General features: G+C 46.8%; 1 protein-coding gene across 2 annotated transcripts; it reads right to left on the bottom strand.

The window, feature by feature from the left end:
- Positions 1 to 413: 413 nt before the first annotated feature.
- TYRO3 (TYRO3 protein tyrosine kinase) lies at positions 414 to 56,735 on the bottom strand. Of its 2 annotated transcripts, XR_012159454.1 has the most exons (20): positions 56,161 to 56,735; positions 51,639 to 51,822; positions 47,259 to 47,359; positions 44,125 to 44,295; positions 40,387 to 40,473; positions 35,855 to 35,970; positions 33,067 to 33,244; positions 31,915 to 32,057; positions 29,969 to 30,113; positions 19,428 to 19,557; positions 19,100 to 19,200; positions 17,530 to 17,625; positions 14,983 to 15,063; positions 13,183 to 13,275; positions 12,230 to 12,351; positions 11,819 to 11,928; positions 10,252 to 10,411; positions 8,671 to 8,807; positions 1,713 to 3,008; positions 414 to 1,598 (listed from the first exon to the last, which is right to left on the bottom strand). XR_012159454.1 is itself a non-coding variant. In XM_073348698.1 (19 exons), the coding sequence occupies exons 1-19, from the start codon at positions 56,252 to 56,254 to the stop codon at positions 2,633 to 2,635; spliced, it is 2,625 nt and encodes an 874-aa protein (XP_073204799.1). In that variant the 5' UTR covers positions 56,255 to 56,735; the 3' UTR covers positions 414 to 2,632. The 2 variants fall into 2 exon arrangements, 1 of the variants encoding a protein (XP_073204799.1); XM_073348698.1 differs by having other exon boundaries at positions 414 to 3,008.
- Positions 56,736 to 57,337: the final 602 nt, after the last annotated feature.

The following is a 57,337-nucleotide window of genomic DNA, read 5'->3' on the forward strand; positions in this document are numbered from 1 at the left end:
AGTCACTGACATTCTTTATAGATCATCCCCCAGAGGGGCTCCCTCTGAGCTCCTTCCCAGTGGATTTGGAAGGCTCAGGCGACTGGGCTGGAACATCCGCTACTCCACCAGCCCTTGCCATCACAGACTGGGACACAGCAGCAGGGCTAGTGGCAGTCTCAAGCCTGCAGTAGTGACACAGAGGGCTTCTGCAGTCTAGGAAGGCTGGAAGTTTCCTTCATCCCCCTGCCCTGAGCTCAGCTCCTCAGGCAGAAAGATTTGGCTCACTGTGTTTTCATGTGAAGGGGGGGGGGGCGGGCAGAGCAGGAATCATGTATGAGGCCAACCAATTTCATCAGTGCCTCATTTGAATGAGAAGGCCCTTAAAGACCAACATCACCAGTTGTGAGATGGAGTGGACACAAGGCTGGGGCTCAGACACAGTACACGTTTTATTATTAAAAAAAGAATAAAAACTAATGAGATGCTTCCAGAAGTTAGATTCTATAGGTACATCTCCACTTCCCAGCTGGCTGCAGGGAACGTGGCCTTCACCTCTCACAGTAAACACACGTATGTACCTGCACAGGTACTGGGGTAAAACAATACCCTTTGTCATGTGTTATTTGCTCACTTATAACCTGTGTTTTCTGTATACCAGTTAAATTGAGAAGAAAAATCCTACATTTCCTGGTCTATAAGATGGTGCAGTCTATTGTGTGGGACTTCTGGAAGGCAGCTTTAGGACATTGTTGTTTTGAGTTTCAAAACCCCAGCTCCAACTACACCAGACTTTGTTCTAAATTAAGACTCGAATGTGGCTGTGAATTTTGCAGTCAGCACCTCTCTTTACAATGGGTAAAATGAAAATCATAGTCAGCAAAGTTTGGATATTCATATTCCAGATCTGGATTTGAACTTTTCAGCTTGGTCCCATCTTTACCACTTCATTTCAAAGTATAAACATTGAATTTTACAGCATTCGCTGTGAGGGGAGTGCAATGTGGAAGCCCAAGCCACACAATACTGCAAAGTTCTTCAGGGCACAGGAAATCAAATGAGCTAGATCCTGGTCTTGTAAACATTCAGACAACCGGGGTAAGGTGTACTGCACGTCTCTGCAAGTGCTGGGAACCGGTATACAAAACACTTGCCCATTTACATTAAAATATTAAATTATTTAAAAAAACAAGACACATGACTGTTTGCAGTTATAATGTATCTGACATGCTGATTTCGGGGTGGAGGAGAGAGCTGAAATATGAATCTCTCCCTCGCTGGAAGGCTGCAGTGATAAGCAGAATATGTTCCAATGTGGTTGATCTTTTGCAGATGCCTGAAGACCTCCTAATCAGCAAGGCCCCTGGTTCTCATATTTTTTCATAGTGAGGACTGCTTTTTTTAGATAGATATCCCCTTATTGACACAGGTGCTGGAACTAGGGGTCCTGGGGGTGCAGCAGCAGCCCCTGGCTTGAAGTGGTTTCCATCCTATACAGGGTTTACAGTTTGGTTCAATGGCTCTCAAGACCTCCACTATCCAAATAGTTCCAGCACCTTCTGCTTGTTGATCCCTTTGCTCCCAACGATTCCACATCTTTTCCGTGGCACCTACAGTGCCTGGTTACATGAAAAAGGTAAGAAAAGGACAGTTAAGGAAGAAGATTAAAATAAAATTGTTCCAAAGCAAATGCTGGATCCTGCTTCTGCTGAAGCCAATGTATGGTTACCGACCTTCATTTTGTGTCTGTGCTTTTTCTTTCCTCTCCACTTTGTGTTACTGAGGAGGGGTTCCCTGCACTGCTGCGAGCCCCCACTGCAGTGCTCAATTTAGTTCTCTGTGAAGTATGGTTCTATCCTCTTGCATGGTTGCCCCCGCCATCTCATTTTACAAAAGCTGCACATTTAATCAGGGCTGCATTCATATCAAACAGAAGAAAACAAAAGACACAAAACAGGTGCACGGGGTGGAGAAAGGTGTTGGATTTTTGTTGGTTTCAGTTTAGTTGTTCAACAAAAGCATCTGGAAGTTCTAAGAGTGCCCCGGGCTGGTCTACTTCTAGCAACAAGTGTCATTGCTTGAAAAACACTGGCTGTTTTATCACTGTGTGTAAGCAGCTCCGTAGATCACAGATTGAGAACCACTGAGGTAGGCAACAGGTCTAGGCAGTACTGCTGAGTGAACACAAGGGGGCTTTTCTTCCCCTATGTCCTGAACGACAGCGTAAATATTCGCCAGTGTTTCCAGATCTACTGGTCCAAAACTCACACAGCCAGAATTGAAAAAGCATCCACAAAATAGCAAGCACTGATGGACTAGTATGTGCATTCAACTCTATGGTGGCAGCCAATGAGAATTAGCCGAGCAAACAAACACTCATTGGTTGCTGTAGCTTTGAACCCCACTCCCATTGGATGCGATCGACCTTTAATCCTACCCCGCAAAAGTCCAAGGGGTTATTATGATTTGTGATCTTTCTGAGCTGCCCGCAACAGCAGCCCACACAGATGGTGCTAGCTACAGAAGCAGCCCTAATTATAGCTACCCATGCAGCTTAAAAACATCCTCCAACTGGCTTTAGAAAGCAGTGCGACATGGCCGTACAGCTGCACACACCCCATCGTAGAGAACGGAAGCGTCTCTTTCTTACAGGCTAACAACTTCTCTCTCCTTCTGACTCCAGCTCCTGCAGAAGGCTCCTGGCCTCCCCTTCAGCTGCACTGGGACGCCTTTCACTTCCAACATCATTTCCAAGGCACAAGGGGCTCATGATGTAGCGATAGTCACTAGTGACAGCAGCAGCTGCTCCAGCAATGTTCTCTCCGCTGTCCAGATTTCTAAACGAAGCATACAGGGCAGGGTTGCTCCCAGAAGTCTCTTTGGCCTCCCCAATGTTGACATATAAAGGATCCTGACTGGACGAGAGCATGGACATTCTCCCCTGAATCATTTTCAGCTGTAATTTCAGCATTCCAAAGCTAGGGCGTAGCTTGGGCTCAGAATGCCAGCATCTGCACATGAGATCATAGCTGCAATGCAAACAGAGTAAAGAAAGCTGAAAAATATAGAGGGTCTGTGTGCAAAGTAACCCTGGCCATTAGTCATGTGGCAAAGCCACTAACAAAACAGGACCCAATTCTTCACTCAGCGACATGGTACAGCCACCACTTTAGGGGTCAATTGTGCCGACAAGCCATAATGGAGGGTGGGGGAGCATGCAATTCCACCCGATCCCAGCGGAAGTTCTGGGAGTAATTCTGCTCTACCACCCCAAAAATCTCTGTGTACAGAGGCAAGTCAAGCAGCCAGATCTGCAGAGGAGTCACCCACAGCCCTAAGTGAATATTCCTAGGATTTGTCCGGGGTGGGTTGAGCAGGAAAAAGTAGGGTGATGGGGAGGGGAGAGTTCTAGTTTTGGTGTGTTGTAGAATTAACAAGGACATTTGTCAAATCTGAATTCTGAATGCTTATTTTTTGGTTGAGCTAGGGGTGCCACTAGAGCCTTTTAGAAGCAGGTACATGCTTTTTTGGGCAGTAAATTGACATAGCTACAATACAAAAAAAATAAAAAGCACACATCCGTCTCCAGAGCTCACTGACACAAAAGCCGTTTGCTCAGGCTTGGCACAGGGTGAGAGGATTTGCCTTCAGTATGTTCAATAGGATCAAATTCCTAGTCTCCTCACATTTTCCAGAGTATTTTCACTTTGGTCGGAATGACGGTTGCCAAGAAGCAGGTTTTTCAGGAGGTGCACACACAAAAGATCAAAATCAAAAGGCCAGTCAGACAAAGCTGATTTGGGAGAGCATCAGTCCACTGATGCTGCTTGGCATGAATAGAACCCCGAATAAATGCAATGGGTAGTAATAGATTTTTATTCTCTTTGCAGGAGTTCTCAACCTTTTCCTTGCTGAGGCCCCCCTCGACATGCTATAAAAACTCCAGGGCCCGGTGGGGTTGGGGAACTCACGGCTCCAGGCCAGGGGACCCTTGAGCATAGGCATAGTTTTACTTCTATTTTGGGGGACAAGGGCTGGCAGGGCTTGAGCCAGCTCCACAGAGTGGGGTCCATGGAGGGAGTGCCACCTCCAGCCCCTGACTCACTCAGGAGCTGCTCCCAGCTTTGCCCGGGGGGAGGGGGCTTCAGCACCGGGGCTCAGGGCACCGGGTTTCAGCCGTGGGGCCCCGCAGTCCTCCTGAAAGGGCTCGCGAACCCCCAGGGGGCCGCAGACCCCTGCTCTTTGTTCAATAGTATGTGTATTTTACTCTCAACGGTGGATCAGAGATTTTTATTGTTCCAGATCCTAATCAAATGATCGATAAAACCGTGAGGAGGAAAAATAAAAAAACAAACCAGCAGCCAGATCTTTAGGAGCAAAAATTTCTGGTCAGAGTTCTAAAAGGTTCTATCTAAACTTTGTTATCTCAGTTCCTCGGGCATAATGGAACCCATCCACAATTCATGGGCAGCGGGTATCAAAGGCAGAGGGAGGCTGTGCCTCCCCAAACCGCCTTGCATGGCACTGCCAACGCTTCACCCCCAGGCCCCTTCCTGCTTCCTTGGCTGTGTTGTGGGGGGCTCTTCCCCCCCCCCGTAGATGGGACCCCAGGCTGGGGAGCTAATGGGAGCCGGCCTGCACTCCGGGGTTGGGGAGGGAGGCCATGCCACCCGCTCACCTGCTCGGTGCTCCAGGGCTGGGGCTGCGCCGCCCACTCACCCGTCCGGCGTTCTGGGGCTTTGGTGGAGGGCCTGCGCTGCCTGCTCACCCGCCCGGCGTTCCGGGGCTTTGGGGGGTGGAGGCCGAGCCGCCTGCTCACCTACCCAGCGTTCTGGGGCTTTGGTGGAGGGCCTGCGCTGCCCGCTCACCCGCCCGGCGTTCTGGGGCTTTGGTCGGGGGGCCGTGCCGCCTGCTCACCCGCCTGGCGTTCCGGGGCTTTGCGGGGTGGGGAGGGAGGAGCTGCGCCGCCCGCTCACCCACCTGGCGTTCTGGGACTGGGGGCACTCGGGCAGCCTAGGGGTGCGGCTGGCTGCTGCACTGGGAGGTGGGGGGACTCTGGGCTCCGGCAGGGTGGGTGGGGCCTCAGGAAGAAGGTGTGGTCCGGGCTGGGGTCTAGTCTCCCCAAGCCCGGGGTTCACCCGCCACCCATACTATTACTATTACTATGACAGAATGACAACTTGACTGGTAAAGGGCACCATCCTCATGTACCATGGGCACTATTATTCTGGTTCAGAGGGCTGTAAAGAAACAGACAAAGTCTCCATTGCTCAAATAACTGAACTTAAAATGGCCTTGTCTGCTCTGGAAAAATTTACCAAGATTACTGTGTGTTCCCCCTAGATTGGCTGTAACACACTCCACCTCCACACGCACAACTCTATCAGTCATTTATCAGCCATGGTACCAGTCATGCTACGTAGACTGCTTTTTCTGAGGTCAAGTAGCAATTGAGCTTCAGTCATTACAGGCAAAGTTATAGGAGTGCCAGAGTGGATGAAGGTCAGAGTCAGGAGTGGAGCTATTAGCTCCGCTCCTGACTGTGGCTCAGCAGGAGAACCTCTTACGCTCCACCGGCTGACAACCCCCCAATCCCCACTCTGTCCCCCTCCATCCAGTCACGCCTCCATGAAGGCACTGTAGATGTTGCACCAGGAGTGCTAGGTCATGTTAGAAGAGCAGAGAAAGTGAGGAGGGAAGATGAGATCCATTAAATGGGATAAAGAAAGTCCATGGAGGTTCTTAAATACAAGCATGGCTTTTGAACTGGGTCCTGAAACAGATTGGGAGCCAACAGAGTTGGAGGATGGGGATCACATGGTTGCTCCTCTTTATTTAAAGAAAACCGTGACCTACTATCCTGAGTTTGTGAACTTTTAGAAAAACCTGGTCCTACTCAAACTGACCAGGCGATCAAATAGATCCCAACACTGACCATCCACCTCAGGGCTGGCAAATAACTTCCTACAACTGGTACATGCTGAAGAGATGGCACACACATGCTTCCCTACTCTCCAGAGAGCATCTTCTCACTTAGCGCAAGACATGCCTGGGAAACATCTGCTGCAGTGGTCAGAGACAGAGCTCTCCAGTGAGACCTACTCAGTACTTAATTTGTAATGAAAGTGGTGCTGGGGCTCAAACAATTTTTGTACTTTCATAACCGTCACAGCAAGCCCAGAGGTGCCGGGGCTATGAACTGCCAAGCCTAGAGGGGCTGAGGGCTCAGCCCTGGCACAAATTAAGCATGGGACCAACTGCAAAACTGACAAAGGGAGATGGCCAGGAAGGAGCTCTTCCCTCTTACAATGCAGCACAAGAGAACGAGGGCCAAACTCACAGAAATTAGTGCAGACAGGCATACATCAAACTTCCCAGAGCTAGGCTGGCCCTTTTATGCCAGGCAGGATTCACCCTCCAGAGGGCAGGCAACGGTGGTATTGCTCCTTCTTGTGGGGATTTTACTGGGGAAGGCACCTTTAGCTTACCCCAGATACTCCAATGGTTAGATCCGGTGGGGTGACCAGGGTGACGGTATAGTCTGAAAAGTGGGATCTGTGTCACATATCTGCTTCATGTGGATCAGAACCCACAGTTCTCAATCAGGCCAAACTCTCCCTGACCTCAGTGCGAGTTTTACTCAGGTAAGGAGGGAAGAATCAGGTCCTATGTGTTTTATACGTAACTCAGCTCTGCTCAGCCTGGGAACAAAACAAGTTCTTAGTGTCACCAGCACAGCAGAACTCATTCAGCTAGAAAAAAGCCAGATCTCTTGTATTCTTCTTTGTGCATCACCCACCAAGCTGGCAACTAAATTCCTATTCCAGAATCTTTATTGTTGCTGATTCTTCCGGGAGAGCGAGATCTGACAGTTCTGGCAGTGAAAAGCACCCCAAAACAAATAGACCTGTAAACTTGTAAGCTGAGCAATCTGATATGAGGTTTACTGAGAAACAAAGAATACAGAATTGCATGATGGCATTTTTTACTCTTCTCACTGTAGCTAGACAGCACTTTATTGAGCCCGTTACTAATTTTGCAGTGGAGCAGTTGGCTCCCATGGCATTACTCCTGATTTACACCAGTCAGAAGCAGGCCCACATACTACACAAACACGCCGTACAAAAGAATTGACCAAAGCCTGGTTACTCTGACTTGCTCGCTACTCTGCAGCGCCACATTCACTGTATATTTTGGCTTCATTGCCAGAGTCAAACAATGGGTTGACAAAAAGGTATACAAATGCTAGGAAACAGTCAAAAAGTGATCTGCCATGAAGACTAAGATGAATGACTTACTAACAAGAGCCCAGATCATTCCCTTATGTGGAACAGCCAACATGGGGGACAGGCAACTCCGTGAAATAGGGATTCCTCCAGATCATTCTATAAGCACCACTTTACAGATGGGGAAAGCGAGACAGAGAGGGAAAGCCAACATTTTCAGATGCGTCCCCTGTGCTGGGCTGTGTGATGGAGTGGTCTGCCACAGAGGACATGGAGACCTTATAGGGCGGCTAGTGAAAGGGTTAAATGGAGAATATATTATTTGTACTAAGATGCTCAAGGAAAAATGGGAAAGTAGAATCCAATGGCTGGGAGTGCTCAATATGGATGGCTTCTCATTTCCTTTTCTCAGATGCCTTTGTCCAGAATGAAAAGGCTTTTACCTTAGGAAATGCATTGGAGTAATCCTCTTGGAGCTGAGAAAGATGGCAGTATTTGCTACCAGCTTTGAGACTCCTTTTTGAGTCAGGTAGAGGGCACTGATTGATCAGCATGTATTAGGGGTGGAGCTAAGGAACTATAAAGACTGCTTCAGCCTCAAGGGATTCACTCCAGCTTGATAGCTCAATCTAGGCAGAAGTCTGTTCCAGCACTGGGGGGCTTATGCCAGCATCTATAGAGTGAAAGATCTGGATACACACATTCCATGTAATTTTACAAAGAGGGAACACTTCATCACCCAGCAATGCAGTGTGGAGATGATCATTTGGAAGCTACAGCTGGTGCAGAATGTGGCTGCCTAGTGGCATTAGCTGCAGGGTCTGAGGATATATTACACCAATATTCCAAGCACTGGCTTGGCTTCCTTGCCATTTCCAGCCGCAGTGTAAGATGTGGACACTGATCTATAAAGCCTTACATGGCTCAGGTTCTGGCTACCTGAGAGGCCCCTCAGTCTGCCTATATATTCTGCCAACTGCAGTTGAGGTCAGCAGAGATGCTTTCGATGACAGTGCCTAGCTTTGAAGGGAAAAATGCAATAGAGAGTCCTCTGCTCTGAGATATGCTTCCCCCATAGTTCTGCCAAATTATTAATCTTCTGACCTTCAGGGCATGGCACAAGGTCCATCTCTTTGCTTAGGCTTTGGCCTGGAGGAGGTGGGAAGCAGTGAGTTTCAAGGAGTTTCAACACGGGTATAGTTTAGCAAGGGGGGCAAAGTCTCAGGCATAGTTAGCTGTATGTGTAACTACCCTGACTTCGGTGGTGTGACGCCAGCAGAGAAACTGGCCCCTTGTTTTTATAGTTTGTAGCAACCCCAATGACTGTCTCTAGCAGGTGTCTTCAAATATTGAAAAGAAATAGACGGTGAACAGAAGCCATGCCAGCTGTCTCTGTCTCTCTCTGTCTCCATTAAGAGAGGATTCTCCATGGGGGTCAAAACAAACCAAGGGACAAGTTACTCACATGTCTTCCAGGCACTCTGGGGGCTGCTTCAACCTGTTGCCCCTGATGAGGTAGTTGTAGATTTCTGCATTTTCAATGCCTGCGTAAGGGGTTTGTCCTCGGGTCACAATCTCCCACATCGTCACACCAAATGCCCACTGAAACAGAACAGCAAACAGAGCTGGAAAATCACAGGTTCCCTGTTTGCCAGGGCAGCAGGCATTATTTTTTCCAACTGGTTGCTGTGAGCTAATTAACTTATTGCGCTGTGCCAGATTTTGGACTACTAGAGGATGTGCACAGTTTGGCCACGATGCCTAGGGCAGTGCAGGGAATGAGCCACTTTTGACTTAGTATGTTCTGACATGTATCTTTGGAAAATGCCAGGGGAAGTCTAAGCAGCAGGATTTGCTGTGTGCAAAGAGGACTGTTTCTCATAATCAGCGATACATGCAGTTGTGTCATCAGTCACTTGTTGGGCGCACTCAGTATCAAGGTCGAGGACAGTACCTCATGCAATATTGCAGCCAGGCCGTATGGCAGGGGTTCTCACACTTAACTGCTCTGCGACCCCCTTCTGACAACAAAAATTACTACACAACCCCAGGAGGGGGGACCCAAACCTGAGCCTGCTCAAGCACCACCACTCAGAGAGGGGGCCACAGCCAAAGGGCTTCAGGCCCAGGCAAGGGACCTGTAACCTGAGCCCCACCACCCAGGGCTGAAGCCCTCTAGCTTTGGTCCCGGGCCCCAGCAAGTCTAATGCCAGCCCTGGTGACCCCATTAAAATGGGGTCGCGACCCACTTTGGGGTCCTGACCCACAGTTTGAGAACCACTGCTGTATGGTATCACCAGCTGCCTCCTCAGAGGCAGCATCAACAACTGGTAATTGGCAGTGCAGGCCCACAGGCAAAGGAAGGAGCCAATGGGAAGCCAGATCAGAAGGCAGCAAGGGAGAGAGGAGGGAACCAAAAGGCAGACCTAGAGGAAAGGAAGAGGAGCTCCAGGTGTATGTGCTTGTGCTCACTTCCTTAGTGAAATGTAATAAGGAGGAGTATCTAAGGAGTGAGTGGCCTTTTAGTCCACATAACAATATGGCAGGTATGTGTGATGTCATCCTCAACACAGCCCCCTGCTGGATGAAATAGCATTGCCAGAGCTACTCCAGTGTGTGCGTGTGAGAACGATGGCAGAGAAAAAGGGAGAAGAACAAGGGTGAGAAAGGAAAGATGAAACTGGAGGAATAGAAAGGACGGGGTGGGGGAACAAGAGAGGCAGAGAGGTGAGGGAAGGAGGCCAGGGATGAGAAATGGCGAGGGGTAAAAGAAGAGGGCCAGGTGAGAGGGAGTCATCACTGTCACATTTGTACCACAAACTGCTCTTTTCAGCTTCAAAACATTTCCCAGATTCCCCAGTTCTGACATCATGATCCAAGCCAGGAGACAGAGATGCGCCCATCCCTTCACACAAGGCATCAGCCATTCACATGATCCTCTTCCGTCGCCAAGGGCCTGATTCACTGTCTGGTGAAGTCAACGGAAAAATCTCCACTGGCTTCTAGGGGAGTTGGACCTGGCTCCAAACACTAGAGCAAAACTTACCACATCACTGTGTGTTGTGTAAAGATTGTCTGCAAGGCTTTCTAGAGCAAGCCACTTCACTGGCAGCTTGGAGGCGCAGCCCTGACGGTAATAGTCTCCACTGTAGATTTTCTTAGAAAGCCCAAAGTCTGCAACACACACGTTCATATTCTCATCCAACCTAAGGGAAAATGTGAAAGAGTAAGAAGGCAACTACGGGCTACATTCAGGTAGCTAGAAATATGTCCAAGACTGGCCAGCTCAGGGCAGTGGTAATAAGGTAGAGAGCCTTTCAGCCTTAGCTCACCAAATCAAATGGGGCCCAGGGTTGGTAGTGTCCCCAAGTCATCCCCGTTTGGTGGGGATGTGAAATAGGTTGGAGGTCTCAGTACAGTTCCTAGGGACTAACAGGGGAGTCACTACGACCCTGGCAGTGCAGGAGCAGAGTGACTTCCACCGAAAGCGGTCCAGAGAGAATCGCCTCCCCTACCCACAGTGTTTGTGCAAAATGGTGCACTTAAACTTCCGCTGCCTGGGCCAAATTTGCAAAGCTATTTGAGATGCAGAGAGGTGCCTAGTGGGTTGGAAGTGGTTTTATTTAGATGTACACCAGTCTGACTAATTAAAGAAGAGTTTGGTTCCTTCCCTTGCTCCATCCCAAGTAGACAGGGGAGGAGGAGGGATGAGAAACTAAGCCCTCTAAGCCCTCTCTTTCCTCACACCAGGCAGGTGGTTGGGAGAGAGAAGCCACAATGCTGCATCATGCACAGTTGTCAACAATTTAATTATTTCAAGAGAAAATCCACGCGGTGGGCCAAGGTCCACGTGTCACCAGCGGGTTCCATGTGCACCCTGGGTAATCCTAGATTAGTTTTAACATCTTCATTATCAAGCCCTCAGAGCTGACACAGTTTTTTGGCAGTTCTAAAAGCTCCTTTCTCTTATCACAGCGCAAATCCACTCTCTGCTCTGTATGTTGTATCGTGACCTTGCAACAATACCTGATGATGTCTCATCAGAATGACACAATGCTGCAAAAACATAACATGCACCGCACCAAACATCAACCCTGCGAAATACACACAGAACCCAATGACAGGAGTGCTGGAGATAAGATTCAGTGAAGCACCCAAACTGATCCCTAGGAGTCACCTGTGAAGATATGCCACTCCTCCGATGGGAAATAACGGTGAGAGTGATTAATCATCGCAATAATTTACCAAGGGGTTTGGTAGAGTTTCCATTTGTAAATCAAGATTGGATGTTTTTCCAAAAGCTCCACTTTTAGGGAAGTTCTCTGGCCTGTGTTATGCAAGAGGTCAGACTAGATGATCACAACGGTCCCCACTGGCCTTCAAATCTATGAATCCCTACACAGCTAATAGGTCTTAGCTTCCCCATATCTGTTGCCACTTTCTTGGAAGGAAGGACTGTATCCTGCTAACCCTTCAGGAAAAGGCAGGCTACCGCCCCCTCCTGTGACTTCATGGGGCTTCTCACTCCTTTCTCTCTTATCTCTCTCTTATGAAGGCTTTGCCTCCTTCCCTCCCTAGCCTTTGTTTGGTATGAAAGCGCCTGGCCCACTTACATGCAGTTCCGAGTAGCAAGGTCCCTGTGTATGAAGTTTTTCGAGCTCAGGTATTCCATCCCACTGGCAATATCAATCATGAACTTGAGTAATGTCTGAAGAGGCAAATTCTGCAAGAAAGCACAGTTCTAGATTGGTCCCTTGAACATTCCAGTCACTCAGGGCCAAACTGAGGCATTTACCCCCTGGTCCGCACTGGGGGCAGTGGAGAGGCAGCTTGTCCTCAATGCAAGCACGACAAAGTAAAGTCATTTCAGAACCTTGTGAGCCTGGAGTCTCCAGTGAGATCAAAACCTTCTAGCCCCTTGCAAGTACCTTTGAGAGATAAAAACCTGCACCAGTGTGAATGTGATCTTCCCAGCACGCCCCCTCCCCCTCCCTGAGAGGAACTGTACAAAGAGAAAGACTTACAAAGGGGTTTTCTCCAATCCGGGACATCAGCAGAAAAGCATGGAGGTCTCCGTGCTTCATAAAGGGTAGGATGACCATGGGAATTGGGAGCCGACCCTTAGGGCGACTCCGCAAACTGACTCCTGGGGTGAGAGAGCACACAGCAAAGAGCAGTTTGCAAACAGATCCATCCTGAGCAGGGCGTTCCACTTGCCTCTCCCTCTTCTTAACAGTCTGGGGGCAACACGGTCACTCACATTTCTGGAGGGTTGAATTCCATGTGCCACCCTCCCTCTCAGGGCCTGACCCTATGAGGTGCAGAGACACCTACCTCAGGGGGAATTGCAGGTGCTCAACACAACTCAGGAGGCACTCAGCTCCTTCAGGCCTGGGCCCTATAGTTCCTAGGATCCCTCCAAAGGGGGTGGTGACCTGCACCACAGAGCACTCGGAGTTTTGCTTGCATTGCCCCACAATGCCTTAGAGCAAGGCAGGAAATGTCCTGCTGTCTTCTTTCTCACTGTTTAGGAGTTTCTAATCTGATGGATAACAAAGGTTTATTTTTTCCCCTATTTTTTCCACTGACCCATCCAACATATCCCTTTCACCAGCCATTTCTCAGCCAGGCCATCTGTGGCTAACGTTGCCGAATGCATTTCCAAAAGCCAAGGAAGAACGGAGAAATGGTTTAAGAGAAATCAATTACAGCTGCATTAAAAATATATGCGTGCATGCACACACATCTATAATTACACACACTTCAATTCCCGATAGGCCTGGAAAGGAGCAACACCCACATCCCACACAATGGGGAGGGCCAGTGGAACACGGCTGCCCACCACTCCAGAAGGTGGCTGCAGCTCAGTGCTGTTGCACAGTCTGTATACATTTATGTGTATAGTTTATGAAGCAGTTTGGGATCCGACAAGGCAGGAGGAACTACATTGTGCTATAGAACTCTGCTTCTGGCTCACCGATCAATTTAGTAACATGTGGGTGGTCAAACTCCTTCATGCAGGCAGCCTCTCGCAAGAATTCTTCAATGTCGCTTGAGGTGAAGATATCCGCTGAAAGACAGAAGCACGAGATTTTTCCTCAGTGACTCAGAGGAGCATTAAGAGACATGATTATCAGAAGCTTGCTTTGTGAGGCATAACACATTGTCTCAGACGCACAATTAGATAACATTTCACAACAAAGCCTAGCCTGCCACATTCTCCTGGGACGTAGGGGGAGAACAGAAGTTGGAACAGGGAGAGAGCCTCAAGCATACATCAGGGACATCTGGTGACTTCATTCTTGGCAGAGCAAAAACCTGTCGATTAGCAGCTCTTTTCTCAGCAACAGCTTTCATTGGAAGTCACAGAAATCATGAGTGGGGCTTAAAGACATGGGAATTAATTAGCTAAAAGGAACTGAATTATAATGTGTGGGGGGAGGTGATAGCCTGGCAGAAGAGATTAAAGATGTTGCCAACCAACTAGATAGTCTGGAATCCCAGTCCAAAATGGGGGAGACTATTTAATACATGACCTTGGTGGCACAAAAGATCAATGCTTTTATATCTCTTAGCAGTATTGCTTCTTTTATTTTGCAGGAGTGATGATTTCTTTGGCACCAGCAGCCTTGGAGATCTTGGACCAAATTCAGCAGTGACATTAAAGGGCATGAAAGTTACTCATTGACCAGTTTCTGATCTGATAACAACAGTATAAATCTGGAGCAGCTTCCTAGATTTTTCTGCTGTTATTCCAGATTGTGAAGTGAGCTAAGGGTTCAGTGCAGCATGTCATTTTCCCTTCCTTTATGTCACTGCTGAATTTGGTGGGAGTTCTTAAGACCTGCTGGGAAATCAGATTCAGAGCCAGAGGTTTACAAACTGGTCAGAAAAATGCTTGTAAATGGCAAAACAGTGTAACTTGCACTAATCTGGTATTAAATAAATGAAAAGGGAGTGTAGTTTACAGTCTTGTGCTCAGTGGGGACCAAACTCAGCTCCAAGAATAAGCAAGCATAACTTCTGTTTCAGCCAATGGCAGCTGCACCCATTTACACCACGTCTGACTTTGGCTCCAGGAGTGACAGGGATGGAGTGGCGCAGGTTAGTGTGTGAGTGTGTGTATGTGAGAAAATGTCCTGCTTTATTTTATCTGCTTTATCTGGTAGTTGCTTTTCCAGCTACAACCCCACTTCCCAGTCAACATGGAAGTTAGGCTTGTTTTGTACATCCACTGAATGCCAAATCAATGGGCGTTCTGCTATATTGTCACTTACACCCAACACATAACTTACGTTACTATTTACTTCACCACTGAATTTGGCCCAGAGACTTTCATCCATTTACTTCAGGATATATTTGGATGGATTTGGCCCTTCATTGCTACCTGTGTAGGGCCAAGTAGACTTGACAGAATTGTTCATGCCATAGGACTTAGTATGGTGCAGAATCAAGGAATTGAGTGGCATTCTCTGAACTTAATAGTAATAATATTTACTATTTGCTTCTTGTGGTGCCCAGGATGTGCTAGGTGCTGTATAAACCATAAGGAGGCATCGTCCCTGCCCTGAAGAGTGTATATTTTTTTAAAGAAGAAATGGACAGAGATGAAGGGGAAAGGGATCAGCAAACAAGCGAGGTGGCTCAGCGGGAGCATGTACGGGGAAATCTATGTTGATAGACATTTACTGAGCAAAATCGAACCCTTCCAAGCCTAAATGTAATCTTTCCAAGTGATTTTATTGGAAGTGTTTCAAGTAGCCCTGCTTTCACCCACCTTTCAACATCTTTACTGCAACCTTCTGGAAAGAGCCATCCTCCAGCTTCAGTAGCGCCTCTCTAACCGACCCAAATTCGCCTGTGGAATAACCAGAGCAGGCAGTAAGGAGACAACGCTAGCGCAGATGATTCACATCACGTTTACTCCAGGGATCACGGAGGCAGAAGCTGGGAGCTGAAGAGCTATAAGGAGTATGGTTACCAGCTCCATTTCTCCTACAGCAGCCCCATTCAGCAGCCCATGAGCATATGCGTGCGTGGGAGGCCGGGGCAGCATGACCAAGGGACAGGAAATACCGTGATGGAGGTATGCTAGGTAGGGGACAGTTTCAACTGGCAATCCTTTGCTGACTGAGGACGTGCAGAGCTGGAGGGAGGGCCATGGATCACAGCTGAGGCGTATGTCTGGAAAGGGGATATTGCGAGGGGCATGGCTGAATCAGGCTTGGCTGGGGTCTCTCAGCTGGAGAACTAAGGAAGTTTTCATCTGAGGAAGCTCTCCAAGGTGACAGCTGTCAGAGATGACAGCCAAATGACGGTGCCAGTGGGATTCATCAATCAGCCAAGACACAATCGGGCCTTATCTCTGCAAATTCAGGGATTAACATCCACTGACTATAGCTGGCCTGACAATCTATTCAAGCACTTGTGTGTGGACAGGAAACACTCCTCAATCAATTAAGGGGGTGTTTGCCCCAGTAAATTTCTCCAGTGAAAACAAGGCCCCGGTGTAGACAAAGCATGGCTGGCTATACCATGTTAAAGTTGTTTTGGCCTGAAGTGGTTTTAAACCATAACACAGATTTAAAACAAATATAATGTATCAGTTTGCATTAGTTTCAGTGTAGCTTTGATTTGCCTGATGGGATAAGTTCCAGCTGCTAAATCCACACGATTTCATAATCGCTTATCTTGTAGACGAATGCACTTAGTTTGAAGTATATTGTTTCAGATCAGAATGCTGCCAAGTAAGCAGCACTAGAGCAAGAGTGAGAAAGTGGAGCAAGGTGGTTCTGGCATCTACGCCACAAGTGAAAGGACCTGATAGAAGTTAGCTTCTTTCTGCTAGCTTTTCTCCAGTGCCATGCTCAGTGCTATATGTGGTCATTCCACAATCACAATGCACAAAAGATCAGGTCACAGGACCCAAAGTGGGAGAAGTTGGGGGGTAAAAGACAGTTGAAAGCCACCTTTATGCTGTCCCTAAGGGCAACCAATGGCTGTTACACAGCCAGGGATCATCAGAGCACAAGGCACTCCACCCACTGCACCCATGCCTTCTCCTACTCCCACAACACCCCTGTGCTGAGAATTGGGGTTGGGGGCCTGGAGAAGATAGTGCAGAACTGGAGGCACCAGGCCTATGCCATCTAGGAATTTTCTCAGACTAAGGGAATGCCCAAGTGCCTTGTTAGGGCAACTTTCCTGCTCATTTGTACCATGGAAGCAGCCCAGGAGCACCAGAGTGTGAGCTGAGGATCTGGCCAGATGGGTCAACAGTGGAATGATCCTCTGTACCTGTCAATGAAATCCAGACACAAGGGGCAGGCACATGTTGCCTCCACACCCAAGTTCTATTGCCTAGCAGCATCAAGATCTGAGCCCTTTTTTTCTGCAGGAAGATCATCCTCCTACCATGAAACTGACTTTCAGAAGCACATTTTTTGGAGGCTGGGGAGGTGGGTGGGTGGGGGGGGGCAGAACAGTCTCACTGGAGCAGGATTGAAGGGAATTGCATTAAAGCTAATCTTAGAAACCTGTTGTTTATGTCAAAACGAAAACCAACTCCCTTTTACATTGCCTATGCCGCCTGACTTCAGTTTCCCTTTGGATTATTGCTGGCCTTTTGATTAAATGCTTTACGTTTTTCTACTGATTAACCTGAACTCAAATGCTAGAGCTGAACACTCTCAAATTCTGGTCAAATTCAGATCCAGCTGCAGACTTACCCCTATAATGCTTTAAACCCAAATCGCCCCAGACAGAGAACATTTCAATCTGGATCCATATATTTTTTTTGGTCTTGGGTTTTGTTTTGTTTTTTTGTAAAGTGCCTCATAGTCTCTGTGCTGCCTTATTTCATTTAAGTTTCTAAAGCCTATTGGGATACAATTTTTATAGAACTCCTTCCATACCATTTAGGTGCATTGTATACATTTGTAAGTTGAAGGGATGGCTGAAAGTTGAGCAAATCTGCCTTAGCTTAAAACACCCGGGAAGTTTGCATACCAGTGGACCACGAGTACTGTGTAAAACCTTATGTGTACGATAGCTATAAACTTAGTCTCGTGACCTGATTAAAAAACACTTAACAGCTGTAGTGCAGATGTGGCCTAATCACATCCCCATAATCAAGCCAAAGCCTTGAATTGTTTTAACCCAGGAGATGGTTAGTGCCCATCTAAAACGACAACATTTAACCATGTTCAGCAGGATCAAGGGACAAATGGGTTGTAACCACTTCCCCTGACTTGGTGATGGTTGAAATAGATGGGGCATTAATCAGAGTGTATTAGGTCTTGTTCAAGTTTTGGTACAGACTCACCCTTGCCTAGCATCCTTCCCAGAGTGAACTGCTGCTCCTGGATTAGAACATCCTTGAGTTTGGTCTTCAGCTCATCACTGATCCCTATGCTGTCCACTGGAAAAATGAAAGGAGGAGGGATCAAAAGAGGGATGCATGACAAAAGGTTCTATGAGAACATCCAGTGAGTCCAGCCCTCCAGCACGCTCCCATAATCCAGCCCTTCAGTCCTACTCCCACATTATATGTTGGTGACCTGGGAAAAGGGAGAGCTCCTCCCACATCCTTGAGCTTCATGCAAGAGAAGAAGCCAATAACTTTCAGGCATGTGAAAATTGCTCTTTCAGTGCCAAAGAGGCAGTGATGGAAATCCTATGAGAACACTGCTCTTGGTAACCCCAAAAGCAAGTGGGATACAAGAGTACAGTAAATAACACTGAGGAGCCAGACTTGCATTATGACAGGTTTCAGAGTAGGAGCCGTGTTAGTCTGTATTCGCAAAAAGAAAAGGAGTACTTGTGGCACCTTAGAGACTAACCAATTTATTTGAGCATAAGCTTTCGTGAGCTACAGACTTGCATTAGTTTCCCAGAGGGTGTTTGGGACCTCAGCTGGTGTAAATCAGCATATCTCCACTGAGTCTGTGGAGCTGCACCAGTTTACAATGGTTGAGGATCTGGCCCTTAGCTGTTATTACACACAGTACAAGTCTCCCTATGCCTGATGAGGATGGATAAGATAATACACAATACATGATGGGCACTAGGGCAATAGAGCAATTTCTGACCCCAGAGGAACAGACTCAAAGGAATGTGTTGCAACCATCCCAGTCCAGCAATGCAGCACTAGTCCAAGGAATCACCCCTTTGCAGAATCTAGTCTAGAGGGTGGAACACAGAACTGGAAAATGGAATTTCTAATCCTGGATCTCACTCTTGCACAAACCACTTAACTGTGACTCAGCTCCTCATCTGTAAACAGCAGCCTAATATTTCTTCCTTGCCACATACTGATTAATTAGTTCATGTTTGTACCATATTTTTAATGCTACAGACTGTTCTATTATTATTATTAGGACTGACTGATCTCCATTACACCACTGACATTGAATTCAATGGAGTCACACCAGTGTAACACTGGTGCAATGGAGTGGCGAATCAGACCCATTGAGCTTTGCACTGTTGTATGGAATGATAGCGACCAAAAGATGTTCTCTTAGTGTAAAATCAAATGCTAGAAGCTAGGTAACTAAGTAGGCTAACACACTAGCCTTTCACCTCTGTAGACTTTGTTTCAAATACAACACAGTGGCCTCAACCCAGACTCTTGTGGACATTTGTCCACAAGACAGTCCATCCCTATTGACAGCCTTTTCCCAGAGCTGGATTAGACAAAGGTTTAGCATTTAAATAGCTATGAGAACTGTATAGGGAAACATGCTCAGCACCTGCTCACACTACGTCTGGAACCTCATTTGCGTTAATCCCAGTTTTTCATCCTAAAGAGTGAGTTTCAGGGAAAGGTGAGCGAGACCAAGATATACATGTGAATGGGACTTGTTGGAAAGAGTCACTCAGACCATTTTACCTACATGTTGCCTCAATCTGCTCTGGGCCTTCCCTGTTGAAAGACCTGGCTGCTCTGAAATGGACCACTGGCTCTCCCCTGCCGATCACAGTGCCAAAGACATGTCTAGGAGGCAAAAAGAAGCACAAAATTACAATGAACAGGCCATTCCTTGCTATAGGGATATCTCCATCCAAATCTATCAGACAATGCAATGGCTCCAAACATGGAGCAGAAATGTTCAATCTGCCACAAGTCTTCATTATAAAAAACAGTGAATGAAAAACCCAGCGGAGAGGGAGCTGAAGACCACCGTCTCCAGCACCCATAACCATGAAAAGAATCTATCTTACCCAAACCGAGTTTCTTTTCTTCTTTTTCGAAGGAGAATGAGTGCCAGGGCAACAGCTGTAACCAGGGCAGTGAGAATGCCCAAAGCCACAGGGACCCAGGATGTCCCATAGGGCGGTTGTCTCTGGCCATCTAGGTGGAAGATAAGACACTGGTTAGAAAGTAGGAGACCATCTATGCTTGACAAACAAAAGCTGAATTAATCCACCTCACCAAGATATTTTTCCCCTACAAGTTAATAGAACAATCTTGCTGTACTCTGTGTGCCTTGGGGAATCTTATCAACACTGAGACTTGGCTTAAGCAACTACTCAACTGATCATCTAAAACCTGGTTGCTTAACTGAGATGAACTTCTATCAAAGGTGGAGCAGACCTGTATCATGTGGGTGGACTCTATTCTTAGTTACACCCGTGGCAATTAAGTAAATGGAGTTGTTCCAGATTACCTTATTGTAAATGAGATCATAATTTCATTCAGTATGTATTGGGGTGGATTCTTAAGACAAGAGGTTACTTAACAAGGGTGGGCTCGTGTACTGGTTTCATTCTGTTTTCTCTCTGAAGTGAGTAGTCTTGTACAGGCCAAGTTATCTATACATGATGCCAAGCATACCTCACAGGCTTGATGGCCTTCTGAAAGACAGTAGAGGAGCTTGGCATTAATTGTGACTCTGATGTTCTTTGTAAGTGAAACTCAGTAAGATGACTTTTTGAAAGTCCACCATGAGTCCATTCTTGGAGGAAACTAATCATAACATTGGTTCTAGCTTCTGTTTTGACAGTGCTCTTTGCTGTGTGCTGTCCAGAAAAGGATGGATATGAACCCCTTTCTGATTGAGAGCTGCCTCCAGAGCAAATATCTTTGTGAATATACTTGGGGAAGGGGTGAGGCCAAAGGATAGGCCCTACATTGCAAATGTCCCTAGGCACAGGAGAACCTTAGAACCTGCCTGATCAGGAAATGTATGGAGCGACTTCAGCAACAAGATATGAGTGCTGATATATGGTCTCTAAATACCCATTGCTGTCTCAACTGGAATTGTGATATTTTTACTAATTTATTCCAGTTCTTCAAATCCAGAGTAACCTTAATGCTTCCCAACTATTTGGGGATGGGAGAAGAATGTGGAACAGGTCTCTGGGCATCTCTCCAGCCTTGGCACTGGCTTGATAAACTCCATCATCTGACTGTTGCTTTATGAGGTTCTGGGAGAGGGAGGCTGAGGGGAATGATCTGTGAGGGGTCTCTGGAATTCTATGGAATTCTTGCTGACTACTCCAGTCACCACTGGTTGGAAAAAGTAGCAGTCCAATGGGCTGAGAACAGGAGGAACCTCTCTCCATGGGTCCTATCTGCTCTGATGGGTGCCGGCGGAAGGGAGTCCGGCATTCTTATAGCTGGTGGAGCCTTGTCTGATGAAGGCATTTCTGGGCCTTCTGTATCAGTTGAATTGTATAACCCTGGTGTGGAATTTTTTATGGAGCAAAGAATAATTAATGTAACAAGTTGGGGAAATGTAAGGAGACAGTGTAAACTCCTGAGCTGGAATAAATCCAGGAAATGGAGGCTAATACCCCTATGCTTGTGTAAAAGCTATCAGAGCTTTAGTTGCACCGGTGTAAATGAGATTTGGTGTCCATTTATCAGCACTCACATCTTCTTAGTCACCTTTAGCCCATTCTGGAATCTAATGATAACGCCACATTGAGACAAAGGAGGACAGTTCACACCTCTCTCAAAGCTATTGTTTCAGTCTGTTTGAAGATATCACTTTGGGTCACATGCAGAAAGTCTCCTTCAAAACCAGAAAGGCTAGAAACTTCCTTTTTTTTTGGAGGGGGGGAATCTAAATTCTAAAGAAACTTCTAGGACCAGCAGAGACATATTAGAATGGCGAATCACCATGTACCACCCCTGTCTGACCTCTGTGCACGACAGAAGGGGTCAGTGCTGCAGAGTGACCATCCCCTTAGCTCTGACCCCTCCTGAACCAAGGAGTGTCAATTGCACAATTTATCCATAAGGTTGGAGGAAAGGGAAGCGCGTGTCCTAGAGCTATAGGATCCCACTCCAGATGTTCCCAGTTACATCCCTTCTTCCTGTTAAACTAGAGGGAAGCATTGCAGCCCGAGTAAAGACAGCAAGAGTTGCCTCCTCACCAGAGGTGTCATGTCCCCCCAGATTTGTTGCTTGGCTTGGACTGAGCATGTGCACACGGACTGAGCATGCTCAGTAACACTGCTGAAGCTGGCTGCCCTGATTCCTCCTCCCTAATATTGGCTGGCACGGATTGTGTCTGCTCCTCACACTCCACCCCATGTCTCTGTCTGTGGAAGGTATCTTATTGACAGTGCTGCATGAGGCAGAATCATATATTTGCTTACATGAGCACCGAGGAGCATTCTGGTGTTATGAGAGCACTGTTTTTTATTAGCTTTGCAGTTCTTTCACCCCAAGAACTAAGGGTCCCCCTGAGTACATGGTCATAAACATTAGAGATAGAAAACCGATTAGACCATTCTGCCCATGTCCCTGTAATATTTGTGCCAGGTGGTTCTATCTGAGTAATTGCAGGTTTCAGAGTAACAGCCGTGTTAGTCTGTATTCGCAAAAAGAAAAGGAGTACTTGTGGCACCTTAGAGACTAACCAATTTATTTGAGCATAAGCTTTCTTGAGCTACAGCTCACTTCATCGGATGCATACTGTGGAAAGTGTAGAAGATCTTTTATACACACAAAGCATGAAAAAATACCTCCCCCCACCCCACTCTCCTGCTGGCAATAGCTTATCTAAAGTGCCCACTCTCCTTACAATGTGTATGATAATCAAGGTGGGCCATTTCCAACACAAATCCAGGGTTTAACAAGAACGTCTGGGGGGGGGGGGGTTAGGAAAAAACAAGAGGAAATAGGCTTGAATAGAGACTGGGAGTGGCTAAGTCATTATGCAAGGTAACCTAAGTTAATTGTATCCAGTTTCCGAACTAATTCCAATTCAACAGTTTCTCGCTGGAGTCGGGATTTGAAGTTTTTTTGTTGAAGAATTGCAACTTTCATGTCTGTAATCGCGTGACCAGAGAGATTGAAGTGTTCTCCGACTGATTTATGAATGTTATAATTCTTGACATCTGATTTGTGTCCATTTATTCTTTTACATAGAGACTGTCCAGTTTGACCAATGTACATGGCAGAGGGGCATTGCTGGCACATGATGGCATATATCACATTGGTGGATGTGCAGGTGAACGAGCCTCTGATAGTGTGGCTGATGTTATTAGGCCCTGTGATGGTGTCCCCTGAATAGATATGTGGGCACAGTTGGCAACGGGCTTTGTTGCAAGGATAGGTTCCTGGGTTAGTGGTTCTGTTGTGTGGTATGTGGTTGCTGGTGAGTATTTGCTTCAGGTTGGGGGGCTGTCTGTAGGCAAGGACTGGCCTGTCTCCCAGGATTTGTGAGAGTGTTGGGTCATCCTTCAGGATAGGTTGTAGATCCTTAATAATGCGTTGGAGGGGTCTTAGTTGGGGGCTGAAGGTGATGGCTAGTGGCGTTCTGTTATTTTCTTTGTTAGGCCTGTCCTGTAGTAGGTGACTTCTGGGAACTCTTCTGGCTCTATCAATCTATTTCTTCACTTCCGCAGGTGGGTATTGTAGTTGTAAGAATGCTTGATAGAGATCTTGTAGGTGTTTGTCTCTGTCTGAGGGGTTGGAGCAAATGCGGTTGTATCGCAGAGCTTGGCTGTAGACGATGGATCGTGTAGTGTGGTCAGGGTGAAAGCTGGAGGCATGTAGGTAGGAATAGCGGTCAGTAGGTTTCCGGTATAGGGTGGTGATTATGTGACCATCATTTATTAGCACTGTAGTGTCCAGGAAGTGGATCTCTTGTGTGGACTGGACCAGGCTGAGGTTGATGTGGGATGGAAATTGTTGAAATCATGGTGGAATTCCTCAAGGGCTTCTTTTCCATGGGTCCAGATGATGAAGATGTTATCAATATAGTGCAAGTAGAGTAGGGGCATTAGGGGACAAGAGCTGAGGAAGCGTTGTTCTAAGTCAGCCATAAAAATGTTGGCATACTGTGGGGCCATGTGGGTACCCATAGCAGTGCCGCTGATCTGAAGGTATACATTGTCCCCAAATGTAAAATAGTTATGGGTGAGGACAAAGTCACAAAGTTCAGCCACCAGGTTAGCCGTGACATTATCGGGGATAGTGTTCTTGACGGCTTGTAGTCCATCTTTGTGTGGAATGTTGGTGTAGAGGGCTTCTACATCCATAGTGGCCAGGATGGTGTTACCAGGAAGATCACCGATGGATTGTAGTTTCCTCAGAAAGTCAGTGGTGTCTCGAAGGTAGCTGGGAGTGCTGGTAGCGTAGGGCCTGAGGAGGGAGTCTACATAGCCAGACAATCCTGCTGTCAGGGTGCCAATGCCTGAGATGATGGGGCGTCCAGGATTTCCAGGTTTATGGATCTTGGGTAGTAGACAGAATATCCCAGGTCGGGGTTCCAGGGGTGTGTCTGTGCGGATTTGATCTTGTGTTTTTTCAGGTAGTTTCTTGAGCAAATGCTTGTTTCTTTTGGTAACTCTCAGTGAGATCAGAGGGTAATGGCTTGTAGAAAGTGGTGTTGGAGAGCTGCCTAGCAGCCTCTTGTTCATATTCCAACCTATTCATGATAACAACAGCACCTCCTTTGTCAGCCTTTTTGATTATGATGTCAGAGTTGTTTCTGAGGCTGTGGATGGCATTGTGTTCCGCACGGCTGAGGTTATGGGGCAAGTGATGCTGCTTTTCCACAATTTCAGCCTGCGCACGTCGGCGGAAGCACTCTATGTAGAAGTCCAGTCTGCTGTTTCGACCTTCAGGAGGAGTCCACCTAGAATCCTTCTTTTTGTAGTGTTGGTAGGGAGGTCTCTGTGGATTAGTATGTTGTTCAGAGGTATGTTGGAAATATTCCTTGAGTTGGAGACGTCGAAAATAGGATTCTAGGTCACCACAGAACTGTATCATGTTCGTGGGGGTGGAGGGGCAGAAGGAGAGGCCCCGAGATAGCCCAGCAGAAGCAGCTGTCCTGAGAGTATAGTTGGATAGGTTAACAATATTGCTGGGTGGGTTGAGGGAACCATTGCTGTGGCCCCTTGTGGCATGTAGTAGTTTAGAAAGTTTAGTGTCCTTTTTCTTTTGTAGAGAAGCAAAGTGTGTGTTGTAAATGGCTTGTCTAGTTTTAGTAAAGTCCAGCCACGAGGAAGTTTGTGTGGAAGGTTGGTTTTTTATGAGAGTATCCATTTTTGAGAGCTCATTCTTAATCTTTCCCTGTTTGCTGTAGAGGATGTTGATCAGGTGATTCCGCAGTTTCTTTGAGAGCGTGTGGCACAAGCTGTCAGCATAGTCTGTGTGGTATGTAGATTGTAATGGATTTTTTACCTTCAGTCCTTTTGGTACGATGGCCATCTGTTTGCATTTGGAAAGGAAGATGATGTCTGTCTGTATCTGTACAAGTTTTTTCATGCAGTTGATAGATTTCCATTCCATACGGCTAAATGCAGTGATTATCATACACATTGTAAGGAGAGTGGTCACTTTAGACAAGCTATTACCAGCAGGAGAGTGGGTTTGTGTGTGGGGCGGGGGGGTGGGGAGGGGGTGAGAAAACCTGGATTTGTGCTGGAAATGGCCCAACTTGATTATCATACACATTGTAAGGAGAGTAATCACTTTAGATAAGCTATTACCAGCAGGAGAGTGGGGTGGGGGGAGGTATTTTTTTATGCTTTGTGTGTATAAAAGATCTTCTACACTTTCCACAGTATGCATCCAATGAAGTGAGCTGTAGCTCATGAAAGCTCATGCTCAAATAAATTGGTTAGTCTCTAAGGTGCCCCAAGTCCTCCTTTTCTATCTGAGTAAGAAATTCCTATGGGTAGAAAGCAGAGCTCCAACTGGCACTCTGCAGTATGACATGATTTAAAGTTTTTATAAGCTTAGCCACCCCTACTACAGCCCAGGGAGATGTTAATGACCCACTCTTGGCATTTTGCACACAGAGCACCCCCGCAAAGTGTATCCAGTGCCAGCTAGCTATTTTTGGAAAGTCAGCCACTTTTCTTTTCTCTCAGGCACAGTCCTGGAACAAAATGACATCAGTTCTGCAGTTCTATAGTTTAGGGCCTGTCAGCATTTCTATAAATAACCCTATTTCCCTGCTTTTGGGCCCTTGGTCATGGGCCAACTCTTGGCCACAACAAGCATCAGTCCAGAGATTTTTTTTTTTTTTTTAAAAAAGCAATTTTTGAGACAAAAACAAATTTTCACGGTGATCTTATTCCGATTTAAAGGGACACCATCCCCTGGAAATCTAGTCAGATAACGAGAATGAGCTAAACGCAGCTTCAAGCACAACACTTGCCCCGGAGGCCCCTGCCAGTTTCAGTGATTTTCCAGTCACATTTTCCAGTTCTTGAAGGTGATTTTCTCATTGTGGCTGCCCTGGGAAAGACACGCAGGGAACGCTGCCTGGCTGAAGGTACCGCTCACCCTGTGCAGGGAGCCAGCCCTTCAGTCCCACCTAAGCCCTCTGTTGAAGGCATAGGCGCCAATCCCGTCACGAACGCTGCGTGGCACAGATGACCGCCATTGCTGATCTCACTGCAAGCATGGGGCTTTAGAGGGCTATGTGGCTGGCTTAATCATCGAACGCATCATTAGCAGCAACAGAGAGGGTAGTGGTTGGTAAAACCTAGCTGGGCTCTCCCCACCACTCCCCCCCTCCCCCGGTCCCCCCTCTCACCCAGGGCGCCAGGGCTCATGCTTCTCCCTCAAATCTTAGTCACATGGGCTGGGGGAGAAAGAAACCCCAAGTGAAGTTAGCCCCTCGGGAGCAAAGAGCCTCCTCTCCCCAGCAGGAGCTGGGAGCAGCAACAGCAATTCTGAAGCTTTTGGAACCTTCAGAAAGGCTCTCCCCACCGCCTCACATCCTGATGCTGGACATTTTTCTTCCCTTCTGATTGGCTGTTTTCTTCATCTCCCCCCTCCACCACAGTGACAGTCTCTGCCCTACGTATTGCCCTTCCTTTTCCCACACCCAGGCCCTTATTAACCCCTCCCTTACCCGTTCCCCAGCTCACACCAGGGTATGTCATTAAAACAAAACAAAACAAACCGTAAACCAAATGGAAAAAATAAACACAGTGCTAACAGGACACGTGCCACCCATCATCCCTGGCAGCACTGCTTTCATCCTTCGTCCAAAAGCCAACTACAAGCTCCTCTATCTGGAGCTAATGTCACAGACCTGGCAAAATCTGGATTCATGCGAAGACATGGAACTGAAACCACTTTAGTGGCACTAATGGATGATTTCCTCCTGTCAGTGGATAGAAGCAGATATCCATTCTCATTCTCCTGGATCCCTCTGCAGCATTCAATGATTTTAACAATAAGATTGTGCTGTCTTGCATGAGAGAGTTGGCAGGGATCCAAAGTAATGTACAAAATGGAGGGACATACCTAAAGAGTAAAAAGAGTACTTGTGGCACCTTAGAGACTAACCAACTTATTTGTCTATTTATTTATTTATTTGTTGTTTATTTGTCTAAGGTGTCTCTAAGGTGCCACAAGTACTCCTTTTCTTTTTGCAAACACAGACTAACACGGCTGTTACTCTGATATCCAAAGAGTAGTGATGGAAAACTGCACTTCCATCACTTGTGGAATCCTTGGAATCTCACAACGATCAATTCTCTTCTCTGCTTCTTTTCACCATCTGCATGCAGCCATTAGGTGAACCGTTCAGATGATACAGACTCAAATGGCAGCAATATGCAGATGACACACAGCTCTACCTATCCTTTACCACATCTCTACCTATCCTTTACCACATACAACCACACTGCTACTGCCAAAGTGGACCAGTGCTTGGATGAGATCAGCTCATGGATGAAGAACAGCTGGTTGAAGCAGAACCTGAGCAAGAAACAGGTGATGCTGGTCAGAAGAGGAAAGTGCTTTGAAAAGTTTGCATCCACAGTGGAGGCTACACAAAATTGGCCAGTTTAGTCTGTAGTTTAGGAGTCATCTTGGATTCCTCACAGATGCTAAGCTCTCACATAGCAGCATCTGTGCATAACACTTTCTGTGTTCTCCAGTTGGCTCGGAGACTCTATGACATCCTGGTGAACCATGACCTGGCCTCAATTATTCACACCTTCATCACCTCTCAGCTGAACTACAGCTATCTGATATACTTGGGCACAAGCCTTCAGCATTTAGGAAACTCCAACTAGCACAGAAGGTTGCAGCGCGTCTCCTCAGCAACACAGGCTTCTGCAAGCACATCAGACTTGTCCTCCATTCTCCATACTGGCTTCCCACAGAATTTCGAATCCAGTTCAAGGTCTTGATCCTTATTTTCAAGGAGCTCCATGGTTTGGGCCCATATATCTGAAAGACCACCTGAAGTTCTGGGATGAAGACTGTGGTTGACAATTTCACTTCTCTGACCCAACAGAACTCTCAATAACAAGGGTAAAGCTCCTCTATGTAGGAGACAGAACTTTCTTGGGGGCCACCTCAGGGCTGTGGAATGAACTCCCCCAAGAACTAAGTGCAAGTTGCATTTCTTTGACCTTGTCTTCTCTATTATAAATACATTGCAACATGGATATTTAAAAAACAAAACACTCCCTCCCCCAAATCCTACCAAGATAAGATGCTCCACTGAACACATTTCTCCCCCAGTGGAGAGAATGAGAGGGCAAACAACTCATGACAGATGTTAGTCATGTTACTTAATGCATGACTAGAAGGAGCTCAGATGCTATGGTCAGGAGCGCAATCTAAGAACTTATATAAAATAGAATAGAAATCCCGATCACCTGTATACATGCCACATCCTTTCCTCCTGACCTTTGTCTGTCTGGTCTATTTAGACTGTAAGGTCCAGATATTGAAAGGTATTTTTGGGGCTTTGCTCAGTCACATTGCAAGGCCTAAGTGATTTAGATGGCTAAGTCCCACTTTCAAAAGTGAAGACATTTAGGAGCCTAAATCTCATTGAAAATCAATGGGGCCCCAATTCTGATTTGCAAATAAAATAATAATAATAATAATAATAATAATATCATCGGGTATGGAGGTCCATCTGTCATCCGAATCAGTATGGAACAAGGGATGGGAGAGGTAGGATTTCTCCTGGAATTCAGGATTTGCCCCAAAGTTATTAGTCTGTCACTTTCATGACCGCCAGAGCCACACAATTCATTATATATTTTTAAATGAGACCCATCCAAGAGTTGATTTTTAATGCAGGAAATGAACTATAAAAAGTGACACTGAAACAGCATATGGGGGCTAACGGTCAGTAAAAACTACCACATTCAAAGCAAACGCGGTAAAAAAAAAATTCACAAAGATGAGATAGGGCTTGATTGCCTACTGTCCTGCACATCCAAAATCATTTATGCCAAGTGCAACACAGGGGAAAAGTGCTTCCATATCACAGCTTCAGGGTTTTGCAGCCCTTTTGCACTCACTGGGCTAGATTCTCCCCTGCATTCAGATTGAGGGCCTTTGCCTAGGAGTAGAGGATCACACATGATGAAAGGAAATGGAGAGGACAGGTCCATCAATTATTATTAGCCAATATGGTCAGAGACACGACCTCATACTCTGAATGTCCCTAAACCTCTGGCTGCCAGAACCTGGAACTGGGCAACAGGGGATGGATCTCTCGAAATTGCCTTGTTTTGTTCATTCCCTTTGACGCACCTGGCATTGGAAACTGTTGGACGACAGGAGACTGGGCGAGATGGACTGTTGGTCTGACCCAGCACGATCATTCCTATGTCAGGCTCACTGTGCCCGAGCCTCCTCTCACTTGCACCATTGTAACTCCACAGTGCCATGTCCTCAGCTGGTATAAATTGGCATCACTCCATTCCATTGACATGCTGATGTATACTAGCTGTAGACCTGACCCACTGACTCCAGTGAAATAACCCCAGATTTACTCCTGTATAAGGATGTGTCTACATGCATGGTTGCTCCAGTTTAATATAAGATGTGATTTTAAACTGATTTAGTTATGCCAGTGCAAAAAGCTGTGTGGGGACTTGGATTAAACCTGAATGATTTTGCTTTAAACTAAACCAAGAGAAGAGACTCCACATGGGGGACTGCACTGGTTTCACTAAATCAAGGCAAATGTGTGTGGACACTGCCTAAGCAAGAAAAGAATCAGGCCCTGGCCTTTATCTCTTGAATTATATCTCCCTCCCTCTTCCATGCGCTACCCACTGCGGCATCAGCTAAAGAAGACAGCAGCACGTGGGACTTGTTTTGCGCATGCCAGAACTTTAAAGGTTATTTAAATTCTGTTTTGTTCAATGAAATGTACTGCGTATGTAGCCATGCTGCTTGGTCAGTTGTGTGCACTGAAAGGCACCAGGCCAGCAAGATACAGTGGGACCAGCAGCAATCACTGTTTCCCAACTTATGAGAGAGCATTGCCATAGCAAAAATAAACTAAAATCATCCTGCTACTCACCTACGACCTCCTGGGCTGCAACCAATAAGGTGTCACTCCAGGGTCCACAGCCAGCTGAGTTCAGCAAGCACACTCTGATTATAAGGTCTTTGTGGGGATTCCATGTCGTAAGATTGGCTTTAGTCTCTTGTACTGTCATTTCCCCCTGAAAGCAGACAAGAACAAAGGAATCGGGGGAAACTGTGCTTTTTTTATTATTATTAAAATAGATCATTGTGTCCAGAGGCTAGAGCAAGGCCTGGAGTCAGGACTTCTGGATTTGCCTCCTGTTTCTGTCACTGACTGGCTGTGTTACCTTAGGCTTCATCTCCTCTGTGTTTTAGCTTCCCCATCTCTAAAATGGCTAACACTAATATCTTTCTAGCTCATAAGATCATTGTGAGGCTTAATTAATGAATGCTTTGAGGTCTTTGGCTGAAAATAGCTACAGAAATATATTCTTTTGTCCTTTTCGAATACACAGTTCCTCCTGCTTCAAAGACATAAAGCTGCTGTAACACGCTGCAAAGCCACTGCCAGTTTAATCAGAAAAATAAATTCTGTTTGTTTTAACGTGTTGCCAAATTCCAATCACCATCCAGCATTCGTAGCCAAGTTTCACTGAAGAAAACATGGCCAAGGTATTTGCTATAATTTTTAAGATCCTTTTTACGTGCATCACTTACAATAGAGCCTTGAAACTTTTTGGCTACCAATATGGGCCTGATTTTCCTCTCCCACCAATATAATTCAGGAGGAATTCCACCAAAGTCAGTGGGCCTGTACTGGTGTGAAATTGGTGCATGTGTAATTCCCCCCCCCCCCCCAGTCTGTTATTGCAGGCTTGCTCATCGTTACGGGGTCACTGGCAAAGCATTTGTATGGAAGTGGGAAACCACCATAAAGAATCACATAAATGTCAAAAGCAGGTATCAGGGAAAAGTAAGTATTGATGTTCAAACTTAGGGGCCAGACCCTTGGCAGTGCCCTTTTAAACTCCCTTAATCACTGAATGAAATAAAGGATTTTAACCCCCTTTCACATAATTTGCAGTTGTTAATACTACTGTATCACTGGCATTTGAAAAACAAACAAGCCACAGGAGACAGAAGGCCCAGATCCAACACACTGGCCAAACTGCTTGGTGCAGGACCTTAAGAGGGCAAGGGGGGTGGTTTTCCTTCACCCGTCTCTGATGCAGGGAGCAGCTGGGAACTGGTTTGGGCCTTAATGCGCATCAGAGCTCAGGTCTGCGCTAACTTACTCTGGCCATCTAGAGGTAGTTATGCCGCTGGGGATCACTAGTGCACAGTGCATTCAGCCATGCATTGACACATGCTGTTTGGGGGTGCGGGAAAACGGGGGGTTTGTAGAGGGTGATACGAATCCCCAGCTGTCCCGGTAGAAAAGCTCTGGGGTGCAAAGTGGACATAGTGGGGGCCCAAGGAAATGTGGAAATATGCACACTGTAATAACACTTTGCACTTATACACCACTTTCCATTTTCAAATGCTTCAGGACCTGATTCTCCAACGCCCTGCACCCATCAATCACTGTGATAGCTGAGCACAGTTAATCTTACATATAAGTGATCAATCCAAGGGACTGCTTGCCTTGCAATGCAGCCACTGTGTGTGGTTTACACACAAACACACACCCCGCCCCGATGTTGCAGATTTTGAACACCCAGAACTCCCACTAATTTCAAGTGACTATGTTCACAGATTTACTGATGGTATTTAATTGATATGAACAGGAGAATGCAGAATTCTCAGCTGGTGTAAATCAGAGTAGCTCCACTGAAACCAAGGGAGCAATGCTGATTTACACCAGCTGAGGATCCAGTCCAAAGTCAACAGCGCATAGGAGACGCAGTGTGGTCTAGAAGACTCAATTTGAACTTTCCATAACTCTGTCCTGAAGGAGTCACCGTCAACCTCCCCAGGATTGATTTCTGGATATGTTACCTGCGTGACGTTATCCTGACTCCACTCTAGCCTGTATCCCAGTAGATTTTCTTTCAGCGTGTCCGGAGCCACTCCTTCCCACTCCAGAACCAGGCTAGTGTCTATCTGGATGACGTGGATGTTTTGTGGAGTGCTGCCTGGAGCTGGAGACAAAGGGTCGTACCCAGTCAATTGCACTGCAGAACAAGAACTCCTGTCCCCCAAGGCGCGAGAGTCACCAAAAGGCTCAGATCACCCGCTCTCAGGGGAAAACTCAAAGGAGAGAGTACGGGGAGAAAAATAAAAATCTCTGCAAGGTTCCTTTCCCTACATTTGCTTTCAATTCTTCCCTTGGGCAGTCTGGGGTTTGCCCCCACCTCCTCACTCCTACAGAAGAAGCACGGGGTTAGCCCCCATCCCCTGCAGATCTCTACCACCCCCCTACTCTCAAGGGCCACATGGCTCTCAGAGATCCACCCGGGCACAGGGACGTGCAAACACTAGCCCTGTGCCTGCACCCTGGCTTCAGGTTCTCAACGTATCGTCCACCAGCACAAAGGGAGCTCCACAAGAAAGCCGTTAAGCCTGCTAGGCCTGCCCAGCTAATACAGCTATGGGGAGAGGGGGTGAGTTAGTTTCCATTCTGTCTCGCCCATCAGTGTTGCCAGCCATCTTCCAACTGCAGAATTTTTATTACTGGGGATGATGTAAGAAGCGGAATGAATGGGCCAAGTTCATCCCTGGTGTGACTCCATGAAGTTACACCATTGATGAGTCACCAGACACACCTTTGGCCCGGTTTACTGATTTTATTTTAAGATCCTAAGTGGGGTTTGTAGCTTTCACATTTGACTTATAAACTTGCAAATATGATCTGGAAACTAGTGGGTGAGAATAAATATGGAACCACCTCCCAAAAAAATCCTGTTTGCTATCAGTTTTTGACAATAGCATCACACACAGTAAGACAAATAATTGGAGCAGAACTTTAGGAGACTTCAGAGTGGATTCTCAAACTGATGACCTATAGGTTCCTTGTCTTTCTGACTCCATGAGGAGTTCAATGAAATTTATAAATGGTTTGTCCCAAGCTTCCCCCCCCCCAACAGAACAGACTCGTTATATAGTAACACTTCTTTTAACTTTTCCAGCCTCTGTCTGACATCTACTTACCTATCTCCAGGGTCTGAAAATAAACCCAGTCTGTGAAAGGGGAGGTGCCCATCTCATTAGTGCACTGAACCCGCACACTGTAATTGCTGGAGTGCTTTAATCCTGGTAAACCACAGGTAAAAGGAGGGACGGGGACAATTTCTGTAGAGCCTTCGTGATTTTCGGGTAACTCAGCAACCTGTTTCACGAGGAAAAGCAAGCAGATATATTAGGATAAGCAGAGTGACCGACAAGACCATGCTGTACAATGGGGCATTTGTTTCATGCAAATGGCTAATTTCTGAACCAGTTCAGGACCAAGTACCAACAAATGCTGAATGAGCAGTATAATACCATATTTAAAGGGATGCTGTCAAATTAAAAATCATGGGCCATCCCCTCCATTGACTTCAATGCAAGTACCTGATGCTCTGGCCCCACATTTAAAAATGTTTCCTCACCTGCATTACAAATCACAATTGGATTATTAAAAGTGAAAGGCATTTTTAAAATCAAAATTTACTTTATGCTACTGACGCTGCTTGTTGACTTTTTGCATTTCTCTAAGCTTAGACAAAGAAAAACAGACCAGTCAGCTCCCCTCTTGTTCATTGTCAGTTTCTAATCAATGTCACTTTCGGGGTCTCTTGCATTAGCACAATGCTACAGCCTTTGGGTTGCAAATGCTGCAGAAAAAGCATTTTTCTTTCAAAACCAAAAAGCTTTCGACGGGAATTAAAAAGAAAAAGAATCTTGGCATTATTTCTACAGGGCTTAGTTTCTCTAAAACTGAAGTTTTACCAGACCTGAATTTTGGGTCCCATTTGCTCTCACTGTGTCCCTTTTATAGGCAGACAGGTTCAACCCTAGCACTCCCTGATGGCCTGAGAATAGTCGGACTCCACCGGGCAGCTCCAACTCAGCACATCTTACTGAAACGCACGTGCCATGAGTCAGCAGCGAAGCTGGGGATCGAGCCCAGGAGTCTTGACAAAGGGGAAACATCTTTGCTAACTTTATCTCCACTACGAATGTAACAGTCCCCTGCCCCATTTTGATCCATTAATTTATTTTGCTAATAATATTGACGCTTAGGCTGTGTACAGTACATAATAGGCTGACTTGTTGTTCCTGTTGCCAGTCAATGTCATCCGGAGCTGGGTGGGAGCTATCAGACTTTCACGTTTAAATTCTGTCATTCTGCTTATGCTTCTGGAGAGTCAGAGAGGCTGCATTCGTTTCCCACCCCCGCCCTCTGAAATACCTCTTGCATTGAAGTGAGGAAAAGTGGCACTATTTTAGCCTTTTCTCTGAGAAGCTCCAAGGGTGCACTGACCCATAGTGTATCCAAGGTGCCCAAGAACCAGAGCCGATGCGTCCCCCTTTCTGCACCCTCCTAGCAGGAGGACAATCATTCATTCACGGGGAGCCAGAGGCATGCATTTTCACATGGAAAATGTGGGTCAACGGCTCTCACAGAATCAGAGCTGCGGAGTGAGGAGGGAGGGAAAATGAAACATGAGATTGCCAGTGCCAAAACCACTGCGGCACTGCGGGAATCCCAGCTCCCTTGGTCTAACGATTTCCTGTAAAGGGAATATTATTGCCCACCGGATCGGAGATACAAACAGGGGCACAGAAAGGGCTGGGAGGCTTAAGAAATGCTAAAGCCTGGTGAGTGGATGGAATCTGAGCTGTTTTGATTCTGCTCCCTTTCTGCTTCTCTCCCCGCTTCAAAGCGGAGAGGAGGAGCTCAAACCCCAGAAAGATTAGCATTGGCGAGGCTGATGAGCATGCATACCAGGAAGAATGGACTGTACCAACTGGGGCTAACTCAGCCTTGCAAAGCATAGGAACAGGTTTCAGAGGAACAGCCGTGTTAGTCTGTATTCGCAAAAAGAAAAGGAGTACTTGTGGCACCTTAGAGACTAACCAATTTACTTGAGCATGAGCTTTCGTGAGCTACAGCTCACTTCATCATCTGATGAAGTGAGCTGTAGCTCACGAAAGCTCATGCTCAAGTAAATTGGTTAGTCTCTAAGGTGCCACAAGTACTCCTTTTCTTAAAGCATAGGAAGAAATTCATTTTGAGCTGCAAACAACAGTAGCAGCAGCAACAACAAAATACTACCAGAGACACAGAAAGCTACTTACATCCAGGCATCATTTCTGCTGCGGGGTAAAAAGAAATGTCTCTGCAATGATGGTTTATTTTATTTATGAAAGGGAATAAGCATCAGAGCATGGACTCTCCTATTTCCTTGCTCCTCCCCAAAGGGGACAGGAGAGAAAGCAGGTTAGCATATGCTGCATTTGTGCTCCAGGTTTACATCTGTGCTTCTAATCCCCTCCTTCCAATGAAAGTGTCTCAGCATCACAAAGGGATTCCAGGGAAGCTCACATTGAGCTGTGACGGGGAGGGGAGTCAAAGGGGGCTGTGTGAACACTGCCCAATATTCATACCTGAGAGATGCACAAGCGGAGGGAATGAGCCTGGTTTGACTGGCCTGGGTTGTTGTAGGATTGATTATCTCTCTCCGCTTGGCACTCTGGCACCAAACGTGTGGCTCAGCTTCCAAGTAACACCAGGGCCAAATGTTGCAAACGTGGATGCCTAAAGCTAGGCACATATGTAAGTGGGCTGATTGTCAGAGGTGCTGAGCGCCCACAATTTCCACGGTCTTCAGCTGGAGCGACAGGAGCTCAGCACCCTCTGAAAATCAGGCCATCTGTTTCGGTGCCAAGATCCGGACCAATCAGAGGGATCCCATTGTGCATGTAGGCCAGGGAAGAGTCCCGAGGGCCATACCTGAACAGTGCAAGAATGAAGGGGAGAGCGGCCATCAAATCCTGGGACCCACATCACGCTGGCATTGCTGCTGGTGACTCGGGTTACGGTCACATTGAAAGGGGGGAGAGGCATGGCTACGGAAAAAAACAAGGAAACTCTTTAGGTATACACAGAACTGAACCGAAGGTCACATGGAAATAGGCAGAGGGTACAGTCTGGGGATTTGGGACTTGAGCACAGGCAGTGGTTGAAAATATTCTTTGGGGTTGCTGAGCCTGCCCCACACTCACCCTGCAGCAGCAGCTGCTTTCCCATGGGGCTGAGCCCAGCTCCCTGGTCTGGCCCATTGGCTCTCACTGCTCACAGATCCAGAGGAGCCCACCACAGCGTCACTTGATGCACCCATCTGTGCACAACTGGGGCCCTCCCGCTATGATGCCCTCCCCCTGCGATGCCCCACTCCGCTTTCTTCCTGGCTGTGGCACCACCAGCCATGGGGCTTTGCCTGCCGGTCTGGGCAGGTGTGCACGATGGCTCAGATAATAGATTTGGGACAGCTGAGCCCCCTCTAGTCCTAGCCATCCACTGCCCCTGATCTTGAGCCCACTGAAGTCAGGCCTTTGGAGATGGCCCCTGAGAGCTGCCAGATGGAATTGCTCACGCTATTCTAATTCCTGCTTAACAGGGAACTTATTCACTGTTTGGTTATTGAAGATATATGCAAACACATGGCGGTTGTTCCAGACTTTTCTCTCAAACATTTTCAAATGGAACTTGAGTTGGTAGTCCCAGGGTTATGGTTACTAGCCCACAAAGCACCCTTTTTTATGATAGGGAAACTGAGGCATGGAGAGGTTAAATGATTTGCCCAAGGTCAGACTCCAAATTAGTGGCAAAGCTGGGAACAGAACCACGCTCCCCAGACTAGTAATTTAACATGAGTATCCTTCCTCCCCTAACAAGGCATGAATGGAGCTTCACTACCTAGTTCTTACAATGTCACTCTGCCCATTCACCTAAATCTTTTCATTGGCTTCCAGTCTTTTAATGCATTAATGCAAGTTCCTTGTCCTCACTTTCAGTCCCCTGCACTTTCTCTCCACCCATTTAATCCTAATCTCCCTCTCATTCCATTTGTCTTTCCCAAGCCTTGCCTTTTAGCATTCCCATTGTCCTCTTCTCCCACTACTGGCTTTGTCTCTCCATTCGTGCTGCATCTTACGCTTGAACCAATCACTAACTTCATGCCTGGCAAGTGCCTCTCCCACCTACAGATCCTTCCTTAAAATCTACATCTCTCTTGTTCTCCGACACAATCATCTCCATATCACCCTCTACTAGGGGTGATTTCATGTGTCCTGTTTCAAAGACTTTAAAATCCTTAGGGCAGGGGCATGTCTCAGTCTATCAGCCAGAGAAATCCCCATTTCTCCCTGGCTGCGGCCAGTGGCAACAGGAGGAGGAAAGGTGATTTTAAATCACCTTTATACCTGCCCCATTCTCGGCCCTGCCAGAGTCCCACTCTACCACTTCCATCAGTTGAAGGAGCTTCAGGTCTACTCTCATTTATGCGTGGCTGCAACAGTCCCCAAGAGGCCAACCTGCAGCTGAAGTGCAGAACACCCTAGTCCTGCCCAGCCCTCTCCCACATGCCTCTGACACTGAGGACTGTGAGAGAGGGTGGCATACACTGGAGCTGAATGTCTGCTTCATTCCAAGAGTGAGCAGGCCTTCATCATTCTATAACTAGCTACAGGTTCCAGGACTGAGACTGGGCCTCCTGGAAAGAAGGGACTCTCTGGTGGTTAAGGCACGGGACGGGGAATCAGGAGATCTCCGTTCAGTTCTCAGCCTTTCTATAGGTTTCCTATGTGAGCCAGAATAAATCGCTCACATCTTCGGGTTTTGGTTTCCCTGTGATAAAGGTGATGATAATTTTTAGTATCTCCCAGCCCTGTGTCTTGGCTATTTAGGTTGTAACCTCTTTGGGGCAAGAACTGTCTCTGGGCTCGTCTTCGCTGCAAACTGAAATTGAATTATAAATCAAGTGTTGCCCCTAACTTGAGTCCTGTCCACACACACACACAAATCCTTAACTCCAGCGTGGTGATGCTTTTAACTCAAGTTGGTTGTTATTTCAGGGGGTACAGACTGAAACTCTAGTGGTCATCAACTGCTCACATGACCACTCTGTAGCGTGGATGTCGGTAGCACCACTCGAGTGGCGCTAGTCCTCCAGTGCCTTCCCACAATTCCCCTGTGCGTCCAGAAAGGACAAACAAGTTCTCCCGCAATTACTGGGATAGAATTAATAGAGAGGCTCAGTATACTGCAGTGCTAAGAACCATGGGCTATGTCGCAAGAAGTCCATACCCGAATGCACGTAGCACCAGTATGGACACAGCAGCTGGAGTGTTACTTGGCAGTTCGGCTGCTTTCTTGTGAGTTAAGCTAACTAGAGGGGCATTACTTGGAATGTAGATAACTGAAGTTAATTCTGCAGTGAAGACGTAGCTTCTTACTGTGTGTTTGTAGATTGCCTAGAACAATGGGTCCTTGAACTTGAGTGGGGCCTGTAAATGCTATCGTAACCACAGTTTTCTGTTTAGAATGTACCTAGCACATTGGGGGCTCTACGGCAAACACATGATGACAATAATAGGAGGAAACTGTTTGTAAATGTTCCATAAAAACTGTTTGTCGCTGGAGACACAGATGAAAAGAGTCAGTAATAAACTGGGGACAGATGCCAGAGTCCCCACCAGCCTCTACATCTGTGAAACTGTAAGGCCCCAATCCTGCCCCTATACATGTGCTTTCCTTTACTTATTTGAGTAACCCCATGGAAGCCAATGGGACTACTCACATTTTCAGAGTAAAGCACATCTGTGTTTGCTGGATCATGGCCTAAACGAGCACCCTTCAAGTCTGCTCTTCCTCCCACTGAAGCCATTGGAGTTTTGCCAGTGTCTCAATGGGAGCAGAATCAGATCTGTAGACACTGGGTTTTTTAAAGCCTCCCCACTTACTTCACTTTACTGCAACTTTCTTAGGCATATTTGTGAAGAATACCAGCTAGGACACATATGGCTAAAGCACAGGACCGGAAATTTTAAAATGTAGATTCTTTTCAGGGTCTCTCACCAATTTGTATGACATTTGGTGAACAATTTAATGTCTTGGTGCCTCAATTTCCCCATCTATAAAATGGGAACAATACCTTCTATTCATTGATTTCTGATTGTGAAGCATTCTGAGAACCTTGGCTAGGAGGTGCTATGTTGTGACAAAGTATAATTATTATGAAATATATGAGAACTCTAGCTCCATTAAGGATATGTGCCAATCTTCACCCAGCCTAATTATTTACATGGTAATTTACTGTTAAAGATGTATGTCAATGTTTTTGACGAAAAATAGGAGGTGAATTTATAGCACAATAGCTTTGCGGAGTGAGCTACACAGGGAAAAGGCACTATTATTCTGGAATCCGAGTGTCCAAGAGGGAGTTGTTCCAGAAGAGCTATTGTGGAATACCTATTCTGCACTAGCTATTCCAGTTAATTTCTCCAAGTAGACAAGTCCTTAGGCTGACAACACTAAACGCTTTCTAAGTCAGTCATAAATCACAACAGAACAAAGTGTTGCATTCTTGGGCTGTATCTTGCAGATACAAGTGTCAACATAAAGAAAAACACACCCCACGAAGGGTATGGTCTATAGTTGGATTTAAAGGGGTATTTTAACACATTAACTAAGACGATCATAAATTGCAGTATAGACACAAACAGTTGCTCTTAGTCACATTCAACTCTAGGCTGCAGCCTGGAACAAATGTTTGTGACTTGTCTATACTAGAATTTACAATCATGCAGTTAACAAATGTTCAAACACAACCAAAAACTCAAGGGCAGATAGGACCTAAGATGAAGGGGTAAAGCTGGCCGCTCCTGGGTCTCTATTGTTTCAGTCTGTCTGAAAAGAAAACTTGACAAGGGCTCAGGGACTCACAGAATGACAGATGTTCACAGAAGGGCTAGAAATTATTTATTTTAAATGAGATTTTAAAGGGTAGAGAACACAGAAATCCATAAAATCAGTGTCAATCTGTTGATTTTAATGGTCCCTGGTGATCTCTGACTTTGGCCTCTCTCTTTTCAGCATCTAATGCAAGGCCAGTGCATTGGCACAAGAGGAAAAGGCATCTTCAGCTCCAAAGAGACCCCTCTATCTCCGGAAAGGGACTATATCCTCATTTACACTTTAGATTACATCTAGCCCACCTCGTGCGAACAGCTCTGCTGCCCTGAGTCTCCACTTTACGAGGCAAATCTGTTCTCTGACACCATGTTTCCAGTTGTGGTTTGTGTTCAATTGCCGATTTCACTGCCGGGGAACGGGCCTGCATATCAAGCAGCGAGCAGCCATTACAGCACAGTGTGTTGTTCCATCTGCTGAGAGCTCCTCTCAGCTTGGTTTTCAGGCAACTCAGCAACAGCTTCCCCCCCTTCTCCCCCACCCCCAATTCTTCTCCGCTGGGGCTCTCTCACCTTTAAGCCGAACAGTGGCTGTCCGAGAAGAAGACAGTCCCTTTACGTTGTGGGCTTCGCAGGAGAACACCGTGCTCTGGTTAATACCTGGATATCAGCCAAGGCAAGACAAAGAAAGCAACACAAACCGCTGTAGAGTCCAGCTTCAACCACTAAATCATGGTTACGTCTGACATCCAGCTCAGACTGTACGTGCAACTGGGGGCAAAGCTGGGGGCCAACCAAAAGCAGGTGGATTTTAGTGTAATTAATGTGTCAATTGCTCATTATAAAAGGGAGAGGAATGTGGCACTGTAGACAAGCCCATATCAGCACTTTGCAGCACAACAAAGGAGAGAGAGGGACCTTGGGAAGAAGGAGATCAAAACACTAGGCTGGCAGCTCTCTCGTCATGGTTGCCATCTCATTATTGTTAACCTCGGCCTTCTTCCCCACCCTGTCCCTCCTACTGTTTGTGGCACTCACTGGTTGGGAGCTCTTTGGGGCAAGGACCATGCCTGGAACAATGTGGCCCTGATCTTCATCAGGACCCTGGGGCACTATCACAATCCAAATAATAATCAGCTTTCAGGCTAGGGTAGGATAGGGTAGGAATCCAGTTTGGGCCATGAGTAAACAGAGTTTTGTACTGTCAGTTTAGGGCCTAATTGTCCCTTGTCTTGCACCGTAGGTAGCCATTAACCCCAGTGCAAAATGCAGACAAAGTGCACGTAAAATGCTACTAAATCAGAATGGAGTCATTTTACACCCCTTTGCACTGGGGTAAATGACTAAACCAGTCGCAGGGCAAGGGAGGATTAGGCCCTTTGTCTCCAGTGACTATTTGTCCACATCTCAAAGCCAAAATATAATGCAGTACTATTGGCAAGCTTCTCAGGGGAAGCCCAGGATTGATGCTTACAGATTAATCAGGATTGAGAGGCATTGGTAAAGCTGCCTGGAAAAGTGCATCCAGCACTTGCCCTTGCTACACATGGCCCTAGTATGCTTTCCAGGTTCTGTTCAAGCGAGGTCAACGACTACTGCAGCAGCTCTGTGTGCAAGTTAGGATGGAGATGCCATCTCAAAGCTGTGTGGAGTAGCTTGCATGGTGCCTGCCCTTGCTGTGCTTGACTCATCTTCACAGGGACTGAAACTGACAGGTATTGAAAAGGAGGAGGGGTGGCAAAGGAGGCGGAGCAGGAAAGGAGAGACTACAATGAGTGATAGAAAGAATGACACATTTTAATACCTTCCACTGATCCCACCAAACCACAGCGAAAGACATTCCAGCTGGCAACAAAGCAGGCACTATTGTTGTTATTATTTGGATCGCAGCAGCAGCACCCAAAACATGGCAGGCAATTTCCCAACACAGACGGAAACACAGTCCCTGCCCAGAAGATTGTGAACCAAGCTCCCATCACACTCTGTCCAACAGTCCTTTCCCTGTTCAATCGGGGGCCGATTGTTGACTTTGATCTCAAGACATTTGCTTTTTAGTTATGGCTTTATTATTATTTTCCTTAGTGATTTGATGCTTGTATTGGCAGAAGAAAGTATGTCCTCCTGCCCTGACAGACCTGCTGTTTTGACATGCCTGGGAACTCTGACCACTGGTGTCAGCATACACAGCTTCTGTTTCAAAGGCAAGAGCCAACAGGCAAAGGCCAGAGGACTCTGGGGAGTTAAATTTTGTAAGTAACCGCGAGTTGGGTTTCAAGTCAAGAGGATTATTTTTTTAAGCCTCCTCATGGTTAAAAAAAAAAAAAAGATATTGAATAATTCCCAGCCTGCTCAGTACTTTGGAGTGGAGCACTGCTCTGCCTGGCAGGGGGAGCTGTGTCCCAAGGGTGAGAGCAGACGCTAGCTACCTCCACTGAGACTCTCCACAAGGACAGAAGATGCGGGATCTCCAGTCTTAACAACCTCGTTCCAGCTTAACTCAGCTGCCCTAAACCAGGAAAAGCTGGCCTCTTGGTGTGTGCGTGTCTGGGGGGAGGAGGGGTGAACGAGGCCACCTGTGATGAATGAATGCACTAAGAATGCAGCTGGAGTCGGCTCCACCCTTGGTGTTCTGAGGGCTAGACAGCCCTCTGCTGCGGCCCCAAGTCGCTTTTCCTACGAGATTAAAGCTCTGTGAGGTGCCATGAGATTGGGATAGTGGATGTAGAGAGAAAAGGAGTACTTGTGGCACCTTAGAGACTAACCAATTTATTTGAGCATAAGCTTTCGTGAGCTACAGCTCACTTCATCGGATGCATACTGTGGAAAATACAGAAGATGTTTTTATACACACAAACCATGAAAAAATGGGTGTTTATCACTACAAAAGGTTTTCTCTCCCCCGACCCCACTCTCCTGCTGCTAATAGCTTATCTAAAGTGATCACTCTCCTTACAATGTGTATGATAATCAAGGTGGGCCATTTCCAGCACAAATCCAGGTGGGAAAAGGCCCACCTTGATTAAATTGGATACAATTAATTTAGGCTTGAATAGAGACTGGGAGTGACTAAGTCATTATGCAAGGTAACCTATTTCCCCTTGTTTTTTCCTATCTCCCCCCCGCCCCGTTCCTCAGACGTTCTTGTTAAACCCTGGATTTGTGCTGGAAATGGCCCACCTTGATTATCATACACATTGTGAGGAGAGCGATCACTTTACATAAGCTATTAGCAGCAGGAGAGTGGGGTGGGGAGAGAGAAAACCTTTTGTAGTGATAAACACCCATTTTTTCATGGTTTGTGCGTATAAAAACATCTTCTGTATTTTCCACAGTATGCATCCGATGAAGTGAGCTGTAGCTCATGAAAGCTTATGCTCAAATAAATTGGTTAGTCTCTAAGGTGCCACAAGTACTCCTTTTCTTTTTGCGAATACAGACTAACACGGCTGTTACTCTGATTCCTAGTGACAGATGTTCTTTTCTCTGTTGGACCCCCTTATGGGCCATCTCAGCAGAGAGGCCAAACCTCCCTTTCACCCTAGAGTTTTTCCCTCCAGCTCAGAGCTCATGCACACCAATGAGGAGGCCTGCTGTATGGTGGTCCCCACTGGACATGTTCTGGGGCCGACAGAGGACTCTGGTCTCCAAGGCTGTCAGCCTGCCATCTTCAGCAGCAATCAATTCACTCCACATTTTCCCAACAATTCAACTGGGTGACAAAGGTTAATTGGGCAGGTGTCCAGCATGGCTGGAGTAGAGGGGAGCATGCAGCTTGGTTGCAGGCATGAGAAGGGGTGGGCCAGTGTCCAGCATGGCTACATGGGAGTGGGGGGAAGAGCAACGTCTGGCATGGCTGTGGGGGAAGAGGGTGATATGAAATGTCCAGCAGGGCTGTAGCGGGGCGGGCACTGGCTGGAGGCAGCTGGATTCATAAGACAAATATTACAAGCAGATTAATCTAATTAAACCAAGCACACCCCCAAGAGATGAAGCTATAGTAGAGGCCTCCAATATGTCATTTTCCAGCAGCATGTGGCCATCCACACCACTCCAAGCGCTGCAGGACCCGTGCCTTGTATTCCTATAGAAGATGTCCTGGGGAACAATTACCCCTTTGGGACCTGTGCCATATACTGGATATGTGTTTGTCCTAATCTCCAGCTTTTAGCATCACAGTGTGCCCAAGACCCAGTCTCCTATTACACGGGTCTCTGGTATCGCTGCAGGCCTTGTCACATGGCAGCAAAAGAGCTCTCTTCTCCTCTTCCCCCCGCCCTTCTTACGTGACATTAATCTTGGAGGCAGACTTACCTGACACATTTAGGATGGAGGGGGAGATGTCCGGAAGCCCCACTCTGGAGTCTCCCATCCACCAGACAATTGTCACTGGCTCAGGAGGGCCAATGGCAGCACAGGCCATGTGGAATGGGACGTTAGGGGATACAGACAAATCTTCCGGCTCCACAGTAAAGTAGGGCACACCTAGAAAGGCAAACACAAAGGTGTAGGAGGAGGAGAGTTTCCCTCTGCCTCCATCAGGACATTCCCACTTTCTTCCATTAACACTAATACCTAGCGCTTATAGAGCAGCGAGCCACCCCCTGGAGAACTCAGAGTCCTCCACAAACAGCCAGGGTTACATCTTCAACAGCAGCTCAGGGTATTAAGGCCTCCATCTCTCACTGAAAGTCAGTAGGACCTGAGCACCTGTTCCCTGAGAGGTTTTTGAAAGTCACCTTGTGACTGAATTCACACCCTACACACCATAATCTCTCTGGCCAAAATGTGCCTTGTGAGGTATTGTTTGAAAACTAATTACTCACTGGTAAATAATTTCATGGTGAAATGTATGTAGCAATATTATGTGCAAAGCTAAGAAATCTCCCCTGTATGATGATAAAGGCACATGTTCAAACTCCTGTAGCTCTGGCAGAACTGGTCAGACAGGCCTGTCTTAAACAAAGGGATGTGCCTTTGCCTCAATTTGCATATAAGCTGTAAACAGAGTCCTCAGACAGTGGGAAGGGGAAGACGACAAAGAAAATCTGCATTTCAGCATACATCGGTGAAAAGAAACAGCATGAAGCCCCCTTCCTCCCTCAGGTTCCATGTCTCCTTGCTCTCAGCTGGGAAGAACTTTAAGTAGAGGTCACGCTCAGGAAAATGTTTTCAAAGGATGATTGAGCTATAAAAATAAGGTGCAAAACCACCCCAAATTCTTTCTCCCTACCCACCTCTGTCTGTTCACCTAAGACAAGAGAAGCAGTTGTTGGACTTTGAGAGCAGATCCTGGCCTGAGAGTTTGGTCAGCAACGTACCGAAAACATGGGGAAAAGCTTCACCTTGAACCAAGTCAAGTTTGTGACATTTAGAAAGCATTTTATCTTTATTTTTCTTGCAGCCATGGCTGACTTTAATGCCTCATTACTTGTATTCACTTAAAACCTCTCTCTTTATAATTAACTAAACTTGTTTTATTCTTTAATTAAACTAATCCAGTGTTGTGGATTGTTTGGGTAACTCCATTTAAGGCAGCAGATTGTTGTATGTTAATCCCCTTACAGGGCAACGGACCTAAAATATCTGGACTGCCCAGGAGTGGGCTGGACAGTGCAGAACACACTGGGGGACGATCTGGGACGAAGAGTGTGTTGGCATCACCCTGCAAGTAGTAACCAAGGCTGCTGAAAGCCAGAGTGTGGCTGGTGTTTGCTGACAGGCTGCTGGACCAGGGCTGTGGCTATATACAGACACGCAGGGTGTGACCTGCACGATGTTTGTGAGAAGCCCAGGTTGGAAGCTAGAGCAGCAAAGCATTGTGAGGCACCCTTGGTTGCAGGGCAAGGCTGACACAGGCCCTCCACTGGTCTGGATTGCACCCTGGAATGTCACACCCACCCAAAATGATTAAGCCTCAACACAAACTTCTGAGGTGGCTTTTAATGACAATGTTAGCCCCATTTTACAGATAGAGAAACTGAGGCCCAGAGATCCTATGGCCAACATATCTGGATGCATCCATTGAAATATTTTATACATATAAAAGGTGCCTAGCCTAGGTTCCTTTGCCATACATTAAAAATTCAGTTCTATAAGAATGTTGAAACAACAGCTGCACTCAACCATAAACCAGAAAAGAATTAGCCAAAGATTAAATTGTCACAGTTCAGGGCAACTACGGGCAATAAGATTTCTGCCTGAATATAGCCTATGCGATTTGGTCTTAGATTTTAGATAAATCAATGCATATGAAGTCATTCAAGTTCACCTGGGCTAGATAATTCTAATAACCTATATTTGTGTAGCGTTTTCTCCTGAAGGATGCCAAACCTCACCGAAACTGTATATATGGGGAACACACACTCACCACTCTACTGCAACCACCTCTGGAGTGAAACATGGTAGCCTTTGTGAAGCAGCAACACTATACAATTGGGTATATTTTTATCTATAACATTTTTTCTCCAGTTGAAGCTGTAGAAGAAATGTTACATTGACAAAACACTGGAATTGAGTCAGGAGGTTGAGTCAGGAGGGATAGCAGGATGAACACCCTATTCTTGTGAAGACTGCTATGAAAGCTTGAATGACTATGAATGACTAGGACCCTGGCTTCAAATTGCCATCCAAAACACAGCACCCCCCAGCAGCACAATGCCCCCTAGGACGATGCAGGGACACTCATTCAGCTCTGGCCTAGAGACACGAGTACCACCTACTAAAGCAAAAGTACAACTTCTTGGTGGAAACTGGTTGTTCTTGCAGATCTCCTGTTCAAATACTAAGCAGCCTTAATGCTTGAGACCTAATATGATCATAGCCTCAGGAGGTATGGCTACAGACTATATGGCACCACCTATCCACTCTGGCTTGGGTAACTATTGGACAAACGTGTAAAGCTTTACATTTACCAGGCCAGACTGCTGTGCAAAATGCATCAAAGATTATATACTTAACTTGAGTAAACTCTGCTATAGTTCAAAACACTTCCATTCGAAGCAACACTGATCATGGAAATTCTAAAGGAAAGTGCTTCTCATGAAACTAAGAGAATGGTACTAAAACTATGGTCTGTGAATAAGCAGTGGTCTGTGGAGCTCTTCCTGGCGACCTGCAGAATGAGCCATTTGAAGACCCAAGCAACGCGGGATTAGGAGGTTGGAGGGGACATTTGTCCATGAGACGATTCTTCACTTATTTCCTGGTCTGCAGAATTAAAAACTGAGAACCCGTGAACTAATACACACTCTTCCAGTGCAGCTGCCGCCACTATCACTTCCTACTCCTGTGTCTTAATTAGTTCGCTGTGGTACTTTACAGTTCCTGCTACTGTCCCCAGCTGTGCAAAGACTGGAGAGCCTGGCGAAATCTCCTCTGACCACTTCTACTAGTGTGATCCCAACATGAGAAAGCCCTACAGGGAAGCTAGCCCTCCTCCTCCTTACCTTCCACTATGAGCCACACTTGTTGCGTTTCTTCCTTCTTCCCTTTGTTCTCAGTCTGGCACCAGTACTTCCCGGAATCTGTCCGCTCAACAGATTTCAAACTGAAAAGAGTGAACAAACATATTGATATTTTACATGTATGAAGCAACTTTCATCCCAGAGAATCCTAAAGCACTAGGAAAACTAGATACACACACCACCACTGCTATGTAGCCACCTCTGGGGAGGAGGGCAGTAGCTAACCAGCACAAAACATGCGGCACAACAGTGGATAGAGAACAGAGATACTTTGGGTCAAGTCCTACTTCTGTGAGAGGTGTTGGGGGATTTTTAATAGCCACACAGAGCAGAGAGGCCCTCATCTGAAATATCTACAAACAGGAAATAACGTGGCACTTTATATTTTCAAGATAGGTAAATTAAGGGGCTAACTAGATTGGATTCTGAACTTGTGATTCCAAAGAGTCTACTTGAACTACTAAATCATCCCTAGCCAGCAGCTCCAATTCACATACCTGCTGAGAATGCAAATGCTGTGCTTTCGTTAGGGACAGGATTGATTGCACAAACCCTCACACAAGGACTGATGGGTCAGAATTGACACTCCTTCACTCTGCCCCTACTCAGCATTGTTCTTATCCGAGGAACGCTTCTAGCTAACTGATCTGTTCATACTACAAACCACCTAGATCCTTGACTAGTGTTTTCAGTGAAGCCATGCTGATTTACTCCAGCTGAGGATCTGACCCTGAGAGCCCAAGTCTGGTTTGACTCACTGCGGTGCAGCTCCCATTGACTTCCAAGAGAGGTGATCCATGCAAGTGAAGGCAGAACTGTGGCCTAAGTGGTATCAGAGTTTTAGACCTCGAGGGGGAAATTCTGCCCTCAGTTATAAGGCAGGATTTGCTCCAGGAGTTGAGGCTTCAGGGTCTCAGGTATCAAAGACCGCAGAGAACGTGAGAGTGCCCTTTGATTATACAAATGCAAAATGCACCCTTGTGATGTTGCAGCCATGCATCTGCTGCCATGCAGGGACCCCGAGCAGATCTGATGCTCCCTTTTTTTATGCCAACAGTTGGTCTTGGTGATGGGGTGAATGTGCAGGGTGGAAGAGGGAAGGGAAGAAAATGCTCCCACTACAGCCTGATTTTCAGAGCTGTACCTTTAGATGAAACCAGCTGTCCTGCCCGTCCAGCCGCATGTTCTGAAATACAGTGACTGTAGGAGAAAGTCATAAAACAGTGGGTGGTTGAAATGATCACTTTAGGAGGAAGAAGGAAACAGAAAAAGAAAATGGCCATATGTAGATCCAGCACCCAGACTCAGCTCTGATGCTGTGGAGCTATTGTCAGTGGAGTAGTATGAGGGGTGAGAAAGGGCTATGGAGATCAGACCAGGAGAAGGAGGGAGTGTGGGGAGACAAAAAAGTCCTTAATCTGGGGGCGGGGACTATAATGGAGATGGTATATGATGCAGTGCTGCAGGGTGGATTACTGCACACAGATTTTTCCTATCAGAGGAAGGTTTATTGCAGCCTGTTCATCTATAATCAAGTCTCATGCTTTGAAGTTTCAGACAGTTCACTGCAGGGGTCCGGAAAAGTTCCCCTCCCCCCATGTACAACTGGCTAGATGTATTCTGTTTGGGGATTTTTAGCGTCAGAGATTGACCGTAGCTGAAGATGGGACACTGAACGGGATGGAAGACTGCCGTGAAGTGGTACAGAGAATCCTGTGTCTAGATGCCTGGCTGGAGGGGTCTTGCTCAGATGCTCAGGGTCAGACTGATTGCCAGGTTTGGGTCAGGAAGGAATTTTCCCCTAGATCAGATTAATTGGGACTTTGGGGTTTTTGTTTTGCTGTCCTCTGCAGCACGATGCATGGTTCACTTGCTGGGATCATCTGGGCATATCCTACCTAATCACTCCCCTGCCATTACAGGGCATTGGTGGCACCTTGGTCTCTCCTGTTCTCTGCTTGTGGCACACAGCAGCTTAGTCTCCTGAGAACTGAAATGCTTTAGCCTATTGGGCTCACTCAGTATAGGGGCAACTGAGTGAAATGTGATGGCCTGTGTTATGCAAGAAGTCAGACTAGGTGATCTACTGGTCTCTTTTGTATTAATCCATGAAATCCCAGGAACTCGTCTAGGGTTGCCAACCCTCCTGGTTTCACTGTGAGTCTCCCGGAATCGGGCTCTATCTCCCAGAGGCTACTGAAGCCAAACTGGGAGATATTAGGCCACTAAAAGTCCGTCCCCAAGCGCTGACTCCACAGCTCCCATTGGCCGACAACTGTGGCCAGTGGGAGCTGCGGGGGAAATGCCTGCAGGTAGGGTCAGCAAGTGGAGCCCCCTGCCCCAGAGGCCGCAGGGACGTGCCGGCTGCTTCTGGGAGTGGTGTGGGACCAGGGCAGGTAGGGAATCTGCCTTAGTCCCACGGTGCTGCCAACTGGGAGCTGCCTGAGGTAAGCCCCACTCACCTGGAGCCTGCACCCCTCACCCCCTCCTGCACCCCAACCCCCTGCCCCAGCCCTGAGCCCCCTCCAACACCCAAATTTCCAGCCTGCACCCCATAACCTCTCCCACACCTCAACCCCCTACCCAGCCCTGAGCCCCCTCCTCAATCTCCCTCCCAGAACCCACACCCCCTCCTGCACCCCAATCCCCTGCCCCAGGCCTCTCCTGCACCCAAACTCCCTCCTAGAGCCTGCACCTCGCACACCCTCCCGCATCACAACCCCCTGCCCCAGGCTCAGCCTGGAGCCCCCTCCCACACTTGGAACCCCTCAGCCCCAGCCCATAGCCCACATCCCCTCCTGCACCCCACCCCCCTGTCCCAGACCGGTGAGAGTGAGTGAGGGTGGGGAAGAACAAGCGACGGAGAGAGGGGGGATGGAGTGAGTGGGACAGGGCCTCAGAGAAGGGGCGGGGCCTTGGGGCAGGGGTAGGGGCAGGGCAAGGGTGTTTGGGTTTGTGTGATTAGACAGTTGGCAACCCTATTAGTGACAGGTATTAAACCCCAAGATATGCTAATCCAAAGGAGGCAAGGAGGCCTGTGTTTGCGAATGGGTGATCCTAGACTGAGCCTGGCAGTTCCAAGTACATTCTCTCTCAGAGCGTGCTGTTGGTACCAGGCTCCCTTTATGCAGGGAGAAAGGAGTCTGAGATGGAGCGTGGGCCCTTGCTTAACCCACTACTACCCCCGGGACGCACAAGAGGCCACCTCCTGCTGAAGAAAAGGTATAAAAGGCTGGCCCTACAGGCAGCTTTTTGGACCTCTGACAACAGCAGGCCTGATATAAATGCTGGAGTAAATATGCTGGAATGACTAAGGGATGGTGTGCGTGACAAATCCTCCTCTCCAAACAGGTTTGAAATGTGGTCCCAAGAGTCTAATTTTAATTAGGACACCTAACCCTTTTAGTCAGAGAGAGGGAGAGGAAAAGAATTAATGATTGTAAGAGAGAGAACTTATTTATCCAGGTCAGAATGTAAGCTTCCAGCTGCACTGCAGAGCTTATTAGAACAAACAAGGTGAAAGCATCCTACCATGCTGCTTTGTGTTTTGTTCATTTTCCAGTGCTGGTAAAGGAGTTGGACTGAAAGCTCCCTATTGATTATCTAGATACAGCATGGACAGAACCAGCAAAAGCTTCCCCTGACCACCCTGGCAATGATCCTTAGTTTTGGCCTAGGGGGACCCCCGGGAAGAATTTGATGGGGTAATTCAGTCTCCAGGTCTATTCAGTCCTCTGCCGAGACTTGCAGCAAGGCTACCAACTGTGGTGGTGAAGAACTATTTACTGGTAACTGGGCTGTGACCACTGAAGAGACTTCAGATGGCAATGACCCTTAGACACAACTGACTGAGGTTGGATTTGAACTGGAGATTTAAAGTGAGAGGCTTTGCTCCCATTTAATAATCCTTTGAGCCATTCTGTACCCACGATATCACTCAGGTGTGCATACAACACAGAATGGGAGAAAAGTGTTAAATTTCTTTTTAAAGGGAGTGGACAGAAATAAGGCTAAATATCTCTTCACAATTTCAGCATAGATTCCAGAGGACTGGATGTCGTAAAGAACTGTTAATAGGATAAGCAATACCTTTCACCTCTTGGCCACCTGTCTATCTATCACAGGCATTTCCAAAGCACCCATCACCACAGTATCTAGGAGCCTTGTCAGATTCCCCCAGCTACAATCCAACCCGTCCTTAGTGACTTAAACACAGTGGATCAAGTTCCACTCTCAGTCATGCCCAGGCAAGGTATAAAGGTACAATCACATGGTGGTCAGTGGGGTTCCACTGAAGTAACTGACAGCAGAATTTGGCCCAGTAGCTTCCATAATAGTCTATCTCCTCCACAGCTGTTGTACCTGAGGAAACTGATCCAGTGTTCTTCATCTACTGGAATGTACACCTGGTCTACACTCTGCACCACCGCTCCATCCTTGATCCACAACATCTCTGGGTCCTCCATTCCCTCGAGGCTGCAATTTAGTTTCACCGGCTGACCCTGGGACACCTTTAATTTGATTGGAGATCCTGTCAATTTCATACCTAAAAAAAAAAATATACTCCTCCTCCCCAGCCCCAAAAGAAGAGGGGGTTGGAGTACAGCAAATTAATCTAGGTTGGTGGTCTGTAAGGACATACAGTACAAGAACACACTGCACAGTTTTCTAACTGCCTCGCCAGAATGTTATTATGTTTGTTTCATGATGAGAAGATGAAAACACTGACATTCCAAATTACTTGAAAATGGCAGAGGCTTAATCTATACAGGGCTTCTTCAAAGCCAGTGCCAATTTGGATAGCAGCAGGATGAGCTTCCACACAGCAGCACCCAGTTACAGCTAGATAGGAATGCTGTAGGCTTCTTCACAGCAGTGCTTGACAGTGGTGATGTGTGTGTTCCCTCAGAATGGTATCATGCCGCCCCCAAGCCCCCTCTCACTTTTCAGCTGCTATGGTATGTTCCTATACTACTACTAAGGCATCACTTCTGTTCCACTGTACGCATTTGTAAATAACTGGGATTTTAGACTCAGTCACAGCAGGTTACTCAGTGTACACTGTTCCACTGCATTACAAAAGCTCCAATGCAATTTATAAACCCAGTGAAAGTAAAGCATACTTTAAAGGATTCCTATCAGAGGGAAAAAACTGTTTCCAGAACACATTTTTCCATAGTATGTGGTGGGAGAATACTTCAGCCAGCCACTGTGTATCTCCAGAACAGACAAATGGCCTAATTTGGATCTGTTACATCAGTGTAAATCTAGCATAACTCTACTGAAATCAGAGGAGTTGCTGTGACTGACATTGGTGTAAAAGTGATCAGCATTTGGCCCAAAGCACAGTTGCGTGTGGGTGGGAAGCACTCCCCTCAATGAGAAGTGAATGTGTGGAATATGTCATCTTGTAAAAACACAGAAACCAACTAGATAAGTGTATTTTTTAAAGATGGGCATGTATATGAGGAATGAGGGGAGAAAAGGAGACCTTGGATAAAGCAGAAAGGTGGAAGACAAAGGTAAAGTATCCAGTCCTGCTGGGGAAAGTAGCCTTTTCCTTTCCATTAGCACAGGGACTGGCAGACTAAAACAGACCAATGGTTCAGTCTAGTCTGGTATCCTACCTCTGTTAGTGGCCTATACTGGATCCTTCAGAGAAAGGTTAACCCGACCATCACTATGTTGCCCTTGACCAGCCGTGCAGAATTATGACCCTAGCTCTGCTCACATGCAGTCAGTTCTATCACCAGATGACATTCCAGCCCACCACACCCTGACAGAAAAACACTGTGAAGCCAAGATTGCCCTTAATTAAGCATGTAGCCAGGCTGTTCTCAAACTTTTTCACAGCATGAATTGCATTTGAATACAGAAATAGTCTGGTACCCCATTTCCCGTTTGCCATTACATGGCATCCCCCTGGTAACAGCAGTAAATGCTTCCATGGCACAGTCATATCAGAAAAATATTTTGTGTATTTTCAGCTGTGTTTTAGCAACTGTAAATAAACATGAAGAGCTGTTAATTTAGCAAATTTACTAAGAGCACTGAAACTAGTAAAGTGATCATTTAATTTTAGGTACAGCAATGCTTTGGTTGGGCAAAGGAATTAATCACCTAACTGAGGGAGGATGATCTAACCTCAGATTACTTAACGTGAAAGTGGCATAAATTACATGTCCCAGTGTGTCCCAGAAAGCATCCTCCTTCTCACCATGCATAATATTGAAACAGAGCATTAAAATTTCACAGTACATCCATCTGTTTTATATAAATCTAATGTAGCCAGGTATCCAAATGCACACACAAATTGGCAGACACTCTTTCATAATAGGTGTCTTACTGAAACAGCAAATGACTTCGCTTGCTACAGTCTGCTTTGCCGAAAAGGGTTAATCACAATGTACACAACAAGATATCTGGAAGGCCTTTAAAAGTTTCAGTTCCCAGCCAAACTGATTATGCAAGAAATTAAAGCACAGTGCTAACTATATTCTATTTGGCTATTTTCAACAGCACTTCTGTGTAATCCACAGGTGGAGGTGAGCTGCAAGGAAAGGGAAAACAATAACATGGGGATTTTTAACAGACACACATTTCTGTCACCCGTAAGATGCAGTTCAGCTGCAGCCCCTTTTTCTGAAGAGAAGGAAACGGTGCACCCAGGTTGGGTGCCTGGGGTTTTTGTACATTTGAGAAGTTAAGATTAATGTTTACTTTCCAGTAGTCCTCCGCCTACTCTCCCACTCCCCGTTTTTACCTCATTACATTTTTACGAAGTGCAGGAAATAAAAACTAGCTATTCCTCTCCCCCCCTCCCCCCACAAAATGTGAACACTGTAGAAGTAAAGATTCATAACTAATTAGGAAATGAAATCATATTAACTTCGTACTGCCTATCAGACAGAATGGGCAACAAATGAGTGCACCAGTTGTCCCTGTGCACAGTATATTTTACTTGTTAGTTTATCATCTCTGTACCTTTTGATTACTACTGACAGAAGTTTTTTGAAGTTGTTTTTGGAGTGAAGGAAGAAACAGATTACTGCAGACCTCTACCTACTAAGGCAAAAAGACCTTCCATTCCTTTGATACCTGAGGTCCCCAATCTAGCAATCAAAATCTACAAGGCAAACCCTTGAAACCAACAGTGCTCCACCCATGTGGATCTAAATGTAGAATTGAGACCTAAATTCCCAGTGAAGAAACATGTCTGTGGAAGGATTAGGCTATAAAATCAAATCTTTGTATGTCTTCTTGTAGGTGAAACTAGGAAAATGTAGGCTAGAAGGCAAACAAACAAAAGCCATATAGAAATGGATTATCACCTGGCCTTCCTATATAGCAATCTGAGCTCTGCAAATACAGGAACAATACATTTGCAAACATTCCCACTGACTCAATTAACTGGTATTCAGGACTCTCTTTATTTGCCACCATCCAGGTTTTATTCACAAGAATATTCACAGCAAGCATAAGGTTCATAAATATGAGTGTTGAATCAGTATTCCCATGAGCATTTGCACTAGAAGTGCTCTCTTCACCATTTTGGAAAGCTTTTGTTATTAGTCACACATAGGCAAACATTGGTGGATAATTCACAAACAGAAAGGGGACGTCTTTATGTTTTTAAAGCTTATGGACAAGACTTTCAAATATGGATGCCTAAAGTTAGGCTCCTTAATCCATAGAAACGTGGGGTTGGAAGGGATCTCAAGAGGTTATCTAGTCCACCTCCAAACACACTGAGGCAGGATTATGTATACTTAGACCCTCCCCAAATATAGGCACATAAATAAGCAATCTGAATTTCAAAAGAGCTGAGCGATCAGCAGGTCCCACTGAAGTCAACCTCTGCTACAAAGGAAATCATGTGTGGGAGATAGAAAACTTGGGGGCAACATTTTCAAATGTAGGTGCCTACTGTGGCTCCTCAACCCACATTTAGGCACAGATGGCCTGATCCATAAATGCACTGTCTCATCGTCAGAGGCGTCAAGCATCACTTTTGAAAATTAGGCCACTTCTTTAGGTGCCTAAATATGGATGGAGGAGCCTCACTTTAAGCACTCTTTATGGCCAAGGCATCCCATCGGGGACAGAAGTATTACCATGCCAGTTGGGTGACCAATCACATGGTGCAAAGAGCAAATAGTGCATCCCAACCATTTCCAGAAGGTATACGCTAAAAATTGTTCACAGAAACGGTCATGCCGTTGAAAACAGCAACTAAGTTTGTCAAAATCAAGACCTGTTTACGGGCAATTGGGCAACAATAAAACAGAAGCTACGTTTTTTGTTTTTTTTTTAAAAAAATTAGTTTGCTGCAAACAGTTCATGCAGAGTAACTCACAATCATAGATCGCGCAGGTAGCCCACAGCCCTCCAAAATGCTAACAGTCACCTTCCCTCTCCTCCCCCATAAAATATAGTGTTCTCCAGCGGCGTGGCACTTGTCTCAGCTCCAGCTGCCTAGGCAGTAGGTGAGGATCTGAGCAATACACTCAAGACTAGAAGGACTCCGTCAAGTGCAGCGCGCCGGTCTTGAAAGGGAGCCCTCCCCCCCGGGGGGGACCCCTCTCCCGCGCGCAGTCCAGCCCCGGGAGCGGAGCTCGTGCCGTGTCAGCGGGAGCTTTCCGTGCGCTGGGGTGGGGCGGACCCAGCGCTCCGGCTCGGTACGACGTTGACGATCAGGGCAAAAGCCAACAGCCGCTGGCTGGGCGCCAGGTTCAATAACAAGGCAGCAGCCGAGAAGCGCTGGGCCGAACGTTTCCCCGTTACCCCTCGGAAGATCAGCCCCTTACAGAGCCTGCCAGGGTCGGCGCTCAGCCTCCAGCCCGGGCGAGCGGCAATTCTCCCTCCTGTGCCCCTGCAGCCTTACCTGCTTCAGCAGCCGCGTCCCGGAGCGCCAGAGCCCATAGTCCCAGCAGCAGCAACAGGAGCCCCGGGATCCCCATGCTCTGCTTCATCTCCATCTCTCCCGCATCTTCATCGTCAGCAGCCGCATCCCCCCCAGCTCCACGCTGGCGGCTGCTTCTTGCTCCGAGAGGAGGAGGCAGGAACCCCCCTCCCCAAAGCGGTGCCCTTTCCCAAGAAGCTCCCAGGGGAGGCTGCAGTGCAAACTTCTCACGCCGCTTCCCCCGGGCTCGCTCAGCGGGAGCGGGCCCTGCTGCTGCCCCGCGCCAGCCCGGGGAGGAGGAGTGTGTAGGGGAAGTTTCAGGAAGCCCCCAAACTCCCGATCGCTTTTTCCTCCCTCCTCCCAGAGCGGGTCACTCTACACGAGAGGGAATGCAAAGCAGGGCGGTCTCCCTCTGCTGGCCTCGGGCTGCATGGAGTCCCCGCAGCCGCGGCTGCTTCTCTCGCTCTGGCCACCTTCTGCTGCTGCTGCTGCTAATTCCTTCGGCTCTTCTTATTCCCGTTCTTCCTCCAGGAAATGGCGCTGTCAGGCAGTCACAGAGCTGGTTTGCACCCCCCACCCCCGCACACACACCTACCTATGACATCACTCCTCATGAATATTTATATAATCTATTTATTATCCAAGCTTCCTGAACTTTTAATAAAGTGGAAAATAACAGATCTGCAGAGTCAGTGTCTCCCCCCAGGAATTTCCTGATGGAAAGGGATATTCGAGGTTGCATCAGTCAAAATGTAACCTACCTTCCTGGCAAGAGTTTATTTGCAAGGTCCAGGTAATTCTTTATATGGCCTTTACCCCCCAAGGAAATGCTTTGGTGCTATTTATTATTTTAAATAAATGCAAGCAGACCAGCTGTCTGGTGAGCAACCCTACAACAAACAAGGGGGCATGCTTGTGGGGTGGAGGAAAACCATTTTGCCGTTAGCTTGTCCACTACACAGGAGGGAAAAATCCATTTAGGAGAAGGAGATTGAGAGCAAAAAAAATTCAAATGTGGGTGCTCATTAGGGTCCTAAACCCATATACAGGCTCCTAAATAAGTGGCCTGATTTTCAGAGATGCTGAGCACTCATACCTCTTAATGAAATCAGTGAGAGTCACTGGGGGCTTGGTCACTGCATGTGAAAATCAGGCCACT

Source organism: Lepidochelys kempii, chromosome 6 (assembly GCF_965140285.1).
Source record: "Lepidochelys kempii isolate rLepKem1 chromosome 6, rLepKem1.hap1, whole genome shotgun sequence".
In the NCBI taxonomy this organism is placed as follows: Eukaryota; Metazoa; Chordata; order Testudines; family Cheloniidae; genus Lepidochelys; species Lepidochelys kempii.

Excerpts from the sequence above, each read along its gene's own strand:
- TYRO3 (XM_073348698.1), bottom strand. The coding sequence starts at position 56,254 with ATGGAGATGAAGCAGAGCATGGGGATCCCGGGGCTCCTGTTGCTGCTG. Across the intron at positions 19,201-19,427 it reads AGAAAAGAAACTCGGTTTGG|ACATGTCTTTGGCACTGTGA; the intron begins GTAAGATAGATT and ends TTTGCCTCCTAG. Across the intron at positions 11,929-12,229 it reads GGATTGGAGAAAACCCCTTT|AATTTGCCTCTTCAGACATT; the intron begins GTAAGTCTTTCT and ends GCTTTCTTGCAG.